We start from the raw sequence: 66,385 nt of genomic DNA on the forward strand, positions 1-66,385 counted from the left end.
TATTCATATGAAGAATATCGCTATTCTTCATATGAATACTACGACTGAAAAAACAAAAACAAAGCCCCTTGTCGGGTTTGAACCAAGGGCTTACGCGTTACCATGGGATTACTCTACCACTGAGTTAAAAAAAGGGCTTGGTTCATTAAATTCCTGAACGGGTCTGTACTATGTAAGTAAAATATATCTTCTTATATAAGAAGCACAGTTACACATATACAGAAGTGCCTCGACAAAAGGTCCATTTATATATAATAATTGCATTGTAGCGGGTATAGTTTAGTGGTAAAAGTGTGATTCGTTCTATTAACCCCCATAATAGTTAAGGGGTCTTTCGGTTTGATTCATATTCCGATAAAAAACTTTATTTCTTTTAAAGGATTAAATCCTTTACCTTTCAATGAAACATTCAAGGAAAATAGAAATTTTCGGGATTTTTATCCAAGGTCAATTAAAAACTGAAAACTTGGATTATGAAATTGCGAAACAAAATGAGAAAATTGGATCAATATGTCCAACTGAATGAGTATGAATAAAGAATCCTTGGATGAAGATAGACAAGTAAATTTCTAATTTCTAATCGTAACTAAATCTTCAATTTTTGTTTTGATTTGTAGCGAATAAATTGAAGCAAAATAACTATTAAGAGCAAAATAGCTTAAGATATATCTAATTTTCCCTACTAATCGTATGTGAATGTAGATGGGGATTCTATAGAAGTCCTTCTGTCTCATCTGTGACTGTGAGTTGAATGAATAAACGGATTAAGTCAATAAAAAAATCGAAGAATTCAAAGAGCGATTCGGGACAAAAAAAACGGAAAAACTAAAGTTGTATGGATTCACAAATAATTTATCGAGAGAAACTAAAAAAGAGATATCAAAGTAATTTTAATGATTCAATCATGTTATTACCTGAATTCGAAGTTCGTAGTTACTTCGACTGGATGAATCGTAGCAATGGAATAATTAAGTCATAGTTCATTGGTTGAATGTATCATTAACCATTTTTTTTTGTACGAGGAACTTATCATGAATCCACTGATTTCTGCCGCTTCCGTTATTGCTGCTAGATTGGCTGTAGGGCTTGCTTCTATTGGACCTGGAGTTGGTCAAGGTACTGCTGCGGGTCAAGTTGTAGAAGGTATCGCGAGAAAGCCCGAGGCGGAAGGAAAAATACGAGGTACTTTATTGCTTAGTCTAGCTTTTATGGAAGCTTTAACAATTTGTGGCCTGGTTGTAGCATTAGAACTTTATTTGCTAATCCTTTTGTTTAATATTATAAATATGAAAAAGAAAAATTTTTCATATTTTATTGCCCTGGACTTGTGCTTTGTTTTTTCGAATTATATAAAGATTTCATTCCTAGAATTACTTATTCGTTGAGAAAATAACCCACGGGAAAGGCTGATTAGCAGATGAGGAATTAGCATACCAACTCGCTTTCATCCTTCCCGTTCGTGTTCGTAGGCCTTTTTTTTAGAGGGGGGTGGGACCAAGGAGGTAATTCATGATTTCTAAATCGAATAGATTTTTGATTCGATTTAGAAAGTAGGAAACTATAACTATATATATATAAATAGGACAAATTAATACAAAAAGAACTCTGTTCTATTTTTTAGTCTATCTATACGAGGAGATCATATGAAAAATGTAACCGATTCTTTCGTTTCTTTGGGCCACTGGCCATCCGCCAGGAGTTTCGGGTTTAATACCGATATTTTAGCAACAAATCTAATAAATGTAAGTGTAGTGCTTGGGGTCTTGATCTTTTTTGGAAAGGGAGTGTGTGCGAGTTGTTTATTTCAAGAATAGGCTGGATCCAACCAGATGTACTTTTTCTGTTATAACTAGGAAAGTTATATCTAAGAAAGAAGAGTGCATGATCTCGCGAATTACTTCTGAATCAATTCAGAAATCATATGTAAGAACTATAGCATTTCGTAATTTATTGGAAAATCCACTTTGATTCTCTATCAACCAATAATGTGGGACCATTAACATGGTTAAAGCTAAATTGTTTGAAGTCCAGACGCGGCATGGTATTCTTTCTACCACTATGTTAATTTAGAGATGGTTTCAAAATAAATATTTTATCAATATATAACACTCATATCGATAAAATGATTTGAACTACTTATTGGGGTTTTTTAGCCAATGCTGAATCGATGACCTATTTATTGTGTAGAAAGTAAGAAAAACTTCTTGGATTAAAAAAAGTAAACAACTTTGCTGACAATTACATATTTTTTGTTTGGTCAGAAGAGTTCTCCGAATATTTTGATCTTGGATTAGTGATTCCTTTTGATATTTTGATTTCATTTTGGAATATGACAAAAGAATAGAGGATAGGCTCAGTACATGAACAATCAAAATATGGGAATTTATATTGAGTGTGAGAGCTAAATGAATCGAAAGATTCATGTTTGGTTCGGGAAGGGATCATGGAATTTTTTAAATGAATGGAAAGATAATCTACTTTCATTAAGTGATTTATTAGATAATCGAAAAAAGAGAATCTTGAATACTATTAGAAATTCAGAAGAATTGCGCGAAGGGGCCATAGAACAGCTGGAAAAAGCCCGGGCTCGCTTACGGAAAGTAGAAATAGAAGCAGATGAGTTTCGCGTGAATGGATACTCTGAAATAGAGCGAGAAAATTGAATTTGATTGATTCAACTTATAAGACTTTGGAACAACTAGAAAATTACAAAAATGAAACTATCAATTTTGAACAACAAAAAGCCAGTAATCAAGTCCGACAACGGGTTTTCCAACAAGCCTTACAAGGAGCTCTAGGAACTCTGAATAGTTGTTTAAACAACGAGTTACATTTACGTACTATCAGTGCCAATATTGGCATATTGGCGGCGATGAAACAAATAACGGATTAGTCATTCTACTTTAGTTTAGGCATTATTTTTGATTTTTTTTATTGATTTTTTTTTCAAAAAAGAATTAAGAAATACTCATGGTAACCATTCAAGCCGACGAAATTAGTAATATTATCCGTGAACGTATTGAGCAATATAATAGAGAAGTAAAGATTGTAAATACCGGTATCGTACTTCAAGTAGGTGATGGTATTGCTCGTATTCATGGTCTTGATGAAGTAATGGCGGGTGAATTAGTAGAATTTCAAGAACGTACAATAGATATTGCTCTTAATTTGGAATCAACTAATGTTGGTGTTGTTTTAATGGGTGATGGTTTGCTGATACAAGAAACACATAAGAAAGTCGTTGTTCTAAAAAAATAACGCTAAGAATCACTATATAGTTGTGTGAAAGAAATTATATATCGGGTATTCAGGCAGTGTTTTAAAAAACCGGTTTAAACCGGCCGGTTGAACCAGATTTCGGTGAGCAGCCCGGTATATTTGAGCGGTTTTATGGAACATTGAGCCGGCCGGTTTTCATATAAAACCGATTTACACCGGTTTAAAAGCCTATCATAGTTTTTATGTTTCAGGCCCTTTTTTCGTATATGTTACTTAGTTCATTAATTTTTGTATATTATGATTATAGGTAACTAAATCTTCTATATATTATAGTAGGAAATGAAAGTAGTTATATTCTTCTTGGTAATGAGAGTGAATTTCATCTTTTAAGCGAACGTGAACTCGATGCATAGAACACTCCAATGGCATAAATCTATTGCGTGCCTTTATTTTAAAAGAGCTTTGTTTAAAAATCAAGTGCTTTTGTATTGTTTCTTTGAATATAGATGAGCTTTTGAATGATATTTTATTATGGGATCATGTATTTTTTGGTTTTTTTTTAGCTTAAGTTACATTTTTATGAAATTATAAGGTAAATTGTATAACCCAGATGAACCAAGAGTTTCAACCGGTTATGTCATTTTTTAGTCCAATCCAGTACTAATAAAATACCGATTTTTAAAACATTTTATTAAGGTATTGAATGTGCTAATGTGGTTTTTTATTCACTAAAAGTTACTTTTTATTCTATGTTTCTTTATTATTCAACTTTTATATAAATAGTTAAAAAACCACTTAGATGTGGTTGTTTGTTTTTGTTTATCAACTAAGCTAGGAATATCTTTAAGTCTTTCAAAATTAACCCCTTTGCTTCCGGGTATTTAGTAAGCTTTTGAACTTTTGTATATGGTTTTTAATATGATGTTATGGTTGAGGGCTTTTTCTTATTCCTTATTTATTTAGAATTCAATACTTTTAAGTTTTAAGACTTGTTCTGGTAAATAATAAGATTTGGCTTTATGATATAGCCTTAATATATGTTAGGTTGTCGTTATGTTTGCGTACTCTGTTATCCAATACACACCTATATGTACAGCGGGGGTCTACATGCATGTCATGCGTCATCAATGATATGATACCGGTCAAGGCAGTGGTATGAAAACACGACATCTCCATTTATTTGTATGTTTCTCAGGAATGATTAGTCTATATGTTTGCACAACATCTCATATTGGTACATAGAATAATGCACCAATAATACAAATAATGATTCATAGTTTGGCTTTGTATATGAAATATAAATTATTTTTTGTGAAATGTGGTGGTGTCATTTGTTGGGTGATTACGTTTGTTACACTGGTTATATTGTTGCTTTCTTTATATCGACCTTCTTTTACTAGTCTTTGCTATGTTTTTATATTGTCATTCTAACATTTAACTTCTTATCGTGATTTACCAACTAAAGTTACACTTATGACTTGTTCAATGTATTGTGACTTATGCACTCATGCATTTGAAACCCACCAACCGCCATCCTTGACCATTTTTGTGGAAGACAATCTCGTAAACACGTGCAAGTACAATGTTACATTTAAACCATTATTTTCTTAAACTCTCATATCCTAATTATTTGTTTAAAGTCACACATCCTAATTCAATTTTAAGAATGTATACAAATTTCATAAATTTCCAAAGTATGTATACTTAAATTTACAGATTTGTGTTAAGTAAATATTAATCAGATTTTTGAAGCCCGCCACTCAACCGGCATATTTTGAAACCTTACCACATATCAACCACTAAACCATTAATGCATACAAAAGACCAAGCAAGCGACATGGATAAATACAAAGCTCACTCAATCGACAATGGAAAAAAATGGACACGAGTTAATATCATTTTTTGACCAAATGTAGCACCTTCACAATTCACATTGCTAACATGAGCCAAATTGACTAGCGCGTCAAACATATAAACACCATGTATAACTAAATGATACTATTAAAACCAAAAACTAGACCAATTATAGAAACTATATCATCTTGTCAATAGTGCAACACCAGCAACTGCTTTCAAACCATCAACGCCATTTCAGTTTCTGATAGAGGTGCTGCAAATGAAAATGGTAGAAAATTTTCGTACAAGAATTACATTTACTTGATTATTTAGAAATTAGTAGTTCATTTATGGATGGACAGTGTAATAGATGAAGTTTAGGGACAAAGTTTGTAATTTACTCCTGATAATGTGAAAACAAAAAATGAACCATTAATTTTTCCCAATCTTAAAAACTTAAAAACATAAGAAAATGGAATAGTTATTGACTTATTGTTTCATACTCCTCTCACCTAATCTTTTTAAAACAATATGAACAAATTAGTTTGATGGTTATATATATATATATATAGGGGACGGTTCATGCGAGAAATGATTTTATAGTGAGAAGTGCGAGAAGTTAATCTTAACCATCCATTACACAAATCAATGGTTTAAGATACAAAATGGCTTTTTTGTAAATAATTTGAACTTTTGCACATTTGTTTTCTACATAAAGGGCAAACTTGTCAATGTTGTGTAGCCTTATAATATGTAACGTCTTCAATTCCCTACTTTCACTACATAACCACTCCACATAAAACCTCTCACGAAATTCATACGAAACTTTGAAATTTATACACAAAATCAGAGAGTTTAAAGTGTTTTTATTCTGAAGTGTGTATGTATAAGAAGCAATCGATATGTATAAGAAGCAATCGATCGTAATGTCTGTGTATGTATGTTCGGAATCTCGATTTGGGGTTTTCTCATTTGCTACAATGACCGGTCCGTGGACAAGAAATTAAAGGTATGTGGTTAAATTGGTGGTGTATTGTAGAATCAAGGTAGAATGTAAAGTAAATTGGTAGTGTATTGATTTGGAAAAAAAACGAGGGTTTTTTGTATATACAAATTGGGGGAAATTTATATGGTGTTAATCTAAACCTACACTAGTTAAGGTTTATCATTTATAGATCTTTATTTACTTCTCGTTCTATGTAAGTACATATTTAATTATATATTTTATTGTGTAGTTACATCTCGTTCTGTGTAGGTACAAATATTATTATGTGGGTACATATTTTATTGTGTAGTTACATGTTTATCTTTTACATATCTTCTTCTGTAGTTACATGTCGTTGTGTGAAGGTACATATTTTACTGTGTGTCGTCATAGTTCGTTATGTGTAGTTAAAGTCCATTTTTTGTAGGTGCATTTTTATTTTATTCTTCATACTTGATCAGTTAAGAGTTTTATATTATAATGTGTGTTGCTTTAAAGAATATTGCAATGCATTTTGTGTTGCTCCACTACTAACAATTTGATAAGTAACGCGGATATTCAGTAAAATATTTCATAGTTTAAATTAAATTTGTATTATTGCTAAAATAAAGTAATTTGTATATTACAATTGATTGTACAATATAACTGCATTTGTAGGTGTGTTGTATATGTAGATTACAGCTGGTTATGAAGTTGTTTGAGTGGTATAATTGTTTTGGTTGTGTATGTATTGTGTAGGTGTTGTATAAATGAACAGTAGATTTCTATTAGGTTTGATTTGTGTATGAAAATATGATCTTTTGTTGTGTACTATAAACATATGACAATTTAATCTTTTTTTGGTATACGTCATTTTGGATTATAATTCAAGTGGAATAGTGTTTTTTTTTTTGTGTAAATGGTATGTTGATATAGTTCATGTGGTGTTTTTAAAGTATAAGTAATAAGATAAATATAATTGTTTATTATTAGTGCCATTTGTGTATGGTATTTTATGAGTTGTTGTCGTGTCGTATTTATGTGTTAGTTAATTTATAAAAGTTGTATACCGAAGTAATTCATTTTTCTTTTCCTTGAAAATAGATTTGAAGTCATTTGGCGTTTGAAAGTATGCCAATTGCCAAACAACATAGGGGAGGCTTTGGTTAGAAACACGATTTCACGCGTGGTGAAAGGCAATAAAACGGAATGAGACTAAGAACATTTGATATTATTTTTCTTCCCATTATATTTAAATTATGTTTTTATGTAAACTAAATTAAGTGGTTAGGTGTTTATGACTTATTTATGGAATTTGGATAAAGTTTGCACGTTATATTTTATTTTAAAATTGTTCCTACACAAAAAAAATGGTTCCTACACAGCCGCAAATTATCTCAAACACCACTGTAACAAATTATCCCAACACAACAACAAATTGTTCATAAACTACAACAAATTGTTCCTATAGTGCAATATATTATCCAGGCGATGCAACAAATTGTCCATTCACTGCAACAAACTGTTCCCACACTGCTACCAGATTAATATGAAATAACAACAAATATATTACATGTGGTGTTGTTCGTAGCACAAAATGCTAAGAAAAATATTGAATATGAAAGTTTATGAAGTCCACCTAAAAAGAAGGGTAAAGTTAAAATACAAAGGACAACAAAAATGAGAAGGGTGAGAAGAAATCATGTCCGTTTATCTTAGATTTGAATGGCTGAGATTAATTTAATAAATAAAAATTGATGGAAAGGGCATGAAGGTAATAACACACATTTGTTGACTTTCTCTCTCCACATGCAAGGCACATGTCAATTCCCCCATCATTTTAAAATTTCCATAACTTTTTCATACGACATTATTTTTTTAAAAAAAATTCACCATAATAATAAGCGTTTTTTATCTTTAATATGAGTATCATATTGTATATAAAAATAAAAAAATTAATGGGTTTTTTAATTGTGTTTTTTTTTTGTTCATTGTGTCATTGTGTAATATGTTGTTTCCATTGTGTTTTACGTTTCAAGTCATTATATTCACCGTTGTGTCTTACGTTTTAGGCCATTGTGGTATACGTATTCACCATTGTTTTTTACGTCTTAGGTCATTGTGTTATACGTATTCACCATTGTGTTTTACGTTTCAAGTTAAAGACACAATGGTGTGCGAAAAGACACAATGACAAAAAAGACATAATGATAAGCGAAAAGACACAATGGTGTGCGAAAAGACACAATGACGAAAAAAGACACAATGGTGTGCGAAAAAATACAATGACGAAAAAAGACACAATGATAAATGAAAAGACACAATGATGTGCGGAAAGACACAATGGTTTGCGAAAAGACACAATGGTGTGTGAAAAGACACAATGACGAAAAAAGACACAATGGTGTGCGGAAAAATATAGTGACGAAAAAAGACACAATGATAAGCAAAAAGACACAATGGTGTGCGCTTGGTTTAAAAAAGCGTGAGACGAACAAAAGCGAATAGGTCCTAAGCCGAGGCGAAAAGCGCAAAAGCAAACGCTTTCTGAACACAAGGCGACCTTATTTTAATAAATATTTAATTATTTATAAGCCACATATTATATACAAACCAAATTATAATATATATTAAACGTCTAAAACATCAACATATATATATCATAAAATTCCAAAAGTAGCGTAGAACAATTTTTCGAGTACTATATTACTTGCCCGAAATATCAAAGTCGCATAAAAACAAGTTATCGAGTAACAAATACTCGAAAGTGTTTCAACTTTCAAAAGTGTATTACATGTGAAAAGTCTAGAAATGACTAATTATAAAGGTTAAGTTGAAAATGGGTTAACTGGTCGCTTTTTGTACATAAAGCCTTCGCCTCCTCGCTTTTTCGCTTCGCACAAAAGCGCAAAAAGCGCTTGCTTTTTTAACAGGCTTCGCCTTGGGTAGGCAAAAGCGTTGAGGTGCTCGCCTTGGGTCGCTTCTCGCCTCACCTCGCCTTGAGCGCGCTTTTTTAAACCAAGGGTGTGCGAAAAGACACAATGGTGTACGAAAAAACACAATGACGAAAAAAAACACAATGGTGTGCGGAAAGACACAATGGTTTGCGAAAAAACACAATGGCGAAAAAAGACACAATGGTGTGCGAAAAGACACAATGACGAAAAAAAGACACAATGATAAGCGAAAAGATACAATGGTGTACGAAAAGACACAATGGTGTGCAAAAAACACAATGACAAAAAAAGACACTATGATAAGCGAAAAGACACAATGGTGTGCGAAAAGACACAATGACGAAAAAAGGCACAGTGATAAGCGAAAAGGCACAGTGATAAGCGAAAAGACACAATGACGAAAAAAGACACAATGACGTGATTTTTATTTTAAATTTTATATAACAAAAATCATACTCATATTAAAGATAAAAAAACGCTTGTTATTATGATGAAATTTTAAAAAAAAAATATCATACGAAAAACTTATAAACGTTCTAAAATGATAGGGGTATTAACATGTACCTTGCATGTGAAGAGAGAAAATGTGTACAATTACCTCTATACCCTTTTTCTTTTGGTCCCCACTTGACACATGTCAATTATTTATGGCTTCTCACACTTCTCATTTTTGTTACCCTTTGTAAAATAACTTGACCTTTAAAAAAAATTGAAAAAAAATAATTAAATTCACAAATGTTAAATGTATTTGATCACACTATCAAATTTTTTTATTTAAAATAATACTTTGACAGTGAAATCATTTTTGTTTATTGAATAAAAACGGTTACAATAAAAAAATAAATCAAATAACAAAACAATGAATTAAAACTCCTAAAACAATTAATATTTACCATAACATTAAGCATGAAGATTTTACTAATATACCCTTATATTTAAATAAATAGAGAACAAGATGAAAAATTATGATTGGTTAGAATTTTTTCTCGCATTTCTCGCACTAAGAATACTTCTGAAATGAACCTAAACCTATATATATATATATAGAAAATGGTTAAAATAAAAAGACATAGTTTTGCAGGAAGAGTGAGAATAATATGAAATTTAAAGTTAGGAAACTATTTAGACTCGATAATAGATCCAAGGGTTTAGATTTATTCTTACTTTTCCTAGAAAACTATTTCTTTTATTATAACCCACCCCTATATATATATATAGGGGTGGGTTAACGTACAATAACGACTTATCATACATTAAGTACGCGACATTCCAGAGCGTTTGATTAAAAAACGCGCGGTGGCAATTTCGTAAATAACCCAACAGTAGTTCGCGATCAAAATTCGTCGACTACAAATCAACTATGATCCAAATTCGGAACTTGTCTCTCAATCTAATCTAATTTCTAAACTCTAATCACAGCTTAAAGTATGAGCTCTCTAAAGTCAAAAACCAAAATTGAAATAGAACGTCCCTGAACATTAAAAATCTTCAAATTGATCAAAAATTGATGATTTAATCAATCGAATTGATGTGTAAGTGGCTTTAGAATCATCAATCGATTATGAAAATACAAATTAACACACTTAATTGAGCTATGATTAGGGTTCATGTTTAAACGTTCTGCTCAAAGTTTAAACGTTCTGACCAAAATAAACACCAAAATTGATGATTTAATCAATCGAATTGATCTGTAAGAGGCTTTAGAATCATCAATCGATTATGGAATTGCAGAAATAACGCACTCAATCGAGCTCTGATTAGGGTTCAAAATATTATGTTTAAACGTTCTGAAACAAAACTGAAGAGCTTTAAACGTCCTGACAAAAAAAGAGCAACTTTAAACGTTCTAATACGTTCAATGAAGTTCTGGGTGTTCAAAAAACAATGAACATCTTTAAACGTTCTAATACGTTCTAAGAAGTTCAGGTTGTTAAAAAAAGTTTAAAAGTTCTGATAAAGTTTAGAATTTCTAAGAAGTTCTGGGTGTTCAAACTGGTAAAGTTTAGAAATTCTAAGAAGTTCTGGGTGTTCAAAACTAATAAAGTTTAGAAGTTCTAAGAAGTTCTGGGTGTTCAGAACTTCTAAAACTAACAAAAAAAATAAAAATTAAACACCTGTAAACATGAAATTAAACATTGAAATCACTTCATATAATCTCATAATCATCAAACAATCATCAATTGACCGTTAATTTGATCATTGATTCGATCATATGAACAAAATATGGAACGTCTGCAACTGGGTTTACTCAAAACTCAAAATTGATTAATTGAAACTTCAAATTGATGATTAATTAGACCAATTTCAAAGTTTAATTGATCAATTAGTTCAACAATTTCAATTTCAATTGATCAATTTTATCAACTGACCTATGAAAAAGGCGTGACGAGAAAGATGGTGTTCACGACGGTACCGTCGACGGTCGTGACGGTAGATGCAATCATTGGACGGTGACGGTGACGGCGTAGGGAATCGATGGAGCAGTGGAGCAGAGGATCAGAATGGACGCGTGTTTTTTGAAAATCGATGGTGAAGAAACTCGCGTACCTATTGTATGATAAGGGATTATTGTATTTGATCCTTTATCTATATATATATATATATATATATATATATTACATATATGTGTGTATATATATGCATACACATATATATTTATGTACATATATAATTACATATCTATATGTACATGTGTATGTATTTTTCAGAGCAACATACCAAGTAAATCCTCAAATGCCTCATCAGCAGACAGAGAAGCATCCATAAGAAACGGAGGTGAAAAGACTTGATCATGAGTTTCCTCCATATCATAAAACGACAATCATCCTTCAGAATCTTCATAACCATTTACCCATCATACTCATTCACCATTTCCACTGGAACATGATTCTCCACCAACGTACTGTGTTTCAGATACAAACAACTGTTTACTTCTCAATGAAGCTGGTTTCTTTTCTGGGCCCATACGAGAAAGCCCGGTTCCCGATAGGGGAACAAAGAAGTGTTCAGCTCCGTCATCAGATTGATTATCTTGTTCTAATTGGCAACTATGGAAACCAAATCATAACAAACTATGCTAGAATCACGGTTCAATATGGCCCCTACCGATGGCCCATGTTGCCAAAGCTGCTTCTCTCACAGACTTCTTTAAGTTGCGAATATAATTGTTATTATCATTGTTTGCAAACGATGAAAACGGTAATTAAAAGTAAAGCTTAAAAAAACAAGTATACAAGTGGGAGAGACTATATTAACCTGTTTCTGGTGTATTTGCTTGGTTACTTGTTACAGTTTGTTCCTGAGGTAACTTTTCATATACATTTTCTAATTGGTTAGTATGAACTTGAGTCTGTCTCTTGTTAAAATTCCCACTTTTGGCAGTTGCATTTGGTGTCAAACTAAATAGAGGTGGTAGTTTTAAAGCAGCAGTGCTAGACGAAACATTAACGGATGATAATCTTGAAGCAACATCTGTGACCTCACTACTGACACTTTCCTGGACATTGATTCATTGAATGTGTATTTTAGTACTTGAAAGAACATTTTGAGTTGTTTGGTAATCACAAAATCATATTAATAATAATAAATGATATAACTACCTTCGTCTTCCCAGTGCTTTGTACTTGAACAGTCAAGAAGGATGTACCATGGTGATTTGTCATTTGAGGAAGATTAGTGGGGAGACGGTTAACTTCTTCGGTCAGCTCTGATATTGAACTTTGTATTACTGGTGGACCACTTTTTAATTGAGTATGTAAAACCTGAAAAATGATTAAATAATTTGTTTGAAATACAATGATAAAAAAAGAGAAAAGTAAATAACTTAATCAAACAAAAATATATAAATTATTAAAAAAGATATATCTATATAAAATAAATAACTTGATTAACTAATTAATAAAGAAAAAAAAGAAAAACAATTGTAAAAATTACACATATTGTCCTTTGGTTGTAAGGGCAAAATCGCCCTTTTTTAACTAACAAAATATGTTAACCACTAAAGGATGAAAAGTGTGAGAACATATGAACTTCAAGGATGTTATTTGTACTTATGAAGTTAAAGGACACAATATGCCAGTTACCCTATACATAAAGAACTAAAACTGTAAGTTAGCCTTTATAAATTTACCAAGAGCTGCTAGACCAAAAGAAACATAACAAATCTGTGTATATTACAATATTGGGTGTAACAGCAAGATGACAACGGGGAAAATTGTGAATACAGATCTTAATTTTAAATTTTGGTAATCAGAAGGATAAAAAAATGTGTTCCTAAAATCTTTAGTTTTATTTGAAAGTAAATATAGTCAAGAGGTTAACATGCCTGTATGCTAGGTAAAAGTTGTCTATGTTCAGCAAGTTTTGCAGCTAATGATTCAGTGTGACCAGTACCACCATCATTTGCAGCTCTCAAAAGATCTGGACCTTCACCATCATTTGCCTTTGCCTATAATAATATCAAAGTCTCAAACATTACAGCATCTGCATTATTGTTTTCTAATCAAATAGATGAATCTCCAAATAGGTCCATAAAATAAGAATACCAGATGAAGTGCCTGTTTAAGTATACGCTGCAGGGCATGTGTCCATCGCCTTATAACTTCTGCAATATCGACCGTGGGCTGACCTCTTCCGCGTCTATCAGTTTTTTCATCTGAAGAATTCATCATTTCATTCACATTTTCTGTATTTATTTTCAACTGTGATCTATTACTTTGTTCTTTATCTACATTACCCGATGAGCTACTTTCATCTATAGCTGCAAGAAGAGTTGAACCCGATATACGGTATCTGACAAACAAACATAATAAATATATATATACATATAGGGACAAGTTCAAGAGGGAACACAAAAAAAGTGGGGAACTTGGGAACTCTTCATAGTACATGTAAAAAATAATATAAAGCTCGATTTCACATGTATAAAATTAGTTTTAGCATAAGCTTTTTTGGACTTTTTGTTTATAAATGCATGTAGAAGACATTCCAATAAAAAAGTGTAAAAAAAAATTTTTTTTACTGTTTTTAAACTAAAAATAAAAAAAATGTTTTTTTGTTTTTGAAAACGACTTCTACAACATGTGTTTATATGTAAAAGCTCTAAAAAGATTATGTAAAAATGTGTTTTTTTACATGAAAGTTGAAATTTTTAGTACTTTTTTACATGTAAAATGAAGAGTTCCCCGCTTTTTTTGAGTTCCCTCTTGAACATGTCCCTATATATATATATGCACACACGCACACACACACACCACTAACAGAGCCCGAAAAAAGTAAGTTATAAGTTATAAAAAGTTAAGATTTGGTTTTCAAGAGATGATTACCGATGCTCCTGATGTGCTATCGGGTCCTCAATTGGCCCTGAGGCAAGAACTTCATGTTGACCTGCAGGTCAAAATAGTTATAGAAATCCAATTACTTCACAATTGCAGATAATTATGTGATCGTGCAATAAATGTGGTGCATATACCTAACTAAATGATCACAACCACTGGTAATTGTGTCATCATGCAACAAATGTGGTAATTAAAATGTTCACATTAAACTTTATTTCAATTATACATATCAAAAAGGTACTACTTTAATGATATATAAGATACAAAACTTCTGACCACAATAACAAGGTGATAAATCCAAATGATAACTTATCAAATAAAAAAAATATATATTTCTTACTTTCAAGGGACAGTAAAGAATCCCATAAACGAGTAGCTCTCTGAACAAGATGAGAATTTTGACTTGAGCTAGATACAAGTTCATCCCATGGTTCACCTTCCATCTTTACTTTGTTCGTCAAGTCATGCAACTTTTCCAAATCTTGTTGCAAATATGCCTGAGTTTCAAATATTCCACAGAAAGATTATGCAGTGTAAACAATCTTTAATTGGTGAAGTACAGAAACAGTCATACCTCTTCAGCACAAAGACCACGATACTCTGCTGTCATTTCATGAGCCAAGCTTGACCACATAGCCTGTCTCTGCACTGCTGTCTCAGCATTTTTTAGAGACTTTCCTCTCTAATGCTATTCTAGCCTGTTCAACAATTTAGATCTTTTCATTTAAAGTTTAAACTAGCAATGTTAAGTTTGTTTTTATATCATAAAAATAACGATGTACCTTTGTTACAGGAAGAAGTGAAGCTGCGTGTGAGAAAGCTACATCGGTCAATGACGCAGGAAGTGGATTTGAGGCTACATCTGCTGCATATGTTCGCCTATGAACTTCTCTTAAAGCATGCAGAGAAAGTTGCCACAATAGTTCCACAAATCTGTTGTTACCATATACCATATCAAATTATTAATACCGGCTTCAATCTACCTAGCTATGCAGTTAATATCGGCAATATATCGGTGATCGGTCCCAAGCAACATATCAGTTCAAATATCGGTCAGAATATCGGTATCGATATTATCGGCGACATTGACCAATATTTTGGATGCCTTTGTTGAATTGAACTCGAAGGAAGAGTTCATGGCTTACAATTAGATCATGTTTCAAATATTGACGCTTTTGAGTTTTGACTTTTGATATTACTATTAAAATATTATATATGCTTACAGTTTTATACATGTATACATATAAATTCTGCATGCTACTAAAATTTTGACCGATATTCGATTTTTTACCACATTGATCGCATATATGTAACTTTTTTTTATATTTATACAATATACAGGTCAGATGCTTTTTAGAAAAATCTACTATTCTGCTTGTAGTGATGTATAACACACAGTTAATAAATGGCACCAATTTGTAGTATAGTAGATTTTATATCCTATATTTTGTGCATTTTCTAATTACTACAGATAACACAGCAACATTGTGCATATAATCACAACTAAACCAAGCAGATTATTACTGCATGCATATAACATTCATCAGGAGACAAAATCGAAAACCTCGGTCCACGACAGGTAGCGAGCGACGAAACTCTCGAGTAACTTCTCGGAAGCGCTCCTTGCGATTCAAGCTCGCTTATGATGCTTTGTACAACCTGATCACAAACAAAAGCCATAACATCAAACCTACTCTTCAAAATTGAAACTGAAATTGAATGATCAATCATAATCCTGAATTGAATACCTTCCGGAAATCGCGAGATTGAGCAGAATCATATATCAGCCACACTTTATCAAATTCCTATAACATCAATCAATCAATCAATGTTACAGTTTATTCGAGACAACCGTCAATCTCCCAAGAACATAAAAGAAGAAGAGAAAATAAACCCAAATAATAATTCTTACTTATTCTTTTCTTAAAAGAGATTACAATATATAGGAAAACAAAAGACATAAAATAGAAAAAGATAAACGATAAGAAGACATTTGACTACAATGGAAACTAAATAAAAGATAAACTTTAATAATAATAATAATACGATCGTATCAATCAATCTCGATTAGTGAGTTCATAACATTCACGTAATAATTATAATAATGTAGTTAAAATGAGAGGCGTACTTTTGGACCTCTGAGAGATGATAATATGAAGTACAGAAGCTGTTCGCCTAACTTAGGGTTGGAGTGTTTGAATAAGCCGACCCGAGGTGTGCCGTTATTTGACCCGACGCCGATGATTAACGGATCGAGCCCTAAGAAGAAACAGTTAGTGTACATATCAGTCTCCAGCTCTGTATCTCTATCTTTCTCTCGGTCCATCGTCATTGATCGTAGGCCTTTGTTGTATATCTCTGGATTTGAATTTTGATTAAGCGGACTGGGTTTATGGTTTATTTCAGGGATTTCATACACCACGTTTTCAGGGTGTATTCAGAGATAATATATGTTTTCTGGTGCATTTGAAATTTGAAAAGTGTTTATGGTGGGTGGGTAGTGGTTAACAAGAATAGAATGATTCGGATTTTGGAGGCTAATTTTATGATTACATTTAATTACAATTATATGTAAAACACTAGTAGGTATACGCGCGATGTGGCAGGATCCGAATACAACTTGCAGTACATAAATCTGATCATTTACTAAATGAAATACTTGATATGATCACGATAACGTAGGCTAAAGTGAAGTCAAATGTGCAGCCGAACAATTGATGTATAGTTGTATACACTCAAAGCATCAAATCATTTAAGAGATTAAGTATACATAAGTGATGTTCAATAAACAAATCATTCTATAAATTGGTTGTGGCTCAATGGTAGAGCACTCACTTTACTAGTGAGAGGTAGAGGGTTCAAACCTCACTACCACCAATTTATATGGGAAATATGAGGGATGACCATGGTTTGCCATAGTTCGAGTCCTGATCTCACCCGGTTTTACCGGCTCCTCGCTGTCGTGCCATTTGGCGGGCGTGGGGGTCGGGTTTTATCCGGTGAATCCCTCAATAGGTGGACCACTAGGGGCTTCGTCCGTCCGGACTAGTGGCTGGCTCGGGCTACCTTTAGCCAATGGGGGCCGCGTACGAAGTACCCGGCGTTACTTAGTTGGTCGTTCAAAAAAAAAATAAACAAATCATTCTACACTGAAAACAAAATATATTCTTTATACTCAATTTATTATACAATTTATATTAAGAGAACATAAAAAAATTAACAAATTGCAACCCGAAATAAAGTTTCTTTCAACCCCAAATTAAATGATGAACTGTCACATAACCTAACTGCAATCAATTTGTTGTAGATCTTTTCAAACCGGTTCTCTGCCACATATCATTCTGAAACTTGATTGTTCAGTTGTCTTTTTGAAGGTTATACTTTGCTATTTTGATTGTACTTAACTCCATGTTCGCATGGGCAGCTAACCTGTAAATAAAAAGATTGAAATTGTTTACTATTTTATAGATATAAAACAGAAAGATATATATTTATGAGGGAACATGGTCTTTGTCTAGCTATATTCATGAAAGCAGGTAATAATTTTAAAGTTCAAGAGAAAAAATACTGGTCAGGTTGTGTCATCAATTGCCAAAACTGATCATGGCTAAACCAGTTATGAAACCAAGTAGCTGTTGGTGTGTTGGTTTACAAATTATATGTTAATATTGCTCATACTTAAATTATTTATAATTTAACAACTCTAACCAAACATGATACTCGTTTGGCCCGTTTTGCCACCTCAACGCCATAGTGTTTACCTAGGTTTTGGTTTTGAAATCATGCCATGATCCATGTATGAGAAATCATATCCAGTGTCGAACGCTACACTTTCCAAAGCAGCAAAAACCAAAAAAAAAATAAAAAAAAAATATCGTCAAGCAACAAAAACAATTAATCGCAAAGTCATTTGCCTTTATACCTCAACCCTGTTGACATTATTAGGAGTCGTATACGTTAAATTCAAGTCTAAACGTGTACTTGAAATCGGTCTGCAGGGTCAAATGATGCATGAGCTAGACCAAAATCACAGATCTTAAATTTGCAGTCCGTGTTAGCAAGGATGTTATCTGGGTTCAAATCTCGATGGAACACTCGTGCTACAAAGAAAATCATATAATCAAAACAAGATAAGTAATTAAAAACTAATTCAAGATATTAAAATCTTAGTATAGATGATAACATATAGAAGGTCTTCCTGTATGTATATACTTCAAATCTCTACCAATTTCTACCAACTGAATGGTATCAAATAAAACTATAAATCATAAATTAATTAACTTCTAGAAAAGAATACTTTTAAAGGATTGTTTGTGATGTAAATTAAAGATAGATTCATTAACTGAAAGACATATAATCCATATAATCAGTCAACAGACCAACACAACAATTCAAAGCAGAAATGTATCAGGTGATCAAATGCACGCACCCGAAAGAGAAAATGAAGACGGCTCTTTTGGCCCGATAAAAAAAGTACCTTGTTGTTAAACCACTTAAGTACCAAGAAACAATAAAAAAAGAATCATGCATCATTGTAATGATATAACCTTTGAAAACATATTTAACCCATTATTATTTTACAACTATTCTTTTCAAGATAGATACACAATAAAATGGTTTAGGTCAACCCAACATGTTTTGACCCTTTTAAAAAGTACCCATTCTGCACCCCACCCGAGACCCACCCATTTTGTTGCTTCTGGTCTAAAAACTAAAAAAACTAACCTCTTGTGTTAATGGATACTATTCAGACTCGAGCATACGCACAACTTCACCCATTGTAAGCCTCCTCACAGAATCAGAGTCAGACACATTTCAAAGCAGTCAACAGTGTGTGTTTAGATGGAGTTCCAGATGGTCCAACAATTTGCATAATGGCCTCGTGCGTTTGTTAAAGCCTGCAAAAAATTTGCATCATGAGCTATTTCTAATAAACTAAAACAATTGTTAAAAAATATTTAGCTTTAAAGGTAACTCTTTTTTCGAATAATTGATTTAATGTTTTAGGCAAACAATTTCAATAAGCAATTAACCAAGATAAAATAAAAAAATAGTATTTAAATTTCAAGAAAAGAAAATTTTGAAAACTTTCATATGAGCCTCACAAGTAAGATATCCAGGTTGGCGCTTAGCTCCATGAAGCCATTGCTCTAAATTAGGGATGAACGTTTTCGGTACAAGTACCAAGTACCGATGGTACTGGTACATAAAAATATATACTTTAACAGTTACCTGACCCGATACATGTTTATTTCAATAAATATATACACTTTAAAACTCACCTAATTAACCCATATCCAATACATAAAAAACATAATTACACACCAGCCTGAAACATTTTCCAACCCATAAAATTAAACACTACAACGCCAAGTTGCCAGCCCGACCCAACTAATTTCTAATAAATAAAAATATACACAAACCTGGCCCGACCCGTTTTCTAACCAATACAAATATATATTTAAACGCTAACCCAACCCAACACATAAAAATACACTTTGAGACCAACATGACCCGGTCCGCTTTTCGACCTAAAAAATATACAAATAGACACAGTCCACCTTTCGGCCCACAAACATATACACACTGACACAACCTGTTTTCCGACCCGACCCGTTTTCTAACCAATACAAATATATATATATTTAAACGCTAACCCAACCCAACACGTAAAAATACACTTTGAGACCAGCATGACCCGGCCCGCTTTTCGACCTAAAAAATATACAAATAGACACAGCCCACCTTTCGGCCCACAAACAAATACACACTGACACAACCTGTTTTCCTACCCGAACTCAATTTTAACATGATCAACCCACTCCAAACCATTTCATTATTCAATATGAAACCCATCAATTTTTATCAGTCAAGTAGGTTGAAAACACCTTGAAAGTCGACACAGGCCTTTGACTTAAAATAAATAATAAACGAGCTTAAAATATTACACACGAGCTCGAGGATTATATATCAAGCTATAGACATGCCGAGTTCAAGCTCTCTCTAGACCTCTATAGACATGCCGATATTCAGTGAATCACAACCTTAAAAGGTAATTTGGCATATATTTTGAACCATTATTAAATCAATAATAATGCTTTTATTTAGTTACCAACGTTGCAGATGGTTGAAGTTGAAGTCATTACATCTAGCTCTTTCTCTTCATCCTTTATAACTAAACAAAAAAAAAACCAAATCAATACGAAAGTAATATATGAAATCACTTCCCTGAAAAATCCAATACCTTTGCTATTTAGTCAAAAGAGGAACATGGATGAATTGTGTGGTCAGTCTCTTTTCTCTTACTTATTAAAGAACCAATGTTTCTCATTCCATCTACGAACTTCGATCATGACCTATGAATGGTTTCAAGTGACTATATAAATAATGACAGAATAATATCATTTATCAGTACAAATTCATCAACCAAAATCAGTTTAAATATTAATTAAAGAGAGCTCGAGCCTAAACAAGCTCATACTCCAAAATATGCTTCAGCATCAAACAACTCGTTTTGACACGAACCCAATTTAACCCGTTACCCAACCCAATCTAACAATTTTTCCATGCCTACAAAACTCGAACGTGTGTTTTTAGATGCTTATTGAGTTAAAAAATAGTAAAAAGTAAACAAAAAAGTGATTAATTGTCTTTTTATCTTTCTAGATATTCACAACTTTATCATACAAACTGAAAACTAATGCTAAAGTGAAAATCAATTGAACAGAATTCACAGAGGATTCAAGGTTTTCTACCAAGAAGACTTAAGCCATGCATAGCTCAAAAAAAATTGACAAACATAATGTAATTAAACAAGTAATGTAAGGTTCCAGATTATACCAAGCATCATAAAAGTGTTCTATCTGATAAAAAACAGCACCAGATCTAAATAAGTAATAATTTACTAATAAAATTGAATTTAGGTATAGGGTTTTACCTGTTTCGTCGAACCAGAACAATTATCGTGAGATATTGGATGCTGAAAAGCTGATTTCATTGTTGGAACCTTAACAGCCGCCGTCATCGTCGAAAATCATTCAGCACTGCGACATACAAAACTGCTTAATGATTCAGTGGACGGTTCATATACAATTGTGATATGTCGGCCTCCTTAGCTTGGTGACGGGGCACGGTGGCTGCGGTTTTTGGTAGTGGGAGAATCAAGGGTTATTAATTATGATGTTGAGCAGGTGAGGGATTGGCATATGGAAGGCCGGGTAAGAAAAAAATACATGGTTTAGCTTTATGAGATCTGCTGTTTGAAATCTTGGGAGATGGAGCCGTTTGAGCGGGATTACATTGATTTTTGCTGCTTGAAGAGTTGTATAGTATGCTTAAAAGTTTGTACAACTCTTAATATTAAGAGTTATTTTAATATATTATAGATAATTTATGGAGGGAAAATCTTCGTCTTTGACTAGCCATGATTCATGCGATTGTATTAATTATTATCCTTGATACGGCCTACGGGTCACGTTTGTTTGAGCAGACTTGAGCCGGACGGGAGAATTTCAAATGAGACAGTATTACTTGCTTAAACATGTGCCAGAGGTGTGCTATAATAAGCTCGTGCTTTGGAGCTCGTTTGGTTGTAGCTTGAAAAAACCTCACTCAATATGGCTTGGTTTGGATCACTCTTTAGCTCGGCTCAATATGGCTCGCTCTTTAGCTTTGCTTTCTCAATATGGCTCGGTTTGGCTCGAAAAAACTCACTCGATAATCTAGAAAACTAGGCAAACATCGACGTCACCAAAACATGATCTGGTGCATTGTTGAATCGGCATGGTTCAGGATCATTGGGTGCTGAATTACTTGGTGTCCTGCTTATTAGAATGAATTATTATCGAAACACACACTCCCCTAGTTGTGAACAAGTATGGGATAACAAGCAGTCGAGGAGGTGCAGAGCATAGGGGAAGACTTATTGTCCAGGTCTTCCACACTAGTATGGGATGGCAGGTGTTTGCACGAGGACATGCAAAGTCATGGTGGTGGGAGAATGTCATGCACCAAATATTTGAAGATTGAATTGCGTGAATGTTTTTTTAAACGCTTGGGTTTGACGGCCGGTCCCGAACTTCACAGGGCACGCCCTCAGCAAGAAGGAGACGTGTGCATGCCTAGTTGTGCTTGCACGACAAACGCATCATTGATTGCAAGTTGTTGTCGCTCGCTTGATGAGTGCAAGGCATGACGAAGCCATCATACCTTATCATGAACAGCGGGGTGAATTGGTTGGTCTTCAGACGTAACACGGAATCGGAAAGATTGAGCCATGATAGTAGGCTACCCTTATACATGTTTGCAGCCTAGCGTTTTATTTATTTATTTTTTGTTGTATTTAATTGTAAGGCCCGTTACCGGTACCTCACATTTGGACGTTGGATTTAATCATAAACGCAATTCTAAATATCAGAGTAATTAAAAACTTTCGCGGAAATAATAAAACTTAAATCATTCGTTACAAACATCCATATTTTTGTCTTTTAAAACATAACTTAAATTATAGAAATAAACATTGTAGCAAACCCTCAGATACCAGCTCCGTCCAACTCTGCCATGTGTCCTTCTCAAGCTAACTGCCTCATTATACTCACATGCGTGCATACTAAAAGTCAGCTACGCTGAGTGAGTTCTAGTTAATACAATCAACATACAATACGTTCTTATATTACATGCATGTCCTTCTTTACCTTATTTCATACATACGTAAGTATATACTTTCATTATTACTTTCATACTTTATTTCTTTCATTTATACTTCATATTTTATCTTTCTTTACACACATACTTATACATTTTAAAGAGTCTTTCGCCCTATAACCTCACAGATATTATTAGGGTCTACCACCCTTAAAGAGCCTTTCGTCATATAACCTCACATATATTATTAGGGTCTGCCACCCTTCTTCACATATATTATTAGGGTTTGCCACCCTTTACCGTCAATTCCTTCATATCATACTTTCCTTTTCATTTACATATAGTTTACATACTTTCTTTCATTCTCATATTCTATAACGTACATACTTCATACATACAACATATATATAAACTATCACATCATCCAACTATCTCCTGACAGTACATGCAATATTCGAAGATCGTTCATGTACCGTCAAGCATTATTTTATAACATACACATATATCATAACAGGCATACACTTACCACTTAATGTAAGTGTATTAACTAATCACATCGAGTATGCACACAACCCCGAAACATAACAAGGAATGAGGCTAGAAACTCACCTGAATGCGGTTACGTTCACCGTTAATAGTTATTTCCTTCTTGAGTTGTGCACGGCTAACTGTATAATATTTACATGTATCAATTAACTATTGCTACTCATATCGTATTTCTATCTTTATATAATCCACAACGAACGGGGGTCCGGGGGCAGCGCCCCTGGCAGCGAGGTTCTAGGGGCGGCAGCCCCTAGCAGGGTCCAAGGGGCAGAGCCCCTGGCTGGGGTTAAGCTGCCAGGTCAGCTTGGAAAAATTTTATTTTCATTAACTGTCTTAACACATTTTCCATTAACATTTTATATTATTTTCTAAGTTGGGCTTGTTTGTTAAGTTTAATATAATAGGCTAGTTTGTCTAAATTGGATATGGGCTTAGCAGGATGTGGACGTAGTTGATTTGGGCCCAACAATCTATTAGGGTATCTAGGCCAGCTGGACTTAGGTGTCACACCCCCATCTATGGCCTAGGAGTGCGACCAACAAGTTGGTATCGTGTTTGTAAATAATTCAGAGTTGCGTTATTTTGCGGAAGACTTGTAAAACTTTAAGGATCGAAAGTGTAATTTATATATACATTCAAAAGACGAGAATTATAAAATACCCGTTTAAAGTTGTTAACAAAAGATTACTTGTTTATGTTTTACAAACCACCATATTAAACTTATACAAAAGAAATCCGAGCCATCGGATATTAGTACTTCGTCATTTCCAAGCTCTAACTTTGCTCACCTGCAAAATGTAAGAAAATACGTCAGCAACGAATGTTAGTGAACATGCTGATGCAAAAATATTTCTTTTACTTTATTACCCCTCGAGACTACGCCTGCCTCGGCCCAACGTGGCTTAGGAATAACAAAGTCAAATAACACATTATAAATATTAGCCTCTACTCTAGGTCACCTCAGCAAACACCGCAGCGTTCGACTTAGTTAAGTACTCGTTAATATACACAACGGTCATACTCCCTGCAGGAGAGCGTCCTACGACCAAGGGTGGTGCGATCATGCCCATACATCGCATAGTACCACCTATGTAAGGATCCAGACATACGTATACCACAGCCTGAGGGCTAGGTTTATACCCTTATTCATAACGGTTTTAAGAACACATAGTTCCTTGTAAACAATTTCAAATAACAAGTTTGACTCATTTTAAATAAGTAAAAGTTTGGGGGCGTATTCACCTTGTCTCTTTAGGATCGGCTTCACTCACCGTCAAAGGGTCTTTCCCTTTATTTATCTCGCACCTATAGTACAAGTATAAATATTTGTTAGTCGGATACACGATCCGGCTTAAGACCTTTAGTCTTATATCTCAATCCTCGATTGAACCTTTAGTTCGATTCTTATTTACTTGAAAACCTTTAGTTTAAAAGTAAGTTATAAACCTTTAGTTTATATAGAAACCCGACGTTTCTTCTTATCCAAGAAACATATTCTTTTTCTTTTATTATTTAAGAATACTCTTTATTCAATAAATAATATTTCATAACAAAAAATATTTACATATATACTTACACACATATATATGTTATCACAATATTCAATATCTATTCTTTCATTCATTTCTTTGTTATGTTTTCTTTTATTTTATCGAGGTATCGAGTATATCCTCGACTTAAGGCTTAAGCATTTAATATAATATTCGAATTATATTGAATTCGTTATTACGCCTAACCTTAAATGGCGTATAGAAACTCTAGAGAATTGAGCAGCACTCCGACGCCGCTTTACTTTTCTCGATCAACCTTGATATGCCAATTTCAACACTCGTCGACACGTCTTTCGGGACTCTTTGCCATAACAACGCCTTCTTGATGAATGAGGGTGGAGGGTGACACAAACTTCGAGGAAACGATGGTACACAAACGAGATTTGAGGCACGCTTAAAGAGAAAATCGTTTACATGATTGTCGGGTTTTAGAGAGAAGCTAGTGAGAGAGTGAAAGCAGGTTTTGGATGTGAAAATATGAACACCCCATGGCTGCTATTTATAGGCGAAATTTTGGTCCCTATCGCGATACGCGATAGGTTCCTCAGCAGATCTATCGCGTATCGCGATATATGTCTGCTGACTCACAACGTAGACCTGCCACGTGTTGACACGTGGCAGGCACCGCTCCACGTGGCAACACGTGGCATTAGTGTTGCCACGTGGCGATAACCAGTGCCATCGTGTGCCACGTGGCACACGTGTCAACATGTGTCAAGTACCCCATCGCGATACGCGATGGATGTTCAAGTTTCATGGCTATCCGTTCATGAAAACGTAAGCTTTAAGATCAAGAACATACCTTTTATCGTTTGCTGGGTTACGGCTAGCTTTAGTTATGAACCTTGACCTTGTATTTAGCTTGTATCCCAAAGATCTATCAATATAATGTTTGATTTTTTTGATCTCGGTTTCTTGTTCTAGCTTGCGGCCGAAATTGGAAAGGTTGGGTGTGTGTTTTAGGGTGTAGAGAGAATAAGATGGATAAGTTGGATGAAAATGAAAAGATTTAGGTTTTAAGGGGGTATTTATACTCCCTTAAGTCCATGAACCTAAAGTCCATCTTTCCTTTTTAGTCCATGATTAATCCATCTAATTAACTTACTTATCAATCTCTTTTTATCTTATTTTATTTACCAATCAAAGTAAACTTTTTCCTTATACGAAATAATATATAAAATATCATTATTTGAAATCTTGGGATGTTACAATAATAATTATCTTATCTGTTCTTGTAATCTTTTAAGTATTAACACAGCGATTTATATAATATCTTTGTTTCTCCAACCCGCTGATAAATGCAATTTCACCTCATGTGGTGTTCAATTTGTGAAAAATTCACTATACAAAATAACAAACGAGCGAAAATAATAATAATAAAATGTGTGATAAACCTTAATATTATATGTTCTTTTGAATTTTAAATTAGATAAAATTCAGGATTTGAAAAAAAAAATGTATATATATGCAGGATTTGAACACTACAATGTTAGAATAGAGAAAATACATCTTTCAACCACACAATGTATTCAAAACACTACACTATTAGAACGTGTTGTTAGTTATAGGGTAATAATTAGTGATTTAGAAATTTAGTCATTGGACTGAATACATTGGTGTGATTATAGCCAAAGTTAATTAATATAGTAGAGCACAATTTAATTTGAAATACAGTATGGTGCAATTATAATACCCATTAAATATGTGGTATTCCGTATACTCAACCTTTTGTATTTTTACTTATAAAGTTATAATTTATAAGTGGTAAATCAATAACCAGTCGGGAGTAATGTATTTACAGAGAAATAGAGTAGATAATTGAAGACGAGGACGAAAAAAGAAATAAAGCAAATCCACCATGTATCGTGTATTCGTGTACGTAATGGCACTTAACAAAATAAACAAGACGTGTAGATGTTGTGACCATGTGGCCGGTGCAAATGAAACTATTTTGGACCAAAAATGAGATTTTAAAACTTTAGTTTTGCATTCATAATTTCCATTTAAACAAACGTGTGACTAAAATTGGAGCATATACTTCAATTATTGATTACTTTTCCATGTTTTACGCCTATGCGATTTTATTTTTGCCCTATTAATTTCTGTGATTGATAATAATCATAACACTTAAATGTATTTCTAGAATTCTTAACGGCAATACTATATGTGGCGGTTTGGTGAAGTTTTGGGTTAAAACCAAACCAAAACCAAAAATTTGGTTTTTGGATTTTAGAAATTGTTCGGTTTTGATTTTCGTTTCGGTTTGAATTAATTTTTTTCGGTTTTTGTCATTTGAGCTTGAAAATAAAGTCCGGAAAAAAAAATGTTAGCCGAAAATAATGAATTTAGATATAACTTATTTTGTTAGTTATAAACTAACTGAATGTTATACATCTGACCAAAGTAATTGAGATACATATTTATTAAATTTTTATAAATTACTTAAAATAAAAAATAGAAATTCTAGAAATTCATTTCGCTTCCGTTTTTCGGTTTTTATTGCATGCAAAACCAAAACCGAACCGTAAGTTCATTTTTTACAAAAACATAAAACCAAACCGTCGGTTTATGTTTCATTTTAGTTTTTTCGGTTTTTATTACATGCAAAACCAAAACCGAACCGTAAGTTCAGTTTTTACAAAAAACATAAAACCAAAACGTCGGTTTATGTTTCGTTTTAGTTTTTTCGGTTTTAACGGTTTCTTGAACACCCCTATCAGGGACTCTAGGTTGGACAATGCAGTTTTTTCACTTATGATGATTTCCTTCTGAGAGTGGTCTTTGGGTATACTAGGGGAACATAGATAATTCGATGAGTCCGTGACCAGTCAGTAATACAAATGACTATTAAAAAAATAACTATAATAATAAAAAGTTAATTGAATAACCTGATGCTAATGAGTAATGTGATAGTTTACGAATTACGATACACAAGTGTTGAATTGAATTTTACTATTCTTATTTGCATATTTAAATAATTTTATTAATTATTAATGATTTTCTAGATATCTCATAAAAAAATACTTATCATTATCATTTCCTTGAACGAGTGTTCACGAATTAAAAGACGAATGTATCCCGATGTAATAAGTTTAATCAGTGACTCATTTAAAGAATTAATTAACCGTTAAAAAGCTACTTTTCATCTTAATAGTCTAAATAAGGTATACCAAAAAATAATAATTATCCATTGTATACATTCATGGTTATAAGTAAACCATCATATCATATGCTAACTAATTAATACACGACCTAACTGAAATAAGGAAAAAAAAGAAAACGTACATTACCATATAAAATACGTAAAAGTAAATTTACAATTATCATCATTATTTAGTTTATAACTATTATCCTCTTTTACCGGTTCAATATTGATAATATGATCCAATAAGTCAACCTAAATCACCTCCCTTAATTTCTTTTAAAACTATAATAATATTATCCTATAAATTTCCTGTTATATATCACCCTCCTTATTAATGTTTATAAATACCACACATCTCCTCTAAAAAATCACACATACACACTCTCTTTTTTCTTTCTATACACCATAAGATCCATTCATCTTCTTCTCTCACGAGCTCCAATGGATCAAAACCACGATGACACCATCAGTAACGACGGCAAGGTTCTTTTCTCAATCTTTGTTTTACATCTTTCATTCGTTGTGTCATTGTTTTTACGTTTGATTAATTAATGTTGTACGTTTTTTATTTTATTTTGTAGCTTTTTGTTTGATTGATCTTTTGATACATGTGATATTGAGAAAACGTACGTTATATTGTTTATGTTTAAGATCTGTTATTTATATTTATTAGATTTTAATGTGATTTAAATTTACCGATCGGTTTAGTGGCCTATGTATGACTGTTACGAATATATGTTTTTCTGTTAAGTCAGTTATTATCAGATCTGAATAATCTCCACGAAGTGTGGAGGTTGTTTATTTAAATATATATTTAGTTATATTTAAGAAACACAAATTCAATCTCCATGGCGTGACTTTTGGTTGATATTAATGTTGATATTGATATTATTGATGTTGATACTGATATTAATATTAATGGGTTTGTTGTGATAATATTAACTGGTTTGGATTTATGAAAAGTGTTCATAAAGATTCATGGTGATAACAATGAGCTTGAATTGATAAATTGTTTATTTCTAATTTATTTGTACCCAGAGCCGACTTTGAGGGGCGGCTCCCAGTCCTATCACCTCGGTATGTCCGAAATTTTATAATATATGTATTTGTATATATATATTTGAAAAAAATATGTATTCTTGTTGTTTAAACAAAATTATCTAGTTTATAAATTATATTTAAAAAATTATAAAATCCGAACAATAACTCAATAAGCCTATTTAAATATTTAATTGTATAAATCTAATAACAAAACCCTTTAACTTAATGCCCCATTTTTTTTCTCAAATTCGGTTTAAAAAAATTTAAATGATTTTCAAAGACTGCACTTTTTTTACACAAGATACTAGATTTTTTTGAAAGTCAAATGACAAGGTGTTTATGATTTTTTTTTCCCGAAATTCACCAAAACTCGGTAGATACCACATTTTCTCAAACTATTTATGGATTAAACATTTTGTTTTGTTTTATGTTGTTTTTAAATTCAAAATATGATATTTTCTAAGATCAAACTTTAAAGTGTGATATCTAAAATATGTCTTTCACTTAAATTGTATGATAAAACTAATATTTTTAGGTGTTGTAATTAATAGAATTGCACGAGTATTGAAAAGAAAAACAAGTAAGAAGAAATAAATGCATAGTTATAAATATCATTAATTGCCATTCGAAAAAATATATTAACTAGCATTAATTAGCATTAAATTTAGAATTTGTTTTTCTCATGAATCAAGAATAAAACGCAAATTTAAGACTTTTTGATTATCCTTAAATGGTTTTGAATTTCTTATTGTTATAGTTACAATTACAATAACTAGCTTGAGTAGTTTATGTATCAAATTTAAATAATTTATTATATTAATCTCTTGTAATACATTGAAGAATGTATGATACTTGAAGGCACACTTATTGTTGCTTGTTCTTGAACTAACTAACTTAATTTGTTTTGTCTTTGTCATGTATCAATGATCATATATGCATGTAAAATAGGTTGACAACAGAACTGAAAGAGAGAAACAAATAGACGAATGGCTTCCGATCACTTCTTCAAGAAGTGCAAAATGGTATTACTCGGCTTTTCACAATGTTACCGCCATGGTTGGAGCCGGAGTTCTTGGTCTCCCCTATTCACTATCCCATCTTGGATGGTCAGTTCTCCACACATCTTTTTCCCTTAATTACTCATCATTTTGCACCAAAAAAATCATGCCACTTTAGTAGATATGGAAATATTTTCAAGATTTTCACAAGAAAAATTAGAGTGAGCATGGATCAAACCTATAGTTTGGTTTTTAGATTTTGAAATCAACCGGTTTTTGGTTAATTTAATTAATTGTTGTTTTTTATGTTCATAAATAAGATGCTATTTAAGACAAAATATAAAACTTCATAAAAGTTATATAATTAACAAGTGTGATTCATTTTGGTTAATTCGATTATTCACACACATATACCCTGACTGAATCATATATAATTAAAAATTGTTATCGCAACACAATTTGTTTGGTTTTCGCATCCTGTGCGTGTGGGTGGGTTTACTGGGGAACCGTGAAACCATTTGTTTTACATATATGTTAAAAACTTAACAATATGGTTTTATTGGGGAACTGTGAAACCATTTGTTTTACATATATGTTAAAAACTTAATAATACATAAACTTTTTTCCCTGAAGTTTTTGCATAAAACGTATGTATAAGTTGTTATTCCATAAAAAAAGAAGTAATAAGATATTTTTAAAAAAGGTATTTTTTTTACAAAGACGAGCTTTTTTGTATTATAATGTCTTTTACATATGTTATATGCAAAAGCTTTAAAAGAATCTATAAAAAATGTCTAAAAGCTTCAAAAGAATCTATAAAAAATGTCAAAAGAAATTTTGTCAAATATTGGAGGAAAATTGTGTCCACATTTTAAAGCATGTACAATCTCTACAATTATAAACAATGAAACAATTTTGCACTTATAAACATCTACAATACTAAAGTGTTGCACAATCACTTAACAACGTATGCATATATATAGGTTTCAATCATTACAGGGTAAAAAAAAAAGAATATCAAATGACATTTGATGTAATTTGCAATTCTAATTATTAATGACCAAACTTCTTGAATTTGAATTTTAGGGGTCCTGGTTTAACTATGCTCTTCGGGTCATGGATTCTAACTACATACACATTATGGCAATTGGTTGAGATGCATGAAATCATACCCGGGAAACGATTTGATCGATACCATGAACTAGGCCAACATGCTTTTGGGAAAAAACTTGGACTTCTCATAGTGGTTCCACAACAACTAATTGTTGAAGTCGGTTGTGACATTGTATATATGGTCACTGCAGGTCAATCACTCAAGAAATTTCATGAGTTGCTTTGTCAAGATCCCTGCAAGGACATTAAGCTCACCTATTTCATCCTGATTTTCGCTTCCGTTCAATTTCTACTTTCCCATCTTCCCAATTTTAATTCCATCACTGCCATCTCTTTGGCCGCAGCAGTTATGTCCATCACGTAAGTTATATGTACCTTGGGTTGCTAATGAGTCAGGCTTAGAAACCGAGACTCGTTTGCAATACTAAGTAGGGCTGTAAATGAACCGAACGAACATGAACAAAGCCTTGTTCATGTTTGTTTGTTAAGGAAATGATATGTTCACGAACACTTACCGAACGAGATTTTATGTTCATGTTTGTTCATTAAGAAAATGCATGTGTTTAGAACAAGGGCATGTTCGCGTTCATTCATTTAACTTTAAATGAACACGAACACTTAGGAACATTTGTGTTCATTTGTTTAAAAGATAAACGGACATAAATCATAAATGAACATATATGAACAAATGTAGATGAACACAAACAAACATAAACGAAACTAAATGAAAACACTTAAATGAACACAAATTAACAACTATAAAACCTTTAAGTAGACGACTCATCCATATAACAATTAGTTATTTTATATTATTACATAACTGAACATAAATAAACATACATACACGAACGTTCATGAACATAAATGAACTAACAGAACATGTGTTCATGTTCGTTCTTATAATTAAACGAACACAATTTTTTTTCGTGTTCGTTTAGTAAACGAACTTCCCGCCGAACTGGTCACGAACAGTTCACCGAACGTTCGGTTCTATTACAGGCCTAATCCTAAGATTCAAATGTATAATATTACTTAAATATAAATATAAATATAAATATAAATATTATGTAGTGTGTAAAAAGATAAATAAAAATTGAGATGTGCTCTTGTAAAAAGATAAATAAAAATTAAGCTCCTGATTTCCTTTGGCATTTCAACTTAAGTTATCTCTCGTGCAAGTTTCGTGTCACCTGATCTCATTGGTTAACATGATATTGTGCAAACTGACACTTATATGTTGCATGCAGTTACTCTACAATCGCATGGGTGGCTGCAGTGAACAAGGGTGTTCAACCAAACGTAGACTACGGATACATAGAATCTTCGAGATCAGGAGAAATATTCAGCTTCTTTAATGGAATGGGTGCATTGGCTTTTGCATACGCGGGTCACAATGTAGTGTTGGAAATTCAAGCCACCATTCCTTCAACACCGGAAAAGCCTTCAAAAGGCCCTATGTGGAAGGGAGTGGTGGTTGCCTACTTAGTGGTGGCCGCGTGTTACTTTCCTGTTGCCATTTCAGGGTATTGGGCCTATGGAAACAAAGTTGCGGATAACGTCATGCTCTCTTTAGAGAAGCCTGTGTGGCTCGTTGCAGCGGCAAATATGTTTGTGGTGATTCATGTTATTGGAAGTTATCAGGTTCATATTCTATATATATATATCACTATATATATGTTGCTGACATCTATATATAGTTACCAAGCACATTTGTTTTTTCTATTAGGTTTTTGCAATGCCTGTATTTGATATGATGGAAACCGTGTTGGTCAAGAAGTTGAAGTTCAAGCCTAGCTTTATGCTTCGCTTCATCACTAGGAACCTATACGTCGGTAAGTAAGTCGAAAGTTGTTTTAATTGTTATTCCATCATTTTAGTTTACTAAACTATTGCTTTGGTTGCAGCCTTTACAATGATGGTTGGCATTTTAGTCCCTTATTTTGGTGGACTTCTAGGCTTCTTTGGAGGATTCGCCTTTGCCCCTACATCATATTTCGTAAGCAATTTTTCGTTAGAAGCAAACTCTCTAACCATGTTATGGTTTTCTAACTTTGATATATCTTAATGTTTCAGCTGCCTTGTATCATCTGGCTTATAATATGTAAACCAAAGAAATGGGGCTTAAGTTGGCTTATTAATTGGGTATGTAACAATATAATCCCAAACACATTTTTCTATTCAATATTCGATAATCGTTTTCATTGACATTGGCTTTGTGTTTGTGTTTGTGTATGTGTTTGCAGCTATGCATTGTAATTGGAGTCATTATTATGGTGTTGTCGCCTATCGGAGGGTTGAGACAGATCATTATTGATTCGAAACACTATAAATCTTTTAGTTAAGTTTGAGATCTTGGTAGATTGCACGGGCTGAGACTTCGCACAAATTTTAGAGAAGTCGAAGTAGCTTGTCGTGACACTATATACTTTTTAAGACTACAATGTTTAGATCAGAACTTATGGGACTTCAAATTGGTTTCTTGTCATTTCTACTTCCAAAGCTAAGTTATTAATTTGTGTGCATTTTAGTAATGGAACGCAAAACCCAAACATCATAAAACGTAGCGGTGAGAATATTGATTTGTATGAAGGACCGGTCGTTACAATAATAACTGCATCCGTTAGTTAAAATAAGAGAAGTAATGGATATGTATCGGAACACTAGGTACGAACAAGGGAAGATGAAACATTTGATACCTCAATAACACAATATTATCTATGTTAGCAACTTAGCATATCATTTACTTGAATCGGCTTCCATCTTTGCTCAAAAAACTGAAGGAGTGTAGACATGAACATCATTGCCAAGCGGATTACAGAAGGTGGCGTTAGCACGCGTAAGTCTAACATCAGCAAGAAAGTCGAGTGGCCTTCCATATCTGCCTGGGCAGCCTGGTTGCCTTAAGGAGGTCAAATATCAACCATGTTTTGGCATAATCCTTCTAAAACTTCACATCAGATCCACAATGTGGTCTATAATATACCGGCACTAAATTCGCCTCTGCAAGTCCAGGAAGTTTGCAATAGACCAGTTATTATATGTTACAAATTTGGAATCAAGCCTCGATATCATGCATTCCAGTGGATGAAAACGACAAGATTTTGAAACCAGGAAGAACGATGCAAGAAAATATCTTTTTAAAAGAAAGTAACGAAAATGACCAAATCACGAAAACAAAAATACCATTAACCCACATATTTTTGGGCCAAAAGAAGTGGTTTAGTTACCTATTATCCACAGGGCCGCCCTAGGGTAGTGCAAGCCGGACAGTCGGTGGAGACCTGAAATTTTTGGAGGCCAACAACTTTTTATATATCTCAAAAAAAAATTTAATAATTCATTTAGCTATTGACTCAAACTAAATATGAAAACTAAAAAAGAACAAAAACAAAAACAATGACACACAATTGGATTATCCTCCAACTCGCTCTTTCTTTGGTGAAAATCGACAAGAGGCGGACGACCCCTGAGCAAGCGCTAGCCAATCCGCCGACCACCACCAGCATGGCCGCTGTTGACGAACCATCGATTAGGCGTTAATTGTTACAGTATTTGATATCGATACTATACTTTTGCTATGTTTATCATTACAACGTTAATCGTTGTTTAAAAACATTAGCTTACATTTTTCATTACTTGTTAGGGCTTGTGGACCTTTCTATCTCGATTCGGCTTAAGTATTTAAATAACCGTCTATTCCTTAGCCGTCATTACGGCTGTCAGCCTGTCACAACTCACAATCAGGCACCATAGTGATGTTTGTTTTAAAATAAATAAATAAAATCTTTTTAATCACTCTCTTTTTCTTTTCGTCTATAACTCTCCCGCCAAACTCCTCAGAATTTGGCGCCACATTCAATAGCAGACAAAAAAATCAATTCCTCAACTACAAAACGGTTTCAAACACGTTCACAGTTGTTAATTCTCACAAGTGGTTTGCTTTTTTCACTCTTCAATTCAAATTAGGGCTCAGCCTCTCTAATATTTGATTTCACTAGTCAAGGTAATCAGGAATCAATTAATTCATTAGCTTGTCGTTGCTTATTTGCTGTTGAATCGTATGTAATCTGTCCTTGATATCGAGTTCTTGTTAGCTTAATTGTTTGATCCGGTCGTTAATTTTGGATCTGGGAGTGTTATTAATAAGTTTCACATAGTGTCCACCAGGTGTTTGATAAATTGTCTCAGAGAGAATTAGATTAAATATGAAATTTCTCTTTGATGTCGAGTTCCTGTTCGCTTAAATGTTTGATCTGTTCGTTAATTATAAATTTTGTGAGTTATTAATACGTTTTAACATAGTGCCCACCAGGTGTTTGACAAATTGTCACAGAAAGAATTATATGAAATTTGGTTTTGATATCGAGTTCCTGTTCGCTTGATTGTTTGTTCCGTTAGTTAGTTTTGGATTTGGGAGTTATTAATACGTTTCACATAGTGCCTACCAGGTGTTTGACAAATTGTCACAGAGAGCATTATGTGAAATTTGTCCTTGGTATCGAGTACCTTTTCGCTTAATTGTTTGATCCGTTTGTTAGTTTTGGATCTGGGAGTTATTAATAAGTTTCATATAGTGCCCACCAGGTGTTTGACAAATTGTCACAGAGAGAAGTTGGTGTTATTTACATGATAGGTTTAGCAAATATTATGTAGCTACAAACCTTGTTTAATTAGTGCACCAGTTGGGGAGATAGTTAACCAGTAGTAAAGTTTGCTCGAATAGTTAAGTTAGGCAATTTGAATTCAAATTGCATATATCTTTTATTATTTTTATTATTGTTGTTATTGTTATTATTATTATTTAAAATTTAAATATCGCAGTTTATCTTGTTTTTTAGTTCATTTATTATCTATCTAGTATAAATAGAGGTTTATTGTATAGTTAGTTGATTATGTTTTGATTAAAGAGTTGTAAGCGTGAAGCTTGACGACCGAAGCTTTTGGGTCGAGTTATTTGAATAAAACCATATGCGTTCTTGAGCCATTTGATTATTACTATGGATTTGGTACTATTTATGATGCAGGAGCATCCAAGATTATCTACAACTTAATTTTTTAATCTTTTATTTGTTTTTATCTTTATCTCTAGTTTGTTAAGTTTTATCTTTTATTTGATTTGTTAGTTTTTGAACTCTTTAATTAAGAGTATGGAATGAAATAATTAGTTTTTGGTTGAAAATAATTTATAGCAACTTTGTTCTTCAACCCTAGATTCGATTATCGTCTTTGATTATCTTGTGTTCTTGAGCGATTGATTGCTTCCAAAACTGCATCACGTATGGCCACTTTATGTTTGTTTAACAAGTGTAATTTAAAGTAGTTTTCACTTCTCTGAGGATGAAATGTTTTATATAAATTCAGTTGTGGGGTTTGGAGAACATGCATGCTTCCCATTTCACTCTGACTAAGCTTTTGTAAGTTAATATTACTTTTAGTGTATAATTTATGCATCATTTTGGTTAACACTCCACTTTTTTTCAACATAAAAACTAGTACTTTCAAACAATATGCTTTCTAACCAATTTGGGCCACATGCTCGACTTGTTTATACCATTTTCGTTAGTTTTGTTAAACAAATATCTTTCTTGCTGCAGAAATTTTGGAGCGGTAGCTGCTGCACAAAGATCATCAAACCTCAGGCTTTCATTTAAGTGTTCTTCCAGAAGAGTTCACATGGAAAACAATCTTCACAGTGATGCAAGAGGTGCTCTTATTGTTTTAGAAGGTTTGGATAGAAGTGGGAAGACCTCACAGTCTGGCAGGCTTGTTTCATACTTGAATGGTCTCGGGTATCCAGTAGAATCATGGCGGTTTCCGGATAGAGATACTGCTGTGGGGAAAATGATATCATCGTATCTTTCTAATCAATCTCAGTTGGATGATCACACAATTCATCTTCTTTTTAGTGCAAATCGCTGGGAGAAAAGGTACAGTTTGGTCTTTTTCTTCATGTCTTTGTTACTTGTAATCTATGTAGTAAAAAAGTGTGAGAGTGCGTATTTGTATGTTAAAAAGTGTTTAGTACCTTGGGTTTTTCATTTTTAAACTGATATGATTATGTGTTCTTCATGTTTTTTATGGATTTTTTATCTCATGAATTTCAGATCATTGATGGAGGCTAAGCTAAAAAGTGGCACTTCCTTGATTGTTGACCGATATTCTTATTCAGGGGTGGCTTTCTCATCTGCCAAAGGTTTAGATATTGAATGGTGTAAGGTGAGACTTTGTTTTAATCCATTTTGTTTTTTCTTTTTAATTGCTATTGAGCTTTGATAACATGAATGTTACTGTTATGCAGGCTCCAGAGGTGGGACTGCTGGCACCCGATTTGGTGGCATACCTTGAGATACCTCCAGAAGTACTTTTTCTCTGACTTTTGTAAATAAACTTTGTAATAATATATCTCGTTTCTATCTCATGATTTTCTCAATTGATGATTTTTAAAGAAAGCTGCTGAAAGAGGTGGTTATGGAGGCGAGAGATATGAGAAGCTGGAATTTCAGAAGAGTGTTGCTCAGTATTATAAGAAACTTAGTGATCCGTCATGGAAGGTAATCAATTTGTTTGAGAACATTTGGTATTGCCATAACTTGGTGGTGTTTGGCATTGTGTTTTTAAGACAAACCCGTTTCTAGAGTTTGGAAACAGTGAAGCCGATTTTAATACAACAAAACTTATAGGTGTTAGTCTTACAATGCAAATGTATAAATGATGGAACAAATGCCCAAGGAACCAATTATTAGATCATAGCAACTTCAAACATTTGCATCACATATTCACATCCAAACACTGTCTTCTCTAGCATTTTTTTATAAGCAATGCCAAACACACCCTTTAATAGTATCCGATGAATATGCTTGTATAACTTAGCTAATAATTGATGGCGATTCAACTGTATTTGTGATTATTTAACAGATAATAGATGCATGCCAACCAATGGAAGATGTTGAAAAACAATTGAAAGAGATTGTGCTGGACTGTGTAAAGTCTTGCCAAAACGGGAAACCGGTTTCTGAGCTTTGGTTGTCTTAGTTTCAAATCCTGTCAAGGGAAATATTAAAAAGGAATTTGGACATTTTCTGTATAATTATGTCACTCAACTTTTACAAACTACTCGTGCTTATTTAAATTTATGTGTTTTATACTTTTATAGATTGAAAGGAACCCATTTCCAATGCATTATTATGACTATTGCATACTGGTTAGTAAATCTCATGGAGGATATTATAGGTATTTGATATTACACCTAGACTCATGAACAAAACCCCGAAACATAACTTGATGTTCTTGAATATTTATAAAAAAATCATCATTTGATAACCTCATTTTAATTAGAAAATTGTATTAGAGAAGTTGCTTTAATAGTAAAAGTTAATTATATTTTAGATTTTCTCAACAGGTTTAAATAATTAGTTTGGATTTCTCATTTAGTTACTTGTTTCATGAAAAATCGATAAAAACCGGTGCATACATAACCGAATAAATTATCGTCATTTGATATGTTTTAATCACTCCATTCAGACATATTTGATTGTTCCGAACAATCTATTTGGTTCACCATTATCGTGAATGAGATAACTCTCGTAACAACTTTATTTATACGTTTTTGAATATAAATATAAGCATCAAGTAACAAATTAACTACAGTATGAAACAAAAAAGTATTCCACAACTAATAAACTTTCATTGATTCTATCCAGATCTCCCAAAAGCAAGATCATAAGAACTACAACTTTATGCAATTTCTTTTAGCAATCGTATAGCAATAACGTAACACAAATAATAACAGTAGCTAAGGTTCAACACTTCAACCAAGATGAAATATTGTATAGAACGCCCACGATTGTATTCATGCGTGTTTGAGCAACGATGTTGTGCCTCCGGATCATCAGGATCTATTATGGTGCACTTGACATCAGGTGACTTCTGTAGCAAGTAACCTTTCACGCGTGAAACATGTATTAACGCTTCACTCCACGACCTGCGCGTGCCTTCAAACAACCTCTGCTCATAGAAAAGACTCAAATCCACCCTCAAACTCTTCAAATCCCAAAACAGCGAACACCGAGTCGCCAACTCATCTGGAAACAAAGAGAGGATATGAACAACAGACGAGCAAACCGTAAGCGACTTCACATTACATAAAACATTGAGGAACATGATCAGATCATCAAACAGTTTCTTCTCTTCCGGTTTTTTGCAACACCGTATCAAGACCAGGAATAAGACCGCCTGTAGTTTCAAACCGCGGAAAGTTACCACCCCGAAACTCGAAATATTTAAGGTTTGGAGTCGTGAGGTTACACCGGTTGACACATTGGTAGTGGTACGCAATTGTTAGCTCCGTGAGATGCGGAGCGTGTATGTTCAAAGCGTAATCGTCCGTTTCAAGTTCACAAAAGACCAATTTCAACTTCTTCAACGCGGGAAACCCAGAGAACGGATCAAGATCAGTAATAACAGCCTTTCGGAGATGTAAACTTGCCAGATTCTTGAAATATCCGGATCTCGGTCCCAAATACGAACAACGGATGTTTTCCTTGTAGCTTTGGAGTTTCAAACTTTTTAACGAATCCCATGAAGCAGTACGCGACATGATCATCGGCCAACCGGTCTGTTTTCTAGTCTCTTCAATACTAACGTCGAGTTCTTCAACGCCTTGTTTAAACGCGTAGTCGAAAACCTTTTTCAATATCTTGGCGCTGCATTTTTCTAAACGTCTGAAGTTTATTCTAACCAACGGGGCCGACCGAGGGACCGATAACACACCGTAAAAGAACTTATCGAAAGCACAGACTCTGTTGCTAAAACTACTGGAGTTGAAGTCGAGAACAGGAACATGAGTCCATTTAGAAGACCATGCTTTCGACAACAACGATGTTTCAAAGGCGAGTTTGGTGTCCAGAGACGAAAGAATACGAAGCCGCATGTCTTCGGGTAACGTCGAAAGCCGGTCCGCCATTGCTGCGTTTGGTTGTTGTTCTTCACCTTCAAGACGTAATCTTTTGAGGGGTTTCATCTGGGTTTCGGGTTGTTGTTTGCATAGTCGTTTGACCGCCATTGTTGTTTGTTGTAATGATGTAATTTGGTGATCAGAATAATAATAGATGGTTTTATATAGGAGATTAAACTGTTAAAAGTCGGTGATATTCGGAGATTAAATTTTAAATCAAGATATCTAGTGGAGATTTGTTTGATGGTTTATTTACATGCTTACCATATTTATGTTAGAGTTGTATATTATGACCGTTTGTTTATTTATTTACATTGTAATATTTTATTCTTGTAAATTGTAAAATAATCAAATATTTTCAAATATCAAAATATTAAATGGATTTTTCGTTTGTTATGATCGCTTGCATCTAATAAATATTTTGAAATTTAATATTTGCCTTAAGTTCTAAACATTGCTAAAAGAAGTAGATGGAATGATAATTTCTTTGTGTTTCAAATCTAACACTACTAGAAAAGAGTAATGTTTCTTACGAAAATTTCTTCTTACAAACGTTTTTCCTACATATTTCCAACGAAATTCCAACGAAAAAAGACTACCCAAAATTTACAACGGAATTGTAACAAATTAGTGACAAAAACAATTGTGTGAGAAATGTGTAGCAAATATTCCTACACATTTCCAACAAAAAATACATTAGCACGCATTTATTTAAAATTTTCGTGAGAAATATGTAAGAAAGAAAATAAAATAAATAAATAATAAATTTCGTTAGAAATGAGTAGGAAATATTCTGTCTTATTGATGTTTTTTTAATATATTATTTGTTTTTTTATATAATTAAGTTAAGTTTATTACTGGTATTGATAGTAATAGTAAATTTACTGTTTTTTACACAAAATTTATCGATGATAATAATATAAACTTTTTAAATCTAAAATATATATCGATGAAATAGTAATAGTATAAATGTATTGTTTTTTTTTTTGCAATATATTTTTTGTTAGAATTGTGTAGAAGAAAGAGACCAAAAATTAAATATTACATACTTATTCCCTACTTGTGTCTAGTGATAAAAAGGTTTGGGTTTTTAGTGGAAGATCCATGTTTGATCTCCACTTACGTCATTTGGGTGGATATTGGTAATGTAGGATTTGAGCTAGGCATTGTGAGGTTCTCAGTTCAGATCCGGTACCCAACCGAGTTTTCGTCCCACTGTGTATTACGCCAGAGAGTTCAGCTTTTGTGGAGGCACAACGACTGTCAAGTGGCAGCCGACGGTAAGGTTACTCGAGGGAACGCCCAAGCCAAACTCTGAAGCCAGCGTGGACCCGACTAAGACAACATAGTATGACAAGAGTGTGGCAACGTAGTACTCTGCAAATTGGAGAGTGTGGTGGCCTAAACACTAAAAAGAAAGTCGTCACTCTAAAAAAATAATACATATCTATCTATTTTAAATAACAAAGTTATTGGTAGAATAATATAGTGGACAACGAGCTGAGCCCGAGCTCGATTATACTTACTAGAGCTCAAACTCGAACGTGGCTCATTTCAAGCTTTTCTTATAAAGCTCAAACTTTGTTTGTGAGTTGTTTCTCAACCTTGTGTCCGGCTCATTTATTATTTATTAATTAATTTACATACGATTTTAATATTTTTTATATATTATAAGAAAAACCCTTAAACGAACATAAGGCTCAAGTTCATGCATGCAGTACCTTGATTATTCGTGTTTGAACTTTAGCCTATTGATTTTATGCAATTTATGACGGGAAAAAAGAAAATAAAATCTTTTTTTTTCGGTTAACTGATTCCTTTATAAATTCTTTTTTTAGGGGGGGGGGGGGGGGTGTTTGAGGCTCGTAAATTTTTGTAATATTTTTCATCAGAAACACGTCCTATTAAAAAATAAAAAATAATATGTTTTATTGGAAATTGTTTGGGAACATGAAATAGACAATAATTATATATTCATAATAATAATAATAACTATTTTTGAAAGGCGGATTAAATATATTAGAGAGAAAAACATAAGACCACTAGTCCACTACTGGAAGAAACTAGACGAGTCACAAATGAAAAGACCGTTACAAGTGCGTTAGAAGATTCATTATCTACTTCGTCCAAGTAACACCATATTACTAGAACTACTATAATACCACAAATAAATAACTTGAACAATATCGTCATAAAGTCTCTTCTACTTGATTTCTTTAGATTGGAAGACAATGTCGTTTCTTATCCTCCAAGTAATCCGCCAGGTGATAAAAATAATCGATCCCACTAAAGCATAATCGGTCCCTCCATGTAAGGTACATGATGAATCGAACTGAGCCAAACTAGAATAGAGAATGAGCTTGATCCACCAGCAACACAATACCCGATCAAGAAACAATTTTACTCAAGATCCCAATGATAGAAGAGCAACTACCAAAGACGTGATTACTCATCTCATGCCAATGGTTACAAATCGGATAAAGAACCATTGGGCATCATAATTTCTATTGAAAAGGTCCAATTGGTAGGAAGACATTCCAATATAAATCTCAAAGCACAAATGTTGGTCTTTCTTGGAATATGACTGTACCAAATACTTGAACGAGTGGCCACCGGTAAAACATACTACTCGATCGAATTCCTCGTTTCCTTACCAAGAATCCCACCACCCCATGCCATTAAATTCCAAACGCCAACGGTCATTACCATTTTCAAGATGTAACTATATGAATATATAATAATTATTATTGTTATTATGTTTGTATGTATGTGTGTGTAGGAGTTGAATCTAATACAAAGGATATTTTTGTAAGGATATTCCCTTACAAGGCACAAGCTTGAGCACAATAACTAAAGTGGCATTATTTGATGCTCGGGCGCGACTTGAGCTCAAGTTGTTTGCGAGCGTCTTGCTTGTTTTGAACTTTTTTTTTTGCCAATCTAGGCTCAAGTAGCTCACAAACAGTTATGCTTGTTCCGAGCTATTTATCAATTTGAGCTCAAGCAGCTCGTGAGTGGCTCGACTCATTTTGAGCATTTTATAAATTTGAGTTGTGGCTTGGCTTGAGCTAATAAATACCTAGGGTCGTTTCGAGATTTTACCAATCTGAGCTTAAGTAGCTCACGAACAACTTAACTCCTTTGCAACCCTAGTATAATGTACATCTATTAAACTTCACGGCTTTACTCATTACAACAAAATCTTGACACCGCGTGGGGGGGGGGTGCTAAAACACAGTTTGATCAAACGGGTCGGGCAACACTTTATGTTTTTAATCTACTACCAATACCGTAATAAACTTAACCGATACTGATTAAAGTTTCATGGATTCACCATCGCAACGCGCTAGTTTAGATAACCAGTTTTCTTTAATAATAGTTATTACTTACCGGTATACTTAATGTTTCTTTTGAAAATAATAAATGCTTTTTATATCTTTGATGATTACACTCTCAATTTTCATTTAAATTTGTTATATATATTTATAATTTGATGAAAACATTGTATTTTATTAAGAAGTAATATATACTTAACTAAAAAAAAGAAAAAATCTTTGATTTCCCTCCCATTAAAGACCTAAAATTGTTTTTTTTCTTATTCCCGCTATATATTTTTGATATATTTGATTTCCCTCCCACTCCATACCCAAAACTGATTCACTAGTTTCCCACCCTCCATATTCACGTTTATAAACTGACTATGATTTCCTATGATTGTAGTCGAGGAGTTAGCAACCCAGCGCAAATTGATGGATCGTGCAGGTTTGTTTGTTTGTAATTGGTGCATTGGATAGTTAATATTTTAACAATAGTTATTGATCTATGAAGATTCTTTTGTTTGGGGCTGAATTGAACAAAGTTTGAGTTTTCTACATTGTTTAGAAATTATGCACGCCAACTGTTCGATAAAATGCCGGTGTGAATATTTGGACTTTCAATCAACATAGTTATGTAATATCTTTTATGTAAGTTGTTGTTGATCTTTCTTAATAATTAGAGTTTTGGTTTGCGTTAATTGCTCTGATGTTTGCAGGATTGGGCTCATCTGCCGATGTTTTTAAAATGGCAATAATTTTGGTCCAAGTCACAATGAATTGTTGAGTTCAACTCTTGATTCTGTTGTAAGAAATGTATGTAAATCAGGTCTTTTGTTGTGAGTTTATTCTAAGTTTTGGTTACCTATACAACAACTTTAATCCTAATGTTGATAACCAAGAAGAATGTTGACTCTTTTAGTTGTATTAGATATTCATACCAAATATCAGAGATTTACCAAATGCTGGTTCAATTGTTGCTTGAATAAAGTAACAAACACTACGTTAAGGGATAAGTTGGATTATGTTTGAAGTTTATCCAAAATGAGAGATATGAGAAGATATTTTGAATGGATTTCAAATAGATTGCGGTGTATTATAACTCTCTGATTATTTTTATTGGTTAGCAAGTTAGCGTATTATCTAAAGTGGGTTAGGGCCATTGTATTTTTTTAGACGTCTTGAATAATAATAGTTCGAGCATGTCGCCTCAATAACTATGAAGTTTTCAGATTTGGTTGTCAAATGCTTGATCAAACTTACAAAGGTCATTTTTAGATATACTTATAGTTAACTTCTACATATTGGTTCAATATCCCTATTGCCTCTTTTGCAATTAAGTTTAATGCTTTCATGCTTCAATTTGATACAAATTCTTCGAAGTACAATTTCTAAGGTTTACTTTGACCGCATTTTCCTAAGCATTCATAATTATCTGCAAGAAATTGGGATGGAAGAGATCAGGAGAAGGTATGCTATACTTCAGTTATAAACCTTTTGTTTGTTGTTAGAACTAGGTTTAATTAGTATTACTAATTCATCATTACTTATTGAGCTAGAGCAGATGACAAGCCTTTGTGCATGGTGAAAACAATTCTGCATGAGCTTTTACAGCTTCGTGGAACTGCAATAAAAGGTCATCTTTTGATGAAATTAATAGACATGGAGCCGCAACCTATAATACTCACCTACATCGATCATAATATTCAGGTATTTTGTTTAATATATAACCTAACAACTCTATATAATGGAAAAACTTGGAGCTTGTACCAATAAAATATTCTTTTGATTATGATTAGACTTTGGCTGCGCTAAGAATATTGACACCAACTGGGCCAAATGGAAAAACAACTGGAAAATGAACGGAAGGCAAGACAAGACTTGGAAGTTGGCACATTGAGTGATAGAAATGGGAAATGAGTGTATGAGAAATGAAGAAAAGATACAAAAGTTTGAAGAGTATAAGAATATTTGAGTATTCTGCAAATCTGTAATTTGATTTTGCAATCAATCCTTAAAACGAATTCTATATTGTAAACCTTTTAATTTAAATTAGCGTATTTGTGGTTGATTTGTAAACATGTTTTACATTATATTTAACTTTTTATGCATATAAAAAATCTAGAATTTTTTATTTATGTTTTTGAATCTTATTGAAATGTGCAGAAAAAAATATATTAACAAATTTAAAAAAAAAATAACGAAATGCGTAGGAAATATAAACAAAAACTATTTGGATGCGTCGGAAATGCGTAGACACCTCTAAGAAATAAAAGAATGAAAATAATTAGATTGTGTAGGTAATGCGTAAGAAAATGTATAAATATGCGTAGGAAAAACGTAAGAAAATGAAAACAAAAGTTTTAATTACTTGTGTAGGAAATGCGTTGGAAACTTCCAACGACATATTTTTGTAGGTAATGTGTTAGAAAATGTGTTGGAAATGCGTAAAAAAATATTTCCCACGAGGCTTTTTCTCACACCCTTTTTTGCTGGAAATGTGTTGGAAATGGTGATTTCCTACGCATTTCCAACGGAAACTGATGTAGGAAGTCAATCAATTTCTAGTAGTGTAAACCGATAAATTTGAATTTTGAAACTGTTTGATTTCAGTTTATATTAAAAATTTCCTTACATGTTATATTCAGATATAGCTTTTGGTATACAAAGAAAATTGGAATTTATATTTTTAAAGTAATAGGGTGGCAATTTCGTATTTAGTATGTTTAGTCTTTTCACCCGGGAGTCGGAAGCGAGCTCTTAACATCGACATGTGAGATATCATCTCATCACTCGTTGTTAGTTTTTTCGTTTGTTGTGGCTTCTAACGCCTTACTAGTCATTTTTAATGAAATTTGTCGTTCCAAAAAAATATATCGTCTTATTACCATAACCCTAAGTCCCTAACTTAGTCATGTTGTCGCTCCTCACAAGTCACAACACGTCTTTGTCACTCAAGATCTCGAACCCTAAATTGAAGTAGAGTGTATGTCCTCTTGTATCATATAACATTAATAATAATCTTATTGTCGAATCAAATTTGAACGATTTTTCTAAATCTAATTCGATTTTAGTTCAAATTTAGTTTAAAAAGTTCAAATTTGAGTGAACGGATTCCATTCACCCGTGGACGACGAATTCCGATCTAATGTAGAAGCCTAGTTTCAAATGTTGGATCATATATGCATATGGTTAAAAATAAACTAGTTTGCATTTAGGTACGTAATTTATAAGAAATGTATAATCCTTGTTTTGTGAAGTGAGTTGAATAAAAGATATTGTACTTAAATGTCAGTTTGTAATAAATAATGAAACTTATTGATATGAATATATAGAGGGATTTAGCCCATTTAACACCCTGACATCGACTTTTCCCTTAACTTTGAGTCCCTCGGTCTTTTAACCAAGTTGCCTCACGGTCTATTAAATTACTAACAAACATTGGTAACCCTCAATTTACACCCACCCATACACCACCCACAACCTCCACCACCACTTGGTCAAAGCCTTGATAAAATCCGGCATTGTGTTGCTTTGTTGAAATAGGTCCTCATTCTTATATTCATCCGCTAATTAAAAACTTTAGTACCTTCCAAGCTAATCTTCACTGTCAGCAAAACCACCATGATCATGATGCCGTGTGTCATTTGGTTGTTGAAATGAAAAGTATTCGAGCTAAGTATACATTAATGCAATGTAGATGATCCATATAACTCGATTGCTGGACATGAATTAATGGCTCTCACTTGATTAAATAAGCAAATCTCATATGCCTGGTCTAAAGGTTTACGCAAACGCTACGTTTTTATCAACCAAATAGATGCCAGGTCTTTTGACCAACGAAAAGCTGACATATGACACCCCTTTTTACTAGTAGTAATAAAAGCCATACGTGTTAGATGAATGATAAATCCATCTAAAAAGTTGACACCCTTTTTGCTGGTTTCGATTGAAAAAAAAAAGGTCACCACAAGAGTGATACCAACAAAAAATCCGTCACGAGGTCGATTCCTGTGTTTTAGGTCTCACCACAAAAGTCAAAACTGCAAATAATTTATTTAAGGGATATTGGTTTTTAATACTCCTAACGTTCACTCGTTGGTAGATAACACTCCCAACTAATGATTTATCTCCCACCACTCCCAACTTGTAACTTCTTTTCTTTTGTCACTCCCGAACTTAACGGACCCTAACCCCGTTAGCTTTTTTTGCTGACGTGGCATTTTTTTGCTTTTGTGGCATGCCATGTGGAAAATACCTAATTAGAAAAAATAAAAACCTAACAAAAAAAATAATATATATATATATGTATATATATATAACAAATAAAATATATATATATACACACACATAGAAAAACATACAGACAAAAGCACCACCACCACCATTTCATAGCCACAATCTACACCACTTCAGCCTCTATTGCCACCTTCACCCCTTCCCACCGCATACCTCCACCACATCAGCCACTATTGCCACCTTCACCCCTTCCACTAGCCTCGTTGCTTTCACCACCACCAATTGCCTCCACCATCTCCATCATTACGGGTCATGTTTGAATAAATTTAATGTTTGCATATTGTGATGGATGGTTTGATAATGATAAATGAGGTAGTTGTTGATCAAAATCCCAAACTCAAATGAGGTTTTCGCCGCCGCCACGTTTTTCCGGCGAGTTCCGCCGTTAACAATAGAGCAACGATTCAAGGTAATAAACATTGCGTTCTACTATTTCTTTTTTCCGGTCAAAAGCCCTATGCTAATGTATTCAAACTGTAAACACGAAGATTGAATTTTAGCAAAGTAAATTCGGATGGTCTAGGGTTTGGCTGTTGATGTGGCTGCTTACGATATTTGTGGTGAAGGCTGGTGGTGATGGTGAAGGCAGTGGAGGCTGGAGGTGACAGAATCCGGCGGTTGTGGAGGCCGATGTGGTGGTGCAAACGGTGGTGAAGGAATGATGCCGGTGTATACATGTTCGTGTGTGTGTATTATATATATATATATAATATTATTTATTTTTTAGTTAGGTTTTTCTTTTTTTTAACAAGGTATTTCCACATGGCATGCCACATAAGCAAAAAATGGCACGTCAGCAAAAAAAACTAACGGGGTTAGGGTCCGTTAAGTTCGGGAGTGACAAAAGAAAAGAAGTTACAAGTTGGAAGTGGTGGGAGAGAAATCGTTAGTTGTGAGTGTTATCTACCAACGAGTGAAGAGTAAGAGTATTAAAAACCAATATCCCTTTATTTAATAAAGTCAATTAACTTTTTTGTTTCCATTCGTTGAATGAGTTCAAACAATGAATGAAAACAAAAAAAATACTAATTAATTGTAGATGTAAAACTTAGAATAATAAAACATGTTCTGCTAATGTGATAAATGACTTTATTCACGTATCTAGTTAGACCACCCGTGGTGGCAACGTTGCCACTGTGTTATGTGACGAAAACGTGGGGGGTACACCGATTCCCCTGCGTTATGTGAAGCTTGTTTTTGGCTGCGTTGTATACAAAACGTGAGGGTTGGCACAGAAATAAAAAAAAATAGCCGTTGGGTGGGTGGGGTTGGAGCCGTTGGGAATTTAAAAAAAAATTATATTAATTATATTTATACTATATAAACAAACCAAACTCATTTTTTTTAACACACTCCTTCCACTTCTATACCAATTTATATCTTTTACACTAATATTTCTACCATCATGTTTCCAAACAACAATCAAAATATTCTAGTTTCGGTCAATATGCCCGTCAAGCCAACCAAAATCCACAACCGAACCAATCTACCGCCCCGACGCCAACCGTACCCGTCCCGCAAATGTTTGACCCGCAAATGGCGGCCTACTTTACATATCTACAAAACTCTATGCCAAACCCGGTGCCCGGTTTCCAAAACCCGACGACAAACATTTTTGCCGGTTCGGGTTCCCAACCCGCCCCGGAGACCGAAACCAAGGTCGAGTTCGTGCCGGAGACACAACCTGTCCCGGAGACCGTATGCGGTTCGAGCCAACGCGGACGTTCGAAAAAACACGCAAAGAAGCCCGCCGGCGAACCTCGGGTTAGAAAGACAGTGATCCAGTGGAGTCCCGACGAGTGCGTACTATGTGCTCGTGCTTGGTGTCAGATATCGGAAGATGCCAAATGCGGTAGGTTTTTAAAATGCATATATATTTTTTTAAATTTCTTATAACAAACATTAAACTTGTAATGTTTTTATTTTTTTAGCGAATTATCAAAAAACGGGGGTATTTTGGCACAAAATTATAGAGAGGTTTCACAACCTTGGCGGGGACTCGCGTCCAGAAAAAGATTCGTTACTGTCGAAATGGGGCGACATAAACACCAAATGCATGGTTTTCCATACGGTTTTCTCTCGGATGAATCGAACTAGGAGTAGCGGTGTCTCGGACGTGGAAGTCATGGATAACGCGTTGGTTGAGTTTCAACATAAGGTCGGCGGGACCTTCAACTACTTTGGCATTTGGAAAGACCTATTGAGGTTTCACCCAAAATGGGGCTTGGTGTTGGATGCCGAAGCCTAAGCCGACGGTGGCCTGAGTAAAAAAAGTCTAAAACATCGTCTTCGGTTGATCCAGACACGCCCCGTTCCGACGCTCGAAACCTCAACTTAAGCGATAATGACCCCGTGAATACTACTGACATGCCTCGGCCGGGGGTAGAAGAACCAAAGGCAAAGGAAAGGGGAAAGGGGCTGCTTCGTCGTCGGCAACGTGTTCGAATCCCGAATTGGAAAGCCAATTCCAATTAATGAACTCTCGACTCCAAGATTTACACCAACTTGGAACCCAACGACTTCAAGTAAATTTGGACGCCGTCGACCTACTTCGAAGGAATGAGATGGACAAAGACATCGAGGTTTTATCAAACGAGCTATCCGAAGACGACCCGATAGTTCAATCTCTAAAAGCCGCTCGACGAGCGAAAATTTTAGAAAAATATAAATGAGTTTTAGTTTTATTAGTATTATTTATGTTTTTTTATTTTTAATTTGATGTATTTTTTTTAATTTAGTTTAATGTATTTTTTATTTGGAAGTTTAATGTAATTTTTAATTTTATGTTAATTTATTTAAATGATTTAGTATTTAAAAAACAAATAAAATTAATAATGACTGGGCGCCACGTGCCGCATAATGCCTGGATGTGGAGAGTTACGACTACAACATGTTTTTGTACAAAACCATAACTCTGACTGGGCGCCACGTGGCGCATAATCCCTGGCAGTTGAGCTTTATGACTACACATGGTCTTAGAAAAGAACAAGAGAGAGCATACAACACAATCCTGAGTCCCCTTATTATTCGCTTCAAAATTCCGAAATGGAAAACCAGTGCCATAGGAACCAAAACATAGCTTGTGTACCAATTTTGGTACAAAAAAAAAATTCAAATTCAATTCTTATACAAAAACAATTATTTTTCAACTTCAAAGTAGTTCTTTTTTAATGTTTCTCGAAAAAACAGAGACGCCTCTAGTTGACGACATCAAGAACAAGCTTACGTGACTTCAAAACCGACCACCTCAGCCGCCTGTAGTAAGCAGCTTGAAGCAAAGCCAGTGACAGTACAAATATCCACTTGAATCCCATCTGCATCCCCAAAACTAAATTATTAGAGAACTTATTTCAAAATAGGTAGATCTTACAGAAAGCGTAGATGAAATTCATAATCAGTTTAGACGAGCAGCAAAATTCGTAAATCACACCGAACCACTAGAATGATTTATATCATTTACTTAATAAAATATTAGCTAAAAAAGAAGCATGTGTAAAAACGAGTTGGAATTCACCAAAAGTCTTATTTTAATGGCATAGAATATTCCAAATCCTAATTCATTATATCTGTAAAAATATTTGGATATAACACATTAATTATAGTCATAAACTTTTAGAAATTAGATGAAACAAGTGTTTGCGAGTCCGTCCAACATGCATATCTTGTCATCTCTAAAAATTGAGTATAATCTCTAATGTTGTTCATCACTTTTAGTCTATGCCAAATAAAGTGACATAAAAACTTGTTATAAACCAATTGCAATGTGTTTTATTTCTCAAGACATAAAATTGTAGGTTTCGAAGAAATTGTACCAGTTTTCTTTCTTCCATTTCTGGTTCTGCAGCCCAGCTCAAAAACGAGACGATATCCTTTCCCATCTACAAATACATAAAACAGAGAAATCTGAGTATGAGGCCCAAGCTGAGAATAAATAAATAAAGGTGGCCAGTTAGCCCGTTACCAACCTGGGCCTCTGTTGCTGGAGTACCATCTTCATATTCAACAGCACCATCATTAAGCATTTTAGGCATTGCTATAGCTCCTCCAGGAAAGTAAGGATTATAGTGCAGGCCTTCCCTAATCTGCAATAAATTCAAAATTTGGTTCATTATCTAATAAACATTAGGAATGAATTCAAATATAGAACATGCTTCACAACTTACTGTAACACCAGCAGGAGGATCACGATAGCCAGTCAGAAGTGCAAACACATAGTTCTGTCCATTGTGACGAGCCTGAAGTAACAAAAAGTGTGAGAATCAAGCAACACACCAAAAAAGTATAATTAAAAAGTCGTAATAGTTGAAATTGAAAGAAAAGGTTACTTTGGTAATAAGACTGAGATCTGGAGGGTAGGCCCCACCATTGGCAAACCTAGCAGCTTGCTCATTAGCATAAGGCTGAGGGAACCGATCACTTAATTTTCCAGGGCGAGTAAACATCTCACCCTCATCATTAGGACCATCGACCACTTCAATTTCAGCAGCCATTGCCTTTGTTTCCTCTTCTGTGTATGCCACACCAACCAAATCACGGTATGAAACCAAACCCATTGAATGGCATGATGCGCATACTTGTGTGTACACCTGGTGTCCACGTCGAATCCTGCTCGTGGACAAACACCAAATTGCAAAAATGTCAAATGCTGAAATTTCATGATTTAGAGAAAAAAAACATATCACTTGATTCACTTTATTAAAAGGTACAATAGAAACTCACGAGGCATGGTCATATGAGCTCAGAATGCCTTGGTGAGGCCAAGGATAATTTGGAGATTCCAACCCATGCTCGGCTTCATCAGCAGCAGCAATAGTTGTAAAACTTAAAATCCCTGAGACACCTGCTCCAAGCAGAGCAAGTGCCCTCAGTGACTTAACACCAGCAGATCCAGCTCCATCTTGGTCTTTCTTTGAAACCAGAGACGATAAAGCTGGTGGGGCCTAGAGTTTTAAGAAGATGATGTCAGCAATCAGTAATCACAGTATCAATAGGTAGCAAAGTTATCATAGTGATACGCTCTTGTGATGCATTTGTTCCAAAATGCAGCTTAATTCTAACTTAGAAAGCAATAGTATTCTCAAGTTTATAAATTCTTCCGTACGTGGTTAATGCTTTGTAGTGTATGTAAGTTATTGATCTACAAATGCTCATGAAATGATGGGCTCACAAAACAAAATATGTGGTCTAAACTCCTGATGGTACTTCCTATACATTTCAAATAGCCACTCAATGAAGTGAAAAATAAACAACTAGTGTCATAATGTGCAGTAAGAGTGAAAACAAATAATGAATGCAAAAGCATAGTCACATAAATCGCGGTGCGCTCTGGTACGGGTACGCGGTTCGCTAGGCTAGACGAATTCGGTACGGAGGGGGGTAGGTTCATTTCGGTACGAACCGGTACGATGTACCAAGAATTGCGGTTCGAGGGAATTAAAAAAAATAATATAAGTTATATATCTTTCAAAAAATTATAGTTAGTTATTTAAAAATATAATTTTCACTTTATTATTTATATTTATACACAGATATTCAAATGTAATTTAAGTAGTAAAGTATAGGGTTATATTTAATAAAAATACAAACGTTAGGGTGAAAAATGAAGTTTTATGAAGAAAAAGACTGCCAGCGGCGCTTCACCATCACTATCGTTCTAGGGTTTTGGTTATGAGAGCCAAATCTGGAATCCAATTCACTACCAAATAAATCCACTGTACTTATAGCGATTTCGATTGAGTATAATCACGAATTCATAATCAATTAGAGGGACGGACCAGCGTCAATTGGTTCGCGAATTAGGGTTTTATGGATCGAACCGTACCGGATAATTGGGTCGCGAATTCTCCGCCAACCGGAACGCCGACGAATTGCGATTGGGTACACATCGTACCAATTCAAAATTCGCGGGTATCTTAGCGATTTATGTAACTATGTGCAAAAGCCAATAAAGTAAATGATAATGCTTACAGCTGAACGAGAATGAAGACTGCCCCTGAGCAAGTGGTAAATTCCCCTACCACCAGCCATTTTAGATAGTTTCCTGTAGACCCATTAAATCGAAAATCAGAATCCGATGATAACTTATAACAAGTCTCTATCCCTACAAAGATTTATATTACCAAATTCACATCAAGACATGAAAACAGGGAAAATGTCAAGTAAACACCGAGTCCAAAGGTATATAAAAGCAAAAGCAATGCTCATATCATCCCTAAAGATACCTACGTTGCAACAACTGAACAATAATCCAATCAACAATTGCCTTAGCCACGAAGAGCCCACAATTTTGGTTTTGGTTACCCAAGTAAAAACTTCCGAGAAGGCCACCCAACCAAACATGTTTAACCATAAAGTTTCCTCATTCAAAACCAATGCGCCCAAAACACGTTAATACTGTGGAACTGAACTCAGGTGTCATAATCAACCCCCCCCCCCCTTCTTCTCTTTTTCTCTAAGTGACTCACTCATACTTGTATGATTAGCTCACAATCTCAAACATGACACTAGCGGCACCAATACCATTTATAATATCCGCCCACTCGTACCAACCAATATCACTCACAACTTTTAATTACCCACGAAGAACTCACAAACTTTTCACGGTTACTCGAGTGGAAACTTTAAGGCAGCTCACTCTACTGTTTGACGGTATCTAACCTTAATCTCTCATGTGAGTCAACAATACATGATATACCCAATTTTCCAATTACATGTAATTCACTCTAGATCTCAAATCAATTTTCAACCTTATCCCAAAAACTTGTATATAGATTGCCTTTGCAGATTGCAACAAGTGGCACAAATAAAATTATTGTAAAAAATCGATATCGATTTCAAATCGAATCCGGAATTAAATTTATATTATAACCCTACGAATCACTAGTTTCAGCTCATATCATGTATATTTTAATCAAATTCTATTAATATTAAAATGGATTTCAAATCGTGTTCGATAACGGAGCTAAAATATAAAACACATACCTAATTTCAGATTAATAATATGTTTCATGGAGTCTATAAATTAAAAGAAAAGTCAATTAAACAACGATATCGTACATTTCGTATAGACGATGAAACCCTAGAGGATGGATTAAACGTAAAGGATTGGGCTTTATACTTACAGGATGTTGTCGGAAGAGATTGAAATGAAACGGCGGCGTTTAGCCGGTGTGGTGCAGATGGATCCAACAATGACCTGTTGAATTTGTGAATTGAAGGTGAAAGAAAGACATTTCAGATCTTTGATCTCGAGTACGACGTCGTTTTGCAGTAATGGGCCTTGAGTGGGCTCGTAGAATATTAACCTTTGGGCTATGGTTGAGTCCAAAATTGAATATTGGGCTTTTTGATCGTTTTCTTACTACAATTACTTCTCATGATTTAACATGTTCATATTCGTCCATTTGATTTGGTAAAAACTGTCACTTGCATCTAATAGTGAAATAATTTTAGTATCAGATAATGGTATAGATTTTTATTGCATAAATACTATCGTATAAAAATATAAAAAAGAAAAAATTTCTGTAACTTTTTAATCTCATAAACCTATAGGTCAATACACATTTTCTAAAATATGTGATATTATAATCCAGGGGTGTTCACGGTCCAGTTTCCATGGTTTTTAGGTCAAACCGTGAACCAAACCGTAGAACTTTTAAACCGAACCAAACCTTTAATAACAGTTTGGTTCCGGTTTGGACATGTTGGGTTGTGATTGTAATGTCGTTTAAAGTTTAAACACAAGCATTCCGAAAACATGAAATGTATATTATTTGAAGTTTAATAGTTTAATGAAAAAATAATAATTTATAAGGCATTGCAACTTGTTACTGCGTTGGGATTTGGGCCGCAACCCATCTTTCGTTTACTATTGAAAGAATAATTAATATGAATATTATATATACACTTACACAGTTACGCTATCGGTTTATATTTAACAAAAGTATTGATACATGTATGTATATAATATAAAATATCTAAAATATTTGAATATAATTAAATTATATGGTTCGGTCCGGTTTTTTATGGTTGGTTTTTGGTACAAACCGTAAACCAAACCGTTCGCTACAATTTAATATTATTGAAACCGATTGACCAATACTTGAGATAAAAAACCACCCATGAAACCGAACCGATGACCGGTTTGGGCGGTTTCACGGTTTCAAACCGAACCATGAACACCCCTATTGTAACCCATCAACATTGCATAGGTTCGGCAGCCACTAACAGTCACCCTCCACACCGGTCTGCATGCTCAATGTTTTCTACTTTCTTCTCTTCACAAACCTCGCCATCTCTTGTTTTCCTAACTAGTCGTAAAATAATTTCACAATTAAGTCGCCATCTCTTGCTGGGGTAACCACAACCCCAGCAACAGGGGGGAACACCGGCGGTTATACAAATCTTACGAACACTACCCCGGTTATCCAAGCCGGGGCAAGTGCAGTAAATATTCCACTGGGGTTCACTGATGCCCACTTGGAGAAACGAACGAGGGTCCCTCGCCAAACACTAGATCAAGTTAAGGCGTGGGCCGAAGCACGTCAGAAAGAGTTCCAAGCCGAGTTGGATGAACGCTTGCGTTCAGTTCAACAGGCTGACGAATTCGGCAGTACTCGCCAACATCTCAATATGAACAGTGAGTGCGAGTACTCAGACGATGAGCGGGAAGAATCCGATACCGACGCAAACCCTCGCCATAAGGCAAAAGGGAAGCGTAAGGAAACGGACTTCCAACCGACAAGGAATTTTGGGGAAACCTTTAAACCAACAAATGCGGAGAGAAACCCGCGTGACTTCTCCAAAACCTTTAGACCAACTGCTGCAAATGCAGGAAAGTCTAAGTTCGCAAGGGACATTGCGGAAGCAATAGCCCCGAGAAGTGCCAAACAAATGTCCAACATCGGCACTTATGATGGTCTATCCGACCCAGACAACCACTTAAACAGATTCATTGCGGGGGCAACCGTCAGTAACTGGACGGAACCCACGTGGTGTTATATGTTCCAGATGACTCTGGTTGAAGCGGCCAGGGCATGGTTCGATCGTTTACCGGTCCACCACATTTATGATTGGGCGGACTTTCAGAACAAGTTCAGCCAGCACTTCAGCCAGCATAGGAAATATACTGAAGAACAGTGGACGATCCTCAACTGCGTTAGAGAGGAGGATGAATCTTTACTAGACTTCATCACTCGCTTCAACTCCAAAAAGCTAAGTCTCGGCAACATAAGTGAAGATCTTGTTCGCGCCGCTTTCATCCAGGGCGCCGAATACCCAGAGCTTATCCGCACATTGACGGGTAAGGACGGCATGCCATCAACATGGGATGCCATCATGACGGCGGCCAAGCGCTTTGCCGAGACGGAGAAGCAACTGGGAAGGGATCTTCCCCAGAGTACACACCTCTACACGCAGAGGACTAGAGAAAACAATGTTCGGATCGCCCGGCAGAACAAAAAGAGGAAACTAGGTATTTGGCAGTCAAGGGTAAACTTTGACACCTCATCCAGCTCTCACCCTCTTGTTGGCGGAAGAAATAACACACACCCTTCAAGCCAAAAACACCGTGGACGCCACTCACCAAAAGCGTCACGGAGATATTTGCCACTGAAAAGCTACCATGGCCAAAAGCTCCAATGATCCGGCAGCGACCCAATGCGGATCAGAGCAAATCCTGTGACTTCCACGGGACAAAAGGTCATAGTACGGAAGAGTGTACATCCTTGAAGGATATTGTTGAAGCATTCGTCAAGGATGGAAGACTTGCACACCTGGTGGCATCAATCAAGAAAGGAGGAAGGAACGATAACCGGTACCGAGGCAACGGACGAAAGCCCGTTGACATCAGCATCAACATGGTTCATGGTAAGATTAGAGAAAGAAAAAGACGAACGACAGAACCATGCGCGTGGAAGGAAGCTGAGGTGCGCTTCCCGCGAGTGCCAGGAGGACCCAGCAAAGAGGTCCCTATCGTCATCAAAAGCCAGCTGGGGCACTACATCACTTCTCGCACTCTTGCTGACAACGGCGCCTCGTCAACGGTGATGTACAGGCAGTTCTTCGACAAGCTAGATGACGAAGACAAGGAGCGCCTGGAAACGGTCTGCGCCTCGATGGAAGGGTTCGATGGCAGCACAAACACCCCCCTGGGTATCCTATCTTTCCCCGTCACTCTTACGGACGGGAATCACTCACGCACAGAAGATGTGGATTTTGTCGTAATGAGGAAGCCACACCACACATACGACATTCTCTTCGGAAGAGACGGGATGGCAAGATTCAACGCCGTGGTATCCTCAGTCCACGGCATGATGGGATAGCCAACAGCTGAGGGTGTAGCGATGATCACCGGCATTCCCCAGGTATGCATCGCATCTGTCTCCTCTAAACCCAAACCAAAGATGGCTAAACCAACCATCACCGAACCAGAAAGATGGGCCTTCAACGGCAAATACCCTGACCAGGCCGTTTCCATTGGCCCAACAGTTGTTGATCCCACACGCACCTTACTCAAGCGCTTATTACGGAAAAACGCTGACATCTTCGCGTGGACACCAGCTGACATGACTGGTGTACCCCGAAGTAAAGCAGAGCATAAGCTCAAATGCGATCCGGCTGTTACGCCAGTCGTACAAAAGCGCAGAGTAATGGGGCCAGAACAAACTAACGCGTGTAGAACCCAAGTCAAGGAACTCCTTGACGCAGGCATCGTACGCGTTAGTAGATATCAAACATGGGTTGCAAATCCCGTTATGGTACCGAAGAATAACAAACAATGGCGCATGTGCATAGATTTCAAAGACTTGAACAAAGCATGCCCCAAAGATTGTTATCCGTTACCCGAAATTGATCTTAAGGTGGATTCGTTAGCACCGTTTCGCCTTAAATGCTTCCTGGACGCGTATAAGGGGTACCATCAAATCCACATGGCCGTTGATGATCAGGACAAAACCGTTTTTCGGACGCCCGATGGCACATTTTGTTACCAAATGATGCCATTCGGACTTAAGAATGCCGGGTCCACATACCAACGCCTGATGGACAACCAGTTTCATGCCCAAATTGGGAGGAACTTGGAAGTCTACATGGATGACTTGGTCATCAAAAGCCCGGACGCAGAAGCGATGTTGAAAGACATCGAAGAAACTTTCAACACGCTCAGGAAGATAAACATGAAGCTCAACCCGAGCAAGTGTGCCTTTGGAATGGAAGAAGGGAAGTTCTTAGGGGTCATCGTCACTAAAGATGGCTTCAGAGCGAACCCTGAAAAGGTCGAAGCCATTATCAAAATGGAATCACCTGCTACCATCAAACAGGCTCAGACACTGAATGGACGACTAGTCGCACTCAATCGCTTTTTGGCAAACCACGCGGATAAGTCGTTTCCTTTCGTGTCAACGTTGAGAAACTGTTTAAAGAAAACGCACTTCCGCTGGACACCAGAAGCGGAAGCAGCTTTTCAGGAGATTCGGTCACGCTTGATCAAACTCCCAACGCTCACGGCACCAGAAGCGGGGGAGGGGTTAATCCTATACCTTTCCGCAACAGATAGAGCAACCGGGGCAGTCCTGCTAGTAGAGCGAAAAGGCATCCAGATGCCAATCTATTATGTCAGCTGTATCCTAACAGACGTAGAAACCCGGTACTCTACCCTCGAAAAAGTAGTCTTAGCACTTATACACGCTTCACGCAGGTTAAGACGATATTTCCAGGGTCACCCAATCACCGTCCTCTCCAACTTCAAACTTGCAAACGTTCTAGGCAAACCCGAGTTATCGGGACGCCTAGCCAAATGGGCAATTGAGTTGGGGGAGTACGCGATAAAGTATAAGCCAAGACCAGCCATAAAAGGCCAGGTTTTGGCCGACTTTATTGCGGAAGTGCCTGCATCACGGGAAAAAGAGTGCCAGGAAGAGGCTCAACCCTCTCCAGCACAAGACATCAATGATGTCTGGCGACTCTACACTGATGGAGCAGCCAGTAACGAGGGTTCAGGCGCAGGGCTAAAACTAACCAACCCAGCAGGCCAAGAATACACTTACGCTATTCGACTGGATTTTCCAAGTACGAATAACGAAGCCGAGTATGAAGCATTCTTGGCTGGGCTGAGAATTGCGCGTAAGATGGGAGTGAAATACTTGGAAGCCCACGTGGATTCCATGTTAGTAGCCAATCAAATCAACGGGACGTACACGGCCGTGAACGACACAATGGCCCTGTACCTCGCACAAGCAAAAACCCTTATGCGCGATTTTAATGATTGTAAAGTCATACACGTCAAGCGTAGTGAAAACAAATCTGCGGATGCGTTAAGCAAGCTTGCATCATTAGCCTTCACCCACTTGGGAAAGGACATCCGCATTGAACTCCTCGAGGCACCTTCGGTCCCGCACAAGGAAATTTGTGTCATCCAAACCGGCACAGAAACGTGGATGACACCAATAATAAAATACCTTGCGGCAGGTACACTACCAGAGTCAAAAACACAGGCAAGAAAACTACGCTGTAAAGCACTGAATTATCAACTCATCGATGACATCCTTTACAGACGTAACTTTCTTGGCCCACTCTTAAGATGCGTGGACAACCAAGATGCTGACTACCTCCTAAGGGAAGTACACGAAGGCATCTGTGGAGTACATGCAGGTCCACGCGCTGTTGTAGCTAAGCTAAACAACGCGGGATACTTTTGGCCGGGGATGCATACGGATGCGCTGGCATACATCAGAAAATGCAGGTCTTGCCAGCTCTACGCACCCAACACGCACCGCCCGAAGAATGAACTTGTCCCAGTCACCTCTTCATGGCCATTTCAGAAGTGGGCCATCGATGTGACAGGCCCATTTCCTACAGCAGCAGAAAATGTTCAGTTCCTAGTGGTAGCCATCGACTACTTCACCAAGTGGATAGAAGCAAAACCCTTAGCCCAAACAACCGCGAAACATATCAAAAAATTTATTTGGGAATTTATTATTTGTCGTTTTGGACTTCCACAGAATTTGGTGAGCGATAACGGCACCAACTTTGCTGACAAAAAGCTACAACAGTGGCTGAAAGAACTTCAAATCACCCACACCTTTCCCTCAGTGGCACACCCGCAAGGTAATGGTGAGGTGGAAAGAGTAAATAAAAGCATCGTCGAAGGCATAAAGAAAAGACTCTTGGAACACAGATCCGGCTGGGTGGACGAGCTTCCGCACGTCCTTTGGGCAAACAGAACGCTGAAGAAGGCCAGTACGGGAGAAACCCCGTTCAGTCTCACTTATGGCACTGAAGCCATGGTCCCAGTCGAAATTGGTTTACCCTCACCAAGGGTCTTGATTCAGCCCGAAGACAATGATGCGGAAAGACGGTTAGACCTTATGCTAACCGAGGAACGCAGAGACTTAGCCGCAGTGCGTGAAGAGAACTACAAGCGACAAATGCAAAAGTACTACAACACGCGGGTAAAACTCTGCAACTTCAATGTAGGAGACTACATACTGCGTAACAACGAGGCTTCGAACCAAGAACGCCCAGGAAAGCTGGCCCCGGTCTGGGAAGGGCCATACATTATCAAAGAAGTTCTGGGAAAGGGCGCATACCGGCTCGAAAGGCTCGATGGCACTCCCATCCCAAGAACATGGAATGGAGCTCAATTACGCAAATGTTATATGTAGATCAATTCCAAACTTGTAAAGGCCTAGAGCCACTTCTAATGGAAATGATTCTCCTTTCACAATGTGTTGATAACCTTACCTTTATACTTATGAACTTCCCACACTGATGTGCCGGTATTCACCGCATAAATAGGGGAAGAAGTAAGTCGTTACGTGTGGAAGGCGGCAAAACCCGCATAAACACAACGGTAAAAATTTCAAGTTTTAAGGAAAACCTCCACGCAGGTCAGATGTAAGTAAAGTTTAGCTATCCTTGTAAGTGCAAGTGACGGTCTTACCCGCACAATCACGAACAAGGAGGCAAAACTTCAACCTATTATCTATCACGTCCAAAGGTTAACTTATTCTGAACACTTAGAAAATTTCAAAGGAAAAGATGAGGAAAACTTCCACGCAGGACAGATATAAGTAAAGTTAAGCCATCCTACTAAGTGTAAGTGACGGTCATACCCGCACAATCATGAAAGAGGAAGCGAAACAAACTTATAATTGGCCACGTTAAAAAGTTAACTTATCTAAGTATTAAAGAAATTGCTAAGTTAAATCAAAACATGCGTAAAATAAACAAGGCAAGGGATTAACACAATCTTTATTCCATCAAATTCAAATATTACAAAGATTGCTGGGTACATACCCGCATACAAAAGAAGATATACAAAAACAAAAATCTACGCTAATGGTGGAGAGGGATCTTCAGGATCATGCTTCAGGACCACTTCCACTTGGACCCGCACCATCAGTAGAGCGTGGCGGTTCAAGGAAAGCTTTAAGAATAGCTAGCCCATCATCAGCAGCAGCGACTTCGTTTACCTTCTCCACCACCGGATGCGGGAAGGCGGCATACTGATTCACTGCTTGGTCATAAACAGCTTCAGTATCCACATTATACAAAGGGAAGTTGGAAGGCGGGATGCCTTTCTCAACAAACCCTAGACCAAGCAGGAAGCCGGCCTTTTCCCCATCCTCGTGAGAAGCGTTGAGGGCTGTGCTCATAGCATCGTCATAAGACGTCTCCGTGAAGACCCGATGCACAACCTACAAAAAGAAAAATACAAGTATCAAAACCTTTTCTATTTACAAAGAAAAGCGTAAAGACATGAAAAGCTTACCTGAGACAACGCTTCTCGAAGAAGCCATTCCTTGGCAACCAGAGCTTCTTGGAGGGCGGCTTGAGCTTGATTACAAGCGCGTTCGGCTTCACTTTTATTGAGGTTGGCAAGCAACACTTCCTTTGCAGCAGCCTCTTCGACGCCCTTTAGCTTCCGCTCAGTGTGGTCAAGCACGCCCCTCTGGTCCAGGATCTCTTGGAGCTTATTCGCGTCCTCCATCGCCAAGGCATCATGAGCCTGTTGGAGCGCCTCTAATTTAGCTTTAAGTTCCTCATTCTCGAGACTTAGAGGCTCAGCAACAGCTTCAGCCTTGGTGGCCCTTTCAGTCGCGTTCCTAGCAGTTTCCTTAGCTAACCGAAGCTGTTCGTTAACAGCTTGGGCAGCCTTGGAACGGGCCTCGAGACGGGCCTGAACCTCAACTTCAAGGGCCTTGAACGCCTTCTCCTTCTCCGCAGCCGCGGCGGAGAGCCTCCTATTCTCCTCCCGGACAGCCCGCGCCTGAGCTACTTCTTGTATGCGAGCTGCTTTTAACTTGTCGTTTTCACGACAAAGCAGCTCGACGCGCGGCTGCATCCGGGCCAGGAGAACCCGAAGCTCATTGGTTAGCCTACCCTCCTGGTAGCTAGCCATGGCTTCCCCCAAAGCACCACTGGGAGCTGCGTGACGAGCCCACTCCACGCACTCCACAGGTGTGCGAAGGGTTGTTCCTCGGCGGATGTTCCATCGTGGAACATACACTTCATTGGAATCCGACACTGCAAAAAACAAAAAGCAGTTAGGAAAAGATGATAAAAAAAAAAAAACAAATAGGCCAAAAGAACCCTACGCACCTGTAGGGTCAATAACAGGCCGATAGCCGCCAAACCCATCACCTGAACCCAAGGGAAATCCGTCCAAGAGGTCAGGTAGATGGGAAGGAGGCAGAGGTTGGCGAGAAGCCCCATGCATACCTGAAGGATCGGCCGTCGTTGCCGATGACGGAGGAGGCATGGTAAAGGCCGCCGAGGCCGCCGCGGGCGCCGCTGCGGAATCCGCAGCAAAAGTAACCGCCGGCTCAGTGAAAGATGTGGTATAAATGGCACTGACAGCCGGCGGTGATGTCATCACAGCTGGAACAGTTGGCTCAATGGATTGAGCAACTGAACCAGCGGAAGCAGGCGCAGCCGCCTGGGTCGTCGACTCAGGAAGGCTGACCAAGCCTACCGTCATGGGCGGAGGGGTACTCTTCCCTGCTCCACCCTGGAATGCGTCAACATCCGCGCCTGCACAAAGAAAAGTATTAAAGATGGAAAACTACGAAGTTAAAAATAAAGTTTGTACTTACGGGTTTTCTTGAGCCTGAAAGTGCGGACAGGCGGGGATGAACCCGATGGAGCCGGCCTCTTTGCGCCGCTCACCGTCGTCATCCGGGGCTCTCCGGAGGTGACAGTCGTCACAGCCTCCGGAGCAGTGGTCTTCTCACCACCGGGGTTCCCCGCCACCTCCTCGCTCTCGGCCTCCGAGTCAGACCGAGGTACCGGATCGGCAGTGGAGGCCACCTTCTCCTTCCCCTTCCCGCCGGCGGCCTTCTTCTTCCGCACCAACGGAGGACCATCTGCGGATTCCTCATCAGAACATAAGATTAGAGGAATTCCAGCAGAGGTTTCAACATTGAGGGGTCGAGGGTTGAATAGCGCCTTACCTGGCCGCCTGGCGCTCAGGATCTCGTGGCCTAGCGGGTAGACCTCCACGAACCGATCCGCCGTTTGTTCTAGGATGGGCAACTCGTTCTCATCTAGAGCACGAGTACCCATCCGAGCAGGACCGTCAGCCTCCCGCGGATACAGGAGCGACTGCAAGTCGTTCCCCTCTGAAATAAACAGGAAAGAAGTTAGAAGAGATTCTAAATCAACAAAAAGAAACAGAGCATACCGTAAGGAACATAGTTCAAACCGTATTCGAGGACGATCGGGATCTTTCGCGCATCCGCATCCTTCCACACCCGGCTCATCCCGAGCATCACCATCCCGGACTCCGCAAACCGGTAAACCGGAGATTGGACCCGGGATATCTTCGAGAACCATTCCGCCTCCTGGTAGTTGGAGGCGTGAAGGCTTGGGAGAGCTTGCCCATTCTTAAATTTCATGGCAAGGGGGATGGCACGGGCGGAGATGAAGAAGAACTCCCGCTTCCACGAGCGAATACTGCACTCGGTTGCGCACATCTTTAAACCCTTAATCCGGGTTATCAGCGTATACCACCCCTGGATGCACCTCCAAGAGTAGAAGGTCATCAGGCGGTCGACGAAGGGCTCAATGCCCAGAATCCGGCACACCCACTCGAAGTGGCGAATCTTCGCGATCGCCATCGGGTGCACCTCGGTCAGGTGCACACCGTGCCTCTCCAGGACACGGTAGACAAACTTTGTCAATGGGAACCTAAGATTCCCATAAACAAAGAATGCAGCATATACCCCGATCTTGCCTCTGGGGGCATCATACACCGTTTGATGGGGTTCAGGAAACTCAGGCTCGAGAGACTCGAACATGAACTTCCTGACGATGTACTGGTACAGATCGACAGGCAGAGCACACTGGCACTCGCCAGCAGTACTCTTGTCATTGGTGAACACCCCAGCCTCCTGGGCTGTAGCTTCGAGATCGTGAGAAGACATCTTGCAGATGAAAGAAGAAAACGATTTCGAGAGAATGCTCGACTGAAAAGTTGAGTATTCGCCGGAAATCGCTTTGAAGATGAAGAGAAAAGTGAAAGTGTGGATTACAAAGAACTCTCTCCCCCTTTATATACTAATCGCAATTAATGCGATGAAATTAATGCGGAAGAGAGAGAAATCGAAGGTGCAATAAAACTATGACACGTGGCAAAAAGCAAGCTGGCAACAGCTGTTGAAAGGACGCGTACCATTAATTTCGCGGCCACGCGCCCGAAAAATCGCGCCCACGCGCCTGAAAAAGCGTCTGGAATGACCATGTACTGTCACGTCACCATAACTTCCTGCACGTCCTGACACAGTCAGAAGAAACCGTCGCACGACGTTTCAGAGGTTTGGACTGTTCTTATCCTTTCACCAACTCTTCGAATTTCAAAAAATTCAAAAAAGATTCAAAAGTAGGCGGGAAAATACCCCTTACCTTGGCAACCAAGTAACTGTAAGACAGGTGCGGGTACAGTGTTAAGGCAAAACCCTTCACATACTTAGCACCTGCAGGGAATTGAAGCCATGAATACCTCGGCAACCAAGCAACTATAAGACGGGTGCGGGTACAGTGTCAAGGCAAAACCCTTCACATACTTAGCACCCGCTGGGAATTGAAGCCAGGAATACCTTGGAAGTAAAGTAACTATAAGACGAGTGCGGGTACAGTGTCAAGGCGAAACCCTTCACATACCTAGCACTCCGCAGGGAATTGAAACCAAGAAGGATCTTCTGGGCCATGCTTGCGGAAACGGGAATAACATCCCCGCATGACGGGAACGTCGAGAACTATATTGTTTGAAACTCCAAGATGGAATTGGTGGTTTTAGCATAATTGATCACTATGTTGAAAACTACCAAAACCCCATGGAGAATCCACAAGTGGGACTCAACGCTCCTGACTTGTTTGGAGGTTACAAACCTACCCGCTTCATACCCAAAGATCAAGCAGAAAAGTCGGGAAATTCTGCGTGACATCAGGAAAACCGCGGGAAGAATCCCCACG

At 36.3% G+C, this 66,385-nt stretch overlaps 4 protein-coding genes, 1 long non-coding RNA gene and 1 pseudogene across 7 annotated transcripts; 3 read left to right on the plus strand and 3 right to left on the minus strand.

The window, feature by feature from the left end:
• Positions 1-4,992: 4,992 nt before the first annotated feature.
• Positions 4,993-16,644, minus strand: LOC143558923 (AUGMIN subunit 6-like; annotated as a pseudogene).
• Positions 16,645-28,626: 11,982 nt separating this feature from the next.
• LOC143558941 (lysine histidine transporter 2-like) lies at positions 28,627-33,861 on the plus strand. Of its 2 annotated transcripts, XM_077047676.1 has the most exons (9): positions 28,627-28,679; positions 29,235-29,273; positions 30,186-30,343; positions 31,322-31,708; positions 32,596-32,989; positions 33,075-33,180; positions 33,253-33,344; positions 33,422-33,490; positions 33,592-33,861. In XM_077047676.1, the coding sequence occupies exons 3-9, from the start codon at positions 30,291-30,293 to the stop codon at positions 33,688-33,690; spliced, it is 1,200 nt and encodes a 399-aa protein (XP_076903791.1). In that variant the 5' UTR covers positions 28,627-28,679; positions 29,235-29,273; positions 30,186-30,290; the 3' UTR covers positions 33,691-33,861. The 2 variants fall into 2 exon arrangements, with proteins under 2 accessions (XP_076903791.1, XP_076903790.1); XM_077047675.1 differs by lacking the exon at positions 29,235-29,273 and having other exon boundaries at positions 28,633-28,679.
• Positions 33,862-35,138: 1,277 nt separating this feature from the next.
• LOC143558924 (thymidylate kinase-like) lies at positions 35,139-38,517 on the plus strand. 2 transcript variants are annotated; one of them, XM_077047662.1, is made up of 7 exons: positions 35,139-35,282; positions 36,710-36,762; positions 36,943-37,275; positions 37,453-37,564; positions 37,647-37,706; positions 37,795-37,899; positions 38,264-38,517. In XM_077047662.1, the coding sequence occupies exons 2-7, from the start codon at positions 36,728-36,730 to the stop codon at positions 38,378-38,380; spliced, it is 762 nt and encodes a 253-aa protein (XP_076903777.1). In that variant the 5' UTR covers positions 35,139-35,282; positions 36,710-36,727; the 3' UTR covers positions 38,381-38,517. The 2 variants fall into 2 exon arrangements, with proteins under 2 accessions (XP_076903777.1, XP_076903776.1); XM_077047661.1 differs by lacking the exons at positions 35,139-35,282; positions 36,710-36,762 and having other exon boundaries at positions 36,855-37,275.
• A 565-nt stretch (positions 38,518-39,082) lies between these two features.
• On the minus strand, positions 39,083-40,409 carry LOC143558932 (F-box/LRR-repeat protein At3g26922-like). Its single transcript, XM_077047668.1, has 2 exons — positions 39,525-40,409; positions 39,083-39,478 (listed from the first exon to the last, which is right to left on the minus strand). The coding sequence occupies exons 1-2, from the start codon at positions 40,407-40,409 to the stop codon at positions 39,083-39,085; spliced, it is 1,281 nt and encodes a 426-aa protein (XP_076903783.1).
• Positions 40,410-44,766: 4,357 nt separating this feature from the next.
• On the plus strand, positions 44,767-45,688 carry LOC143558926 (uncharacterized). The gene is made up of 3 exons (XR_013139831.1): positions 44,767-45,085; positions 45,180-45,325; positions 45,415-45,688. It is a non-coding gene; the product is annotated as an uncharacterized LOC143558926 (long non-coding RNA).
• Positions 45,689-50,909: 5,221 nt separating this feature from the next.
• On the minus strand, positions 50,910-55,117 carry LOC143558942 (cytochrome c1-2, heme protein, mitochondrial-like). The gene is made up of 8 exons (XM_077047677.1): positions 55,036-55,117; positions 53,882-53,954; positions 52,634-52,854; positions 52,240-52,519; positions 52,078-52,149; positions 51,880-51,996; positions 51,727-51,792; positions 50,910-51,228 (listed from the first exon to the last, which is right to left on the minus strand). The coding sequence occupies exons 2-8, from the start codon at positions 53,939-53,941 to the stop codon at positions 51,112-51,114; spliced, it is 933 nt and encodes a 310-aa protein (XP_076903792.1). The 5' UTR covers positions 53,942-53,954; positions 55,036-55,117; the 3' UTR covers positions 50,910-51,111.
• Positions 55,118-66,385: the final 11,268 nt, after the last annotated feature.

This window comes from Bidens hawaiensis, unplaced genomic scaffold, assembly GCF_021521415.1.
Source record: "Bidens hawaiensis isolate Kalapana, Puna unplaced genomic scaffold, B.hawaiensis_p1.1 tig00019675_1, whole genome shotgun sequence".
In the NCBI taxonomy this organism is placed as follows: Eukaryota; Viridiplantae; Streptophyta; class Magnoliopsida; order Asterales; family Asteraceae; genus Bidens; species Bidens hawaiensis.

What these genes read in the sequence shown, in the direction of transcription:
- LOC143558941 (XM_077047675.1), top strand. Translation starts at nt 28,638, where the DNA reads ATGGATCAAAACCACGATGACACCATCAGTAACGACGGCAAG. An exon ending in TCACTATCCCATCTTGGATG is followed by an intron (nt 30,344 to 31,321) that starts GTCAGTTCTCCA and finishes TTTGAATTTTAG; the next exon opens with GGGTCCTGGTTTAACTATGC. An exon ending in GCAGCAGTTATGTCCATCAC is followed by an intron (nt 31,709 to 32,595) that starts GTAAGTTATATG and finishes TGTTGCATGCAG; the next exon opens with TTACTCTACAATCGCATGGG.
- LOC143558924 (XM_077047661.1), top strand. Translation starts at nt 36,881, where the DNA reads ATGCTCGACTTGTTTATACCATTTTCGTTAGTTTTGTTAAACAAATAT. An exon ending in ACCTTGAGATACCTCCAGAA is followed by an intron (nt 37,707 to 37,794) that starts GTACTTTTTCTC and finishes TGATTTTTAAAG; the next exon opens with AAAGCTGCTGAAAGAGGTGG. An exon ending in TTAGTGATCCGTCATGGAAG is followed by an intron (nt 37,900 to 38,263) that starts GTAATCAATTTG and finishes ATTATTTAACAG; the next exon opens with ATAATAGATGCATGCCAACC.
- LOC143558932 (XM_077047668.1), bottom strand. Translation starts at nt 40,409, where the DNA reads ATGGCGGTCAAACGACTATGCAAACAACAACCCGAAACCCAGATGAAA. An exon ending in AAACCGGAAGAGAAGAAACT is followed by an intron (nt 39,479 to 39,524) that starts GTTTGATGATCT and finishes TGTAATGTGAAG; the next exon opens with TCGCTTACGGTTTGCTCGTC.
- LOC143558942 (XM_077047677.1), bottom strand. Translation starts at nt 53,941, where the DNA reads ATGGCTGGTGGTAGGGGAATTTACCACTTGCTCAGGGGCAGTCTTCAT. An exon ending in GTCTTCATTCTCGTTCAGCT is followed by an intron (nt 52,855 to 53,881) that starts GTAAGCATTATC and finishes TTAAAACTCTAG; the next exon opens with GCCCCACCAGCTTTATCGTC. An exon ending in ATCTCAGTCTTATTACCAAA is followed by an intron (nt 52,150 to 52,239) that starts GTAACCTTTTCT and finishes TTGTTACTTCAG; the next exon opens with GCTCGTCACAATGGACAGAA.